This window comes from Pinus tabuliformis, chromosome 1_2 (genome assembly GCF_031772625.1).
Source record: "Pinus tabuliformis cultivar Carrire ecotype Pingquan chromosome 1_2, CPIR1, whole genome shotgun sequence".
Classification (NCBI taxonomy): Eukaryota; Viridiplantae; Streptophyta; class Pinopsida; order Pinales; family Pinaceae; genus Pinus; species Pinus tabuliformis.
In genome coordinates this window covers 562,684,299-562,756,387 of record NC_142298.1, presented here as the reverse complement: position 1 = coordinate 562,756,387, position 72,089 = coordinate 562,684,299, and positions in this window count along the sequence as shown.

Below are 72,089 nucleotides of genomic sequence, written 5' to 3'. Positions count from 1 at the left end.
AACCATTGTTGAGTTTGAGTTTACAGAGATGGCTCCTATCTTTGCTAATACAGTTTGTGATGCTGATGGAGGCGCAACAAATTGGGAAGTGATTTACAATAGGCTAGAGGACGAGGGTCCTAAAATCACTGTTACAAGAGCAACAACTGACTCAACAAGGCCTTTAGGACTTCAATGCAGAGATGCTTCCTGTTCTTTCCTTCATAGGATAGGAGCAAGAGCTAAAATCCTCCCCTATACGGATATGATCAGGTGGGTCATCGAAAACCTTTTCATTGAAGATAGATAGTTCAAGAATTCAAGGATGGAGCTCATAGGGTCGTTCAGAGTAGAGGACTTGAAGAAGATGTACCACATACCTGACCCACAAGATATCTACGACGACACATTTGTGGCTAACTTCTCAAAGAAGAGCCCATACCCCTTCAAGTTAATTCAGGGTTGGAGAGTGTTGGACAACAAATTCAAATATGAAAAATCGGGTATGTATGCCATAGCCTCTTTGGCAAACCCCTACAACTATGCAACAACCATGTTATGTAGATTGTATGGGCTACCCAATAATACTAAGTTTTTAATAGAATGGATTCCTCTGATTGATGGCTGTGTTAATTCCCATATCATGAATTGGCCTTCCATCCTATCTAACAACCTAGCCACCACCATTACCGAATATCAAAAAAATAAAGCCTTCTCTTCAGATAACCTCCCTCCCTTCTATTTTAGTGCCTACATTATGGATGCTATCTGTTTTTGCACGACATTTCCAACCATGGGTTGGAAATGGACCTTACAAGATCCTTACCCAATCCATCTCAGTCATAAACAAATATGGGAATCACATTACATACCTCATTTCTATAATATATTTCATGTTGTTGTGTTGCCCCTACATGAAATGTTTCTCAATAAGAAAGCCCCTAGGTTTTCCCAAGAAGTCGCGCATACCTGCTTACTGTCAGCAAGTATTTCATTGAAGAATAGTTCACCTACATTAGGGTTTTTGGTAGCACAACCGATCCACATGTCCTTCCTTTATATGTTTCTGATAAGTTATTAGCAAGAGAGATTGCCTACCAGACTGTGGGAAGGGGCCTGACTAAAGTTCTCAAAGACGGGAAGAAGTCATTATGGCCCACTTTCCCTATCAAATGTGGTTCTTTTGCTTTAGAAAATTTTGTTCATGCTACTAAGGAATCAGCACATATGGAAGCCCTCAGGCTTCATACATTTCCTAAGAGGCAATTTGATCCAAATAAAGTGGCATATAATGTCACTACTGGAGTAAAGCTCAGGCCATACAATCACGAAGACAATTTTTTTGAGGATTTGTTACAGTTGGCCGTATCCTTCAAACAAGTGTTTGAATGGGAAAAGGTGAAACTTAAAATTGAATATTTTCAAGGATTTCAAGAATTCAGAGTTGAGAGGCTCTCGGTGATCCCAATGCATCTATTAAAGCCCAAGGATAAGTCTACACCAAGTGTCACTATTGATAGTGGAGGTCCTAGCTCTCAAATAGACTCTCAGGTAAACACTGAGAAGACACCATACACAGGGAAACCCCAAGACGCAGACAACATAGCTGAGTCCAACAGGAAGTCAGCTGAGAAACAAGTGATGAGCACCCCGACTACAGAGATTAGTTCAGAGGCCAAAGGCACTAGTTTGGAGCAGGAGTGGGATCAGTTTAATAAGAAATTGCAAGGCACTCCCAAAGCCTCAAATACCCAAGAAACAGAAGAATGTAAAACTCCTCTGCATGTTCATAAGGATACAGAGCCTAAGTCCTTTGGCGAATAGTCCACACCTATGGAAGAACAAGTGACAATGTCCCAGCATACTGAAATTATCCTTGCTCTGCCCACATCAGAAATTGTTCTGAAAGTAATTGAAATACCTCCACTTGATGTGTTCTATAGCCCTCTCCACAAGGCTGTAGTTAGAAGGCAGAGAAAAAGGAGAAGGGTAGATACACCCGAATTCCCACCTAGAAACGAGCCAATGGATGTTGTTTGGAAGGACATTCCTTTTAATCCGACCAAAAATTTGACTAGATTATCACAGTTCATGGGAGCATACGCATTGGCCATAATGGAAAAGGCTAATGAGGTCTCTACTTTACTAAGGGATAAAGAGGAGAGAATTGCACAACTAGAACAAGAGCTCGATGCCGAGAAAACAAATGGAAACAGACAGGTGGCTGAGCAGCTCACACAATTGCAGCAAGACATGGAGGTCCTGAAAATAAGCCATGAATCCGATATATCGGCCAAGAACATGCAACTCCAAGAAATGCAGCAATCCATGGAAATATACAAGGATGTTCCCACTACTGAGGAGTTCATTAAAGAGGCCCTGGAATTAAATTCCCTTCTAGTGAAATTGCAGGAGTATTTATGCCAGAAGATGTCACACATTACTCCCTATCTGACTACTGGCGACCAGCTGACAGATAAGGCAATCGACCAAAGAACGGAGTTTAACGATTTAAACACCAGAATATCTGAGTTCATCGAATTGTAGGAGATAGAAGATGGAAGGGAAGCCAATCTACCCGAGATTGAGGAAACTCATAAAGACATTCTCTTCACAGATTGGGATGCGAGAATAAAACAGGTTGAGCTAGCATTCGCAAGGGTAGCTGGAGTACCAAAGAATATCATTAAGGCATTGAATCACACCATGTTCACCACCAATCTCATTAAAGAAGGCAATACGAAATAAATGCCTGATTTAACTATTCTGTATAAAGGTTGGCAAGAAAAGGCGGGGATTCAAAGAGAGGCAATTACAAAACTAACCACGACCAACTGGGAGTCATATTAGTAGTATCTTGTTAAGCGACATAGCCAGATTATGACTCTCAACTATTTCCTTCATATGACTCAACATATTCTGCCATCTCTCACCGATGCAATCTTCACAAGACAACTCAGGACACATTTCGGGGCACCTCCTCAAATTCAATCAATGACCGATATTTGCGATTTAAAGGACAATCTGGCAGACAACAAGATGTCCTCTTAGTTCTGTTTATTTAGCCTCTGTTTATTTTTGGAGTTAGTTACCTAGTTAGGAGGAAGGTTGTTTGAAACCTCCTCGAATTTTGTATAATCTATTTTTGCACATTTAGTTAGAATAGTATTTATACACTTCTCATGCATCTAGAGAAGGGTCAAGAATTTTATCAAAAACATTTGCAAATAATTCACTATTGTAAGTTTGTGAATGCTTTAGTGAAATTATGGAACATGTTCGTTTCTTTTATATACCAGAGTACTTTCCTTTGTTGATGCACTTTTGTATTCTTGGGAGACAATTTGATTTGAAGAAATAAGTTGGTCTATGTCATTTGTCAAATGAGCAGGACTTCACACATATGGTACTATTATCATGTATGCTTGATTATATTTCCATTTAACTAGTGGCAAAACTTTACTTTCATGAATTATATGCGAGATTCATTGTTTCTGTTAAAGCATTAATTGCACTTTTGTATGATGCTATTGATGGGCTGGAATTTATCACTAACAGTCAAGGGGATCTCTCTGGTGTAGGTTCCAAACTAGAGCCTGCATCGAGTGTGTTGGAGATCCCTTCCGGTATGTGGGCCCGACTGCCACTCAGTTTTGCAGGGCTAGCTTTAGATAGAGGTGTGATATAAAATTAGTAGAAGGTGTGAATTTTAAGAAACACGAGAATAATTAACAATTATCCTGTGTCATACATATATACCATGAATAGCAAGAGATAAGCTACATAGTCTCACGTAAAGTTACTGTTAGCAGGACTTTAAATAAGACTTGTGCAAATTAAATAGATATTGCCTAACGATTGCAAAATCAGTTCACAATAATCAACCATTTACCCGCATACAAAACTCTGCAGTCAAAAGAAAGATTATACTAACACCTAAAGAAATAGTTCATTGGCATACGTATAGAGTGAAATAACCCAAATACCATTCATACGTAGCAAAACTAGATTCAGGGTACGAAATAGCGTGTCAAGCAACCACACATCAAGAAGCTTCTGGGAACATTCGATCCATCAAGTGTAGAAAAATACTCATGGTACCAACACATAGATATTTGAAGCATTCAATAGTGAAAACATACAAATAACTCTTGTATTGACTAGAAGAACCACACTTCTCTTAAGCGCTGTGTCTATTACTATCCAAAAGTACTTTGCTCAAAAGTCCGTTCAAATGAGACGTGAAGTTACATTTATAGGATGAGAGAGATCTTTGGTCTACTCTTGACTCTTGGACTTCCTAGTGACCTTTCGGCAAACACATGACTCTTAGCATTCTATGTGACCTTTCGTGTTCATAGAGTATTCCGTGCTATCATAGTACACAAACAAAAGAAAAAGGAAATGGCTATCATCCTAGTTGACTAAGCTGCAGATGGTGAGTTTCGGAATGCTGAGCCCAAGCTTTTCGGTCAGGTAAGTGCGCCATATGTTGTATTCTGCCGTGATGGGGGAGATTGGTGGTTGGCCTTCATCATGTCGGTGTAAGCATTCCAATGCATCCGGGATAAGAGTATTTCACTTGGCACGTATATGATTGTTCAAGGTACCCAACTTGGTGTAGAGCCTCACTGGTTCCACAATGTAACGCTTGATATTTTCCGCTGAGAACGACATATCCCCTGTGTGGGAAACTAGTCTATATGTTTCTACGAATGCTTGCACCTCATTGTTGATCTCCTCTTGATTTATAACCTATCCAATTTCTCCTATATAAGGGGACCCATGCACTTGGATCACTGACTCCAGACTACTGAACAATTGCCTGTAGGAAGCCAACACCCTTTATGCATCTTTGACCAATTTTTCTCTGGACTGCATTTTGATACGAAGTTGGACTCTGGTATTTTGTATAGCAATCCAATCTTTCCTGGGGACTCCTGCCAAGGCTTCGAGGTACTTTTCAGACCACTCATGTATTTTATCTAGGGTATTCATGGCCTCTTTGAGCACGGAAACCCTTTCCTTTGAGTGAGTCTGAATAGCCACTATGGGAGCTATAGTGTGGCGCAGTTTTGCCATCTCCTCATAAGCTACAACCATAGTCTCCCCCAGGATCTATGTTTCTGATGCGACTATTGTTTGGAAATCAACTGATCTTGCATGTAGCAAGCGGAGTGTCGTGATTTCCTCCTCCAAGTTCCTCTTCCCTTGTTCTGCTACAACAGCCCTTTTCTCGGATGCGTATAACCTGTTTTGCAAATCTACAATTTGTCTACTCATCCGGGCTACGTTGTGTTCTGTGGTAGCTACGAATGTTGTACCGACAGAGGCAATCATTAGTGGGTTTGACATGATATTTGGCACGATATCTGTTGCCATAGTTACTGATAATGGGTTAGTGGGGTTTCTGCCGCAAGGTCTCTTCCTCTCCTGTATAATCTTGATGTTTACTTCATCAAATGTGATCTTAGTCAGATCTAGAACCTCTTCCTCTTGATCTCCTGTGATGCCTAGCTCTCGGAGGGGTAGGTGTCTGCCAGTGAGGGGAGTAATGGGAGGTACATCCAAAGGAGGAAGCTCACTCTGTCCTGAGCTTGGATTGACCACCCTACTTATCTCTCCTTGTTCAATCACTACCGTCTCCTTCTCCTTGTTTTCCCTAAGCTCCTCCTCCTGTTGCCTCCTTTCCCATTCCGCTAGTGCCCGTTGCCTTTCTAGCTCTTCCTCCATGTTCTTCAGTTCCTGTTCAAACCTTTGTTGTTCATATTGTTTTTTCCTCGCAGCTTCTTCTGCTTGTCTCTGCTTTTTGGCCTCTTCTTCCCTCCTTTTCTCTTCCTCATCCTGTGCTCTCTTTTTCTCTTCCTGCCTCCTTTTCTCGTCTTCCTAACTTTTCCTATATATCTCAACTTGGCTTTGAGTGTCGGGTTCCTGTGATTGTTTGCTTTCTAGTTCTCTTTGTCTCTTCAGTTCTCGCTTCTTTCTTGCCAGTTTGACGTTTCTTTGTATGAGTGTAACTTCCTCTTCCTCGCTGTCTCTTAGAGGATCTTCCGCTTCTTTTCTTTTTTGTTTCCCTGATGTTTCGACTCTCTTCGGTGTTCTTTCTCTGAGGCTTTCATCATCCTGGAAATCATCAAGGAGTTCATCTTCTATGTCTTGTTGCTCACCGAGGCTGATCTCCCTTGTGGAGTTATACCAGTTCCTAATTCCATCCTCGAGGTCCTTCCTAGTGTGGGCGTAAGACCAACTGAATTTTGCCTTCTTACAGTGGGCAGCTATGATATTTTCGGGGTCGTACGTTCTGTAATTCAGGGTCACGAAATGGCTCCCCTCGAGTTCTTCAGCTTCTGCTTCAACCTGCTTGATTTTTTCTACTACGTACACCCCGATAATAAGAGGAAAAGGCGGCCAAGGTTTCTTCTTACCTTTGTGCAACACTTTCGAGAAACCCTGTGTCATCTGGTAGCATACCTCTCGTAGAAGAGTCCTATATGTGATGAAATTGGGTAGAGTGTGCGGAGCTTTATGAGTACCAAACACCCTGACTACTGTTCCCTCATCGATAGGGAACCAGTGAGCTACTTTAACCACGGTCCTCATGGCTCTTTTGGACATGCAAGGTGGATCTTCCCTAAACAACAATTGGTATAATGGGATGATAAATGTTTCAGATATTATATCCAATGTGGCTCTATAATCCGTGTCCCAGAAGACCTTGTAGTGGCAGTGGACAGGTAGGGGTACTGATGAGTCCCAATTGTAGCTCCAGTGTTCAAAGTGGCACCTCAAACAAATAACGTCAAGGGGGTACAAAGACATATAAAATTATGGGGGTTGTTCGGGAGCTGGGCTTTGAGCGACGGTTATGTTGGTCCTCAAAGGCGATGACAAGATGCTTGCCCAATTGAAAATAATTCCCTGAGTGGCGATGGCATACATGAGTGGAACCCACATGCCATAAAACACATCGCAGTCTACCTTGCAATATAGTCAACACATCATTGCAGCGATTAACTGATATGCCCTACGTAGCCCTTCGGTCTTGTATGCCTGATCTGTCCTGACCCGTAACTTCGCAAGTTCTTGCCACTAATCCCTCAAGATGTCTTTCGTCAAGGTAGTGAATCTGGTGAGCCACTTGGTGTTAAAAATCAGCTGGTTTTCAGGTAATTTATAATAGGCATTGATATTCGTGGAAGCAATGGTAGCTATGGGCATCCCATCATGACCCCTAATACTCTAGTCTTCTGTGCTTGTACATTGCAAGACCCATTTGATGATTTCAGCGCACGGGAATATTGGTGGATGAGCCGCCTCTTTATGTAACCTTGACCTTTTGACGTTGATATATACGTGAAAGTCCTCTTGTGTCTTCGGGATATCCCTCTTAGAAAATTATTCGTAGATCTCATACTAGGAGAGCCTGGTGGTCTTACTTATGTTGCACGCCATATCTATGAAGATAGGTGGTTGTTCGTCTGGATTTGTTTCCCATGTCCCACTTCCTGATGCACCTTGAGCTGTTTTAGTAGTCGGGTGACCCATCTCGTCTTCAAAAGAGGAAATGGATATGCACTCGAGCTCGACGTCACCTGGCATGTCAAAAATGCAATCCCACAATGAGAGAGGGCATAACCATAAATTGAAACTACCAAAAGAAAACTTGGCCAGTGAGAGGAAGGCTGTGGGAATGAGCAAGTCACAAGGTATATGATGCGATAGTACGTCCGAGGTCGTAGGTTGGGTGTGACCGTGAGGTCGAGATGCGCAGGGGAAGATTGTGGGTCACATAGAGAATGGAGGAGTCGCTAGGTCACAATGATAGGAGGTCGTGAGGAAAGAGGAGTCACGAGGTCACAACGGTAGGAGGTCGCGGGAAGGGGGAGCCATGAGGTCGCAGAGTCGCTGAGTCATGGAGAAGGGGAGTCGCGAGGTCGCAAAGTCGCTGAGTCATGGAGGGAAGGATATCGCGGCTGCGGGGCATGCGACTAGGGTTCAGATCATCTTAGAGGAAACCTCTGAATGAATTTGACAAACCTGGGTTACTTTTAGAAGGATAAAACCTTGGCTTCTTGATCTAATAAGGAGGATCGAGTGTAAAGAGAACTGAAAACTTGAGTGAAGGAGCAGGGGAAGGCTAGGGTGATTTATGGGGCACCACCGGGAAGGAGAGCTAAGTAAAGAGCTAAAACCTAGGGCAGGAGGTAAGCCGGAGGTCAAGGGATGCAGTTTATGCCATTTGGAAGAAAATAATCATTGCAAGAGGGAGGACCATTACTTACCGGAGTTAGACGCGCGTGCGAAGTCATGTCAAAGGGATTTATGCCTTTTGGTGCTACCAATAGAGCTTTGTCAAATGCGACCAGGGTGCCCTCCTATTTATAAAATCATCGCACATGTGGAGGTCACGAGGGTTGAGAGGGGGTATATTGCGACCTTGTGACTCAAGGGTCGCGAAGTCGCATGGGTTGCGAAGTCATGTTGGAAGATTCAGATAGGAAATAAGACCTTGCGGCCTTGTGAGTTGTAAAGTCGCATGGTCGCAAAAGTTCCTAGCTGTAACTAAGGTGACTTTGAGACTTTGCGACTCAGAAGGTCGCGGGGTCGTGGGGCACGAGGTCGCGTGGAATGTAGGCGGTCGGAAGTGTGACCTTTTGACTTTGCGACTGGCAAGTTGCCGAGGTTGCAAGGGTTGTCTTGGTCGTGGGTATATGCTGTAGTCGCGTTGCGATTAAGCAACCCGGTCTTATCTCATGAACTCGCGACTTGGTTTAACTTAGCCAAAATTTGGAATTCCCTCAGATTTACTGACATTAATGAAATTTGGGAAGGGCCTAATGGGACCGAAGCTTAGGCTTGATGTAGGGGGTCCAAAAATTTTATGTTTACAAGGATTTTTGGAGGTGTTGTTGCAACAACTACAACAATTGGCGATTCCCTGGAAGAACCCAGGATCTCTGACGTTTACGGGCCTCGCTTAAGGGGAGTTGAAATAGATATTTCTTGATTGGGCTGCGGGTCCCATTGATGTTATTCTAGGTTCTCATTTCATACTTGGTCAGCTGTCCTGCTTGTCTCAACATGATCTTTACACATGCAAAAAAGGGGTGCTACCTTCTGCTACCTTGGGCCCAAAAGGGAGAATCGAAGTTACAACATGAGTTTTAGAGTATTTCTGGTATAATGTTCATGGTACTCTGGTGTTGCTCTGCTGCCAGTAAGCCTAAATAGTACCCTGGCGGAGTCACTACTTAGAAATCGCGAATGTTGCTCCGCTGCCAGCGATCCTGGTCAGTACCCTCGCGGAGTCGTTGCTTCACCTCTTTGCACAAGAAGCCTTTCTTAGTCCTTTAGCCCTTATTATGAAAGGTGTAGGTGCTCATGAGCACTTATTTTTCCTGTGCGTATAACACACTTATTTTAATGGAGGCCTAAAACCTGGGCAGATGATGGATCTGTTGGGTTGTGTTATATTCTTTCCACGACTAACCTACGTAGTTAAACAGGGGGTTAGAGGGGGGCGGGTAGCCCCCCTCTACGGGTTTCGGGGCAGCGCCCCGGGAAATTTTTTTTTGGACCCTATATTAGGTTGGGCGAACCTACCTATGGTTTTGTGCATGATTTTGGCACATGGTATTGGACGCGATGGTTTTTCGGTCCATGGTATTGGATGCTTCGGCATGTATAAATATGTATTGTAACATTGAAAGGAACATAATGAAAAATCAAGCTGGTAGTCCCGGTTTTGGGATCCAGGGAAAAATCTCTGTGCATATGTGTTTTATGGGTTATGCTCTCGCATTGTTTATTTTCTTTGTTTAAGAATTCGTATGCAGGTAATTTCTGTACAGGGTTAAAACCTACATTTGGTATCAGAGCTGTTTTGGCTTCAAGGGGACGCCTTTGTTGCTGAGGGGTTTCGCTCGGGCCTGTGGTAGACCCTGTTCAGTGGGAGATCTGCGAGATCGATTCTGGTGGTGAAAGAAGATGGCGAGCAGTGGAAAGATCGAGATTGAGAAGTTCAATGGTCAGAGTTTTGAGTTGTGGAAACTCAAGATGGAGGATCTGTTGGTCGATAAAGATCAGTGGATCGCGGTAGATTCGGGTACTAAACCATCGGGAGTGACCGATGAAGAATGGAAGAAATTGGATCGGAAGGCAAAGAGCACAATACGATTGTGTGTCTCAGATTCAGTATTGTTGAATGTATCAGGGGAAGCTACGACGAAGGCTTTGTGGGTCAAGTTAGGGACTTTGTACCAATCTAAGTCTCTGGTGAATAAATTGTTCTTGCGGAAAAAGCTGTATAACCTGAGGATGAAAGATGGAGACTCGGTGACAGAGCATCTGAATGCGTTTAATACTGTGGTAAGTCAGTTATTATCTGTTGATATTAAAATTTCAGATGAAGATAAGTGCATCAATCTATTGTGTTCTCTACCAGATTCGTGGGATAGTCTGGCTATTGCAATAGGTAGCAATGCAACTGCTTTGCAGTTTGATGAAATAGTCTCAGCCTTGCTGACGGAGGAGATGAGACGGAAGAATATGGACAACCAGAATGGTGATGCCTTTTCTGTACGAGGACGGTCCCAGAACAGAAACAAAAATAAGTCATCGAGTGGGAGATCTAAATCTAGAGGGAGATCTAAATCTCCAGGAAAACCTACAAAGGTGGTGTGCTGGAAATGCGGAAAGGAAGGACACTTCAGAAGGGATTGTAAATCTAAAGCTCCTGATAAAGGAAAGGGATCTGATGATGCCCCTTCTGCAGAGGCGAAAACCACCTCAGATGAAGGTGGGGATGTGTACTTGGCTTCTTCAAGTACACATGTAGATCATGAGGCATGGTTGATTGACTCAGGTGCATCCTTTCACTTCACTCCCCATAGAGAGTGGTTTTGCGAGTATGAGAAATACGATGGTGGTGATGTCTTCTTAGGAGATGATAGGAAGGCTAGAATCATTGGTCGGGGAAAAGTAAAGTTGAAGTTGCAAGGTGGAAGGGTTAGAACACTTCCGGGTGTTCTACATATTCCTGCATTGGCCAGAAATCTGATTTCTGTAAGCAAGTTGGATGATGCAGGTGTAAAGACGGTGTTCAAGAAAGATACCTGCAAGATGGTTCGAGGAGCACTGATATTGATGCGGGGAGTCCGGATTGGAACTCTGTACAAGCTGCAAGGTAGCACTGTTGTTGATGGGTGCAATAGTTCTATGGTTCCTGAAAATGGAGTAGAAAATCTAGTGGTCTCTGGAGAGAAGACCATGTCGTGGCATCAAAGGCTTAGACATATTGGAGAGAAGGGCCTTCGAATACTTCATGGTAAAGGTATGAATGATAGCTCTCTGGATTTTGATTTCTGTGAAAATTGTGTGTATGGGAAGCAGAATTGAGTGAGTTTCCCCTCTGGTGGTAAGAGGACGAAACAGATATTAGAGCTTGTGCACAGTGATGTGTTTGGACCTGTGAAGGTTCCATCACTGGGTAAGTCTGTGTACTATGTATCATTCATAGATGACTTCTCAAGGAATACATGGATATATTTCCTTAAGAAGAAATCTGAAGTCTTTGACAAGTTTAAAGAATTTAAGGCTCTGGTGGAAAATCAGACAGAGAAGAAGATAAAGGTGCTGAGGACAGATAATGGTGGAGAATTTTGCAGCAAGGAATTTGAAGAATTTTGTAAGAAGTGTGGTATAGCACGACAGAAGACTACTCCATATACACCTCAGCAAAATGGAGTCGCAGAAAGAATGAACAAGACGTTGATGGAAAGGGCAAGAAGCATGCTCAGTGGTGCCGGGTTGGGACAAGAATTCTGGGTAGAGGCGGTGGATACTGCACGTTACCTGATCAACAGATCACCCTCATCAGCGTTGGAGGATAAGACTCCACAAGAAGTATGGACTGGTAAGAAACCCTCTCTTTCACATCTGAGGGTATTTGGATGTGATGCATATGTACATGTTCCAAAGGAGAAACGAACCAAGTTGGATAGTAAATCTGAAAAGTGCATCTTTATTGGGTATAAGGATGGTTTAAAGGGTTACAAGCTTTGGAACCCAGTCACACGGAAGGTTGTGTACAACCGAGATGTGGTGTTCAGAGAGGTAAAAGATGTTATTCAATCTGAAGTCCAACCAAAGGAACCTGAGAAGATAGAGTTTGAGCCAAAGGAGGAAGAATCAAAGTCTGCAGCAGAGGAGGAATCAGAAGATGAAGAGCCACAAACTCCGGCTGTGAGAAGATCAGGTCGAGAAAGAAGGCAGCCAGAAAGGTATAGTCCATCTGCTTTCAGTTCAAATTTTGCTTTGTCTGTTACTGATGATGATCCCAGAACTGTGAAGGAAGCAGTGGATTCAGAGGATGGAAAACTCTGGAAAGAGGCCATGGTTGATGAAATGGCATCTTTGCACAAAAATGAGGCTTGGGATCTGGTAGAGTTGCCGGCTGGAAGGAAACCCATTGGCAGCAAATGGGTGTTCAAGAAGAAGACTAATGCAGAAGGAAAGGTGGAGAAATACAAAGCTCGGTTGGTAGCAAAAGGTTATTCCCAGGTGCCGGGAATTGATTTTGGTGATATTTTTTCTCCTGTTGCCAAGGCAGCTTCTATTAGATTACTTTTATCTGTTGCTGCTGCTTTTGATTTTGAGGTAGAACAGATGGATGTGAAGACAACATTCCTTCACGGGGATTTGGAAGAGGAAATCTACATGAGGCAACCTGAAGGCTTTGCGGTGAAGGGTAAGAAAGAACTGGTATGCAAGTTAAAGAAGTCTCTGTATGGGTTAAAACAGTCACCAAGGATGTGGTATCAGAAATTTGATACATTTATACGGGGACTTGGCTTCACCAGAAGCAAAGCAGATCATTGTGTGTATTTTAAATTAATTGGTGATAGTGTTATTTATCTGGTCTTGTATGTGGATGATATGTTGCTGGTTGGAAATGACAAAGAAATTATCCAGGATTTGAAGACCCAATTGTCCTCCAAATTTGACATGAAAGATCTTGGTGCTGCAAACTATATTTTGGGCATGGAAATTGAAAGAGATCGGGCAAAGAGGAAGCTCTGGTTAAACCAGAGGAAGTATGTCGAGACAATACTGCAGAGGTTTAATATGCAGGATAGTAAACCGGTGAAGGTTCCTATTCCTGTAGGTGTGAGGTTATCTGCTGAACAGTGTCCCAAGACACAAGAAGAGGAAGAGGACATGTCCCGTGTTCCATATGCAAGTGCAGTCGGTAGCCTGATGTATGCAATGGTCTGTACTAGACCAGACATTGCACATGCAGTGGGAGTATTGAGCAGGTTTATGTCAAAACCTGGGAAGGAGCACTGGACAACAGTGAAGCGGGTTTTCAGGTATTTGCGTGGCACTAGTGATTATGGTTTGTGCTACCAAGGAAGACCAGGATTGGACAGAGTGTTGGATATTCATGGTTTTGTTGATGCGGACTGGGCTGGAGATCTGGATAAGAGAAGATCTACAAGTGGGTATGTGTTTAACCTATTTGGAGGTGCAGTCAGTTGGATGAGTAAGAAACAATCTGTAGTGGCACTATCAACTACAGAGGCAAAATACATGGTAGCCACTCATGCAAGCAAGGAAGCAGTTTGGTTGCAGAGATTGTGTTCAAGTATGGGGTTAGTACAGGGAGCTATAAGAATAGACTGTGACAGCCAAAGTGCAATTTTCTTGGCAAAGAACCCTGCTTATCATTCAAAGACAAAGCACATTGATGTTCAGTATCACTTTGTGAGGGATATGATAGAAGACAAAAAGGTGTTGCTGGTAAAGGTGGACACTTTGAAGAATACTGCAGATGCATTGACAAAATCTGTGAGCTTTGAGAAGTTCTCTTGGTGTAGAGAAACAATGGGTGTTTCAGGGCTGGAAAAATGACTAAGCTCTCCTGTGGAAAGAAAACAACAAGTGGGAGATTGTTGGGTTGTGTTATATTCTTTCCACGACTAACCTTCATTGTGCCGATTGCGCAGCGGGGGGGTCACAGGGGGGGCGGCAGCCCCCCTGTCCGGGGGGTTTGAGGGGGGCGGGTAGCCCCCCTCTACGGGGTCCGGGGCAGCGCCCCGGGAATTTTTTTTTTGGACCCTATATTAGGTTGGGCGAACCTACCTATGGTTTTGTGCATGATTTTGGCACATGGTATTGGACGCGATGGTTTTTCGGTCCATGGTATTGGATGCTTCGACATGTATAAATATGTATTGTAACATTGAAAGGAACATAATGAAAAATCAAGCTGGTAGTCCCGGTTTTGGGATCCAGGGAAAATTCTCTGTACATATGTGTTTTATGGGTTATGCTCTCGCATTGTTTATTTTCTTTGTTTAAGAATTCGTATGCAGGTAATTTCTGTACAGGGTTAAAACCTACAGGATCCTGACTTATTTGACTTGCAAAGAGGTTGTTTCTGGCTTACATAGTCCTTATTGTTTTCCCAGCATATGTGTATACTCATCGCTGGTTTCTTCAGCTCCTCTTTTGTCCCTAAGGCTGTAGGTGAGCTAGAACGGCTTCAAGAATTTAGATCATGCGAGCAACGTGGATAGACCGACGTGGGTGAGAATGAGGACCTGTGCATGCCATCACGTTCCCCATCGTTACCAAATCTTTCGTAATATACTCTTGTCGTACTTAAACTTTGGTTTGTTAACAGATCTGGAGAGCGTCTAAGGGACCTAAAGTGTAGGGTTGTTTTAACTTTGACCTGCCATCTCTACTTTATTCCAGAAAAACAACAAACAACCGTTAAACTAGTGATTGAAACTAAATGGCGATAAATGACAACTATCTATGAAAGAAATGGTAGACTATAGTACAAGGTGGGACTTAGCAACTCTGGGGTTGCTAGGTGACGTAATGTTTAAGGTCATGGCTATTCACTGGAAAGGGTTCCACTCGTCCTCCCAGGGTTTGTAATTTGAAAGTGCGATGACCAATTTTTTCTACAATTTGGAATGGGCCTATCCACAAGGCTTGGAATTTTGCGTGTTTTCCTTTGTCTTCATGAGCCTAGTCCCATTTGAGCACTAGGTCCCCTACCTCAAATTTGTGGGACCCTGCGGATTTCCCATCAAACCATCTTTTGATCTGGGCTTGGTGAATGGCAAACTTCTCCTTAGTTTTGAACCTTTCTTCCTCTAGTTTCACCAAGGTATTGATCTGGCTTTGTATAGATGGGCAAGTGGTGCCTCACGACTCTTGGGCTAGCTTAAGGGAAGGGAGATATAGATTGGGGGGCAGGATGGCTTCTTTCCTGTAGACCAGGAAGTACGGCGATGTGCTTATTGAGGTTTTGGGAGTGACCCGGTCGGCCCAAAGACTGTTACTGAGGGCGTTATGCCAATTCCTCTACTGCGAAAGCAGGTTTTTTTGATGATACGAATGAGGTTCTTGTTGGTTGATTTTTCCAATCCGTTCCCTTGAGGGTAGTAATTAGCCGAATTTTTTAACACTATGCTATTTTCTAGAGCGAAATTATATAATTTCAAAGATGAAAAGTAAGTAGCGTTATCAAAAACAAGGGAGGTTGGAATGTCGAACCTGGTGATGATGTGCTGCTTAATAAAAGATATTACCTCATCGTCGTTAACCTTTCAAAGTGGGATTGCCTCTACCCATCGAGTGAAGTAGTCGGTGGCCATGAGTATGTACCTATGTTGCTTTGACGAGTGAGGAATGATCTCGCCTATGATGTCCAGACCCCATTGTTGAAAAGGTTCCTCGACTACTATGGGTTGTAAGGGGGCAGATGACCTTGCCTGCCTGCCAGCATGCTTTTGGCAGATCGAACACTTTCGTACATAGTCATGAGCATCTTTGAATAGAGTGGGCCAGTAGAAACTTGCTCGCATAACCTTGTGCGCTGTGGTGTCACCCGCGTAATGACCTCCTGCCGATCCGTCATGTAGATCTTTGAGCACCCGTTGTGCTTCGTCATATTCTAGACATCTTAGCAACACACCAAGGTGATGCTTCCTGAAGAGGTTCCCCTGGACCATCTAATATGAGGTTGCTTTCAGTCTGATGGCTCTTCTCTATTTAGTAGACATTGTTTCGGGCAATGACCCCTGTGTTAGGTATTTCTTTAAATTAGCATACCATGATGGGGAGTCATGTGAGCCGAGGAGTTCATTGTGGTACATTTCGATTTCATGCTCCCATCCTTCTGTTTCTTGGGCCAATCGGTCAGCTTTCGTGCCCTGCAGATCCGTGGCCTTGGTGGCCAGCTTACAAAGACCATGCCCTTTTACAGTGTGCGAGGGCTTAAATTCTAAGTTGTATTCCTGGAGGGATGTCATCTAATTGGCTCTTCTCTCCCCCAACTCTTGTTGTATGAAGAGGGATCTAATAGCGGGATGGGGGACCATTACGGTGACGTGATTTTTTAGGATGTAAGGCCTGAAGTGTTTCATTGCTTTGTAGACAACATAAGCTTGCTTATCGATGTCCGGGTAATTCAGCTCTGCCCCTTGGAGTCCTGTACTCATGAAAGATATAGGATGTTCGTCATGATCACAGTCCTTTTGAGTGAGGACCGCGACCAGTGACGAATCTGAAGCGAAAGTGTATAAGATAAAATCTTTGTGGAAATCGGGGCTTGAGAGTGAAGGTGCCTCCACGATTGCTGCCTTAATCCGATCAAATGATTCCTTTTCTTCCCGGTCCCATTTGAAAACTATATCTTTCTTTATCATGTTTTGTAGAGGTTTGGCAATTTGTGCAAAATCTGAAATAAACTTGCGCAAGAAATTAATTTTACCGAGGAAAGATTGCATACCTTTCTTGGTGCTTGGCTGAGGGATTTGTGCTATGGCTTTTACGTGGTCAGGGTCGACGGTGATCCCTTTCTTGGTGATGATGTGGCCCAGCAGATTGCCTTCCGAAACTGCAAATATGCTCTTCTTAGGGTTGAGAGAGATCCCATATTTCCGGCATCTTTCAAAAATCTGTTTCAAATGCTGGAGATGATCACTTTTTTTTTAAATGGTGACATCATCCAAGTAGACCACCACACTCTACCCCATTAACCCCCGAAAAGCGATATCCATAGCCCTTTGGAAAGTTTCCCTAGCGTTTATTAGTCTGAACGACATGCGACGAAAAGCGAATGTTCCCCACCTCATTCAAAACGTTGTCTTAATCCTGTCAGGTTCTGAGACCAGGACCTGATTGTAACCGGAGAACCCATCCAATAGAGAAAAGAGCTCGGAACCTGAGACAGTTTGAAGGATCTGCTCCATGGATGGAATAGGGTAGTTATCTTTGTCCGACGCCCGATTAAGGTTCTAGAAATCAACGCAAAGGCGTATTTCTCCAGATTTTTTTCTTACTGGTACCAGATTAGATACCCATGTCGAGTGTCTGACCTTAAAAATAATGCGGGCGTCCAACAATTTCTTTAACTCCTTTTGTATGAGGGGTTCTAAGGCAGGATGAACCTTCCTTAGTTTCTGTTTAAATGGTTTGACCCCCTCTCTGGTAGGAATAACATGCTGAATAATCTGAGTATCATACGCTTTCCAGTCATCGTAAGTCCAAGCAAAGACATCTCGATACTTTTGAAACAAACTGATGAAAGCTTGATTTTTCTCTGGGGTGCATTCTGTTCCCAGATTAACATATTTGGGGTCACACTCAGTCCCGAGACTTATTTGCTCATGTAAGAGGGTGGAATTATGTGTCTTGGCATTTGGTGGACCTCTGAAGCGATTCTGAAGGTCAAACAGTTTTTCCAATGACACCACCCCTTTCGGTAAGGTATTTCCCTTCCGGGAATCCACCTCATCTTGTAATGTTTTTTCATGTTCCTCTTCGTCGATAGCTGCGTCTTTGAATACTTCAGCATTTGCCATGAATTCCAGAATCTATTGGTCATCATTAAACACGTGCAAGTTAGTTACATTATCTGGTACTTCTAGTTTATACAAAATTTCAATAGAAAAACCATCTCTAAGGGGTGTGAACCTAGTTGCGGCATTAGCTAGAGTATCAGCAACAATGTTGTTAAACCTAGGAACATACATGATATTGAAAGCTTTAAAAGAATTTATGAGACACCATACCTCTTGCTGGTAGTTCTTTAGATGCGGAGACAAACAATGGATGCTATTGCATACCTGTCTCGTGATGATTTCCGAATCCCCAATGACTTTCAGGCAGTCTGCTTTTAAGTCAATGGCCTTTTTTAGGCTGATCACCAATGCCTCGTATTCAGCAGTGTTGTTGGTACATTGGAATTCTAACCTGCAAGAGATCAAAAATCTTTCTCCTTTGGGATTTAGCAGGATGCATCCGGCCCCTACTCCATCGTGGGTTTTGGAACCGTCATAGTACAACGTCCATGTCTCCGTGTTGGGAAAGGGTAAACCTGACGTATGCAAGTTTAAAGAAAAAATTGCGTCATCGCAGCTTGGGGTTTGCGTGGGGATTTCAATCTGGGTATCTGAGGAAACGGTTGAGGTCTGAGGCTGATAGCACCCGAATGAAGATTCGAGGAGGCATACTCGTAGATCTTGTTGTGTGTAACTGATTGGTTCATTAGAGATTTCAAGGTCGGAAACAATATGTTTCATACAAGGTTCACTATTTACCCTGATCTGGTTATTTTTTCCTTTGTAAGGCAGCAATAAGTGAGACCAATCGGTGGCAAAGTAGCCCTGCAACTTGCAAGACCAATCTCTACTGAGAACAAGATCGTAAGCTTCTGGGATGTCTACGACAATTATGTCAATGCATTGGTGCACTCGTGCATCAGAGGATAACTAAATGATGACATTATTTAATTCTCCAATGGTTGGGACTTGAGATCTGTCAAGTTGGATAATTTTGGCATCGGTTTTCTCTGGTTGAACATTCAGTTTCTTGCATACCGACTAGGGCATAACGTTGGTTGACGTACCAGAGTCGACGAGGTAGTTGTGGACATTGAAATTAAACATCTCAAAGGTTAAGAGGAATGGGGGAGTTGAGCCTCTCGAGTTGGTGTTGGTGGCGTTAACTATAGCTTGGAGGTCGACTACGGCTGGGGATCGGCCTACGGGATTTCCCTTGCTTGAAGTGGTGGGTTTAACAGGGTCAAGGGAGAAAGTGAAGGCTTTGGCTATGAGTTCCCGTTGAGTCGTCAATTTGCACAACTTGAATAACGAGATGTTAGCTCGCGTCTTCCTTAAATATTCGATGATATTGTAATCTAACTTGGCGGGCAAAGATTCTGGTGTTACGCATGGCATAGCCATGATAATCTTAGTAGTAAACCCTTTGGATGCATCCTTAGGTGTGGAGGGGTTCCTTTTCACACTGGGGGGTGATTTGGTCGAGTATAAATCATCCGTTCCTCTGGGTGAGGGGACAGAGGTTTGACTAGTATTGGTCGGGGGCAAGATCCTACGCAACAAAGCTTTCTTCTTTTCTTCTAAGGAAGAGTCTGTTACTGCACCTTTACACCTGAGATTGTAACTTTTGGGAGGTTTTTGGGGAACCTCTCCGACACAGGTTTCTTGTGTAGTGCACACGTCTCCTCCCCGAAGGATTTCGAGAGTTAGCACAGTGGAGGGGGAATCCTCACCAGGGGGGATCATCTTCTCCTGATTCTTATGTTTCATCCTCTACTTCACCAACAGTTTGGTCTTCTAATAATTGGGTGATGATAGCGGTCATATTATGTAACCATTGCGGGCAGGTTTTTTCGGAGTGTGGAGCCTGATGGAAAGTGCAGAAGTTATCTTTGCCTAATTCTTCTATGTTGAAGGCAGGACCAGGGTTTTGTGAAACTTTAGGGGAGAAATTATTGGTTTTCCGGAAAAAGGGCTTAGTGGGTTTGGACCCCCCCGAAGCATCATTGGTTATTCGCTTTAGCTCAGACACTTCGTTGGTCAGTTGTTTTAGTGATTTGGTTAGTCCTTCAAAATCAAAAGGATTTTTGTCTTTATTGGTTGTTTTACTTGAGGAAGCCTGGTTCCTCTTACCGGAAGACTTTGGATCCTCTCGCGACTCGTGTTCCAGGGCACCAATTGAAAGAAGATCCTTTTCAACCTCAAGTGTCGCGACAAAATTCTCTACCAGAGTGATCTTTGCTTCGCGCTTAACGAAAACAACAATGTCTTGTGGCAGGGCCCTTGTGTAGTAATCAATCGTGATGGAATCGTCAAGGGCTACATCAATGGGGAACTTGTTTAAAATAGTGGTGACACATTGACTAAAATCCTTTACCTTCTCCTTCTTATTGCATTTCAGCGTGCTCAGCTCGGTGAGGAGAATGGAGGGTGTCTTATCATCTGAAAACTTATCCAAAAAGGATTTCCGGAACTCGTCTCATGTTTGGATGGAGGAGATGGGTAGAGATCGATACCAAGTGGTTGCTTTATTTTCAAGGGTATGCGGGAATATGCGGCATGCTACGTCATCATATTGGGCCTTCATCATTTGCAGAGCCAAATAGAAATTACTAATGTGGTCATCAGCTGAGGTCCCTTTCTCCGGGTCTAATTTTGGTAGGTGTTTCTCAGAATGTCGGGCCATATCATGGAGGAGGCCTCTAAGGTTTAAAGGGGATTGCACCATCCAAGCTAGTGGGGGGGATGTCGGTTTTCTCTAGGGTTGAAAAGGAGGCGACGATCATTGCCCTCAGATTCACTTTCTGTACCTGATCTGTCGCTCGTGCGAGGGGGCATCTAGCTTCCCTTCTCGGCACTCTGAGATGTCCTAGATCTCTCGTGTTTCTCACATTCTGGTTATCTCTTAGGTTCCTAAGGAGACGTTGGTTGTTGTAAAAGTTTATTTGGTCTCTAAGGTAGTCCCCGACCTCTTGTCCTAAGATCCCATGAGTGCCCTCAGTGAGAGGTTGATCGTTGACAGGGGTTTCCTCAGTGATTCGTCAATTGTTCCTGCGCACTTCCCTTCTATGCGTCTGGTTATTCTCGCCAGTAAAGGTATTCTTAGGCTCCCCCTCTTCATCTTCCAATTGGATTTCCAACCCTTCAATAGATAGTCTTTCGACGACGTCTGCATAATCATCCAGGGCTAAGCCAATTAACTGCGATACGGAGTTAACTAGGACGCCTTGACACATATGTTGAAGGTTGGAGGTGTGAGAGTTGGCTAGGGAGTTAGTGGTGGGGATACATCTTAAACCCCTAGTGAATTGGCGTGTGATAGGGTGCAAAGCCCTGAGCTGTTCATTAGTGACTTCGTACATGGGAAGTTCCTCCCCTCCAAGGGTGTCTTCAAGGGGGGGAATAGGAGTTTCTTCCTGGAGGGGTTTTGTGAAGGGCGGCCTGAACAAAGGGTTATACCATACCTCAGGGGGCGTGGGAGGCTACAGTTGATTACTTCCTTGATGGGAAGTCTTTGTGTGAGGAGGGATTTTAGTGCTTGCCATGGCCCTCCTTCTAGTGCCAAATCTGCTGATAGGTTGGAATTGATCACCAATAGTCAAGGGGATCTCTTCAGTGTAGGTTCCCAACTAGAGCCTACACCGAGTGTGTTGGAGATACCTTTCGATATGTGGGCCTGACTGCTGCTCAGTTTTTCAGAGCTAGCTTCAGATAGAGGTGTGATATAAACTTAGTAGAAGGTGTGAGTTTTAAGAAACACAAGAGAATAATTGACAAGTATCCTGTGTCATACATATATACCATGAATAGCAAGAGATAAGCCACACAGTCTCACGTGAAGTTACTATTAGCAGGACTTTAAATAAGACTTGTGCAAATTAAATAGATACTGCTTAACGATTGCAAAATTAGTTCACAATAATCAACCATTTACCAGCATACAAAACCGTGCAGTCAAAAGAAAGATTATACTAACACCTAAAGAAATAGTTCATTGGCATGCGTATAGAGTGAAATAAACCAAATACCATTCATATGTAGCAAAACCAGATTCGGGGTACGAAATAGCATGTGGAGCGACCGCACATCAAGAAGCTCTCGGGAACATTCGATCCGTCAAGTGTAGAAAAATACTCATGGTACCAACACATAGATATTTGAAGCATTCGATAGTGAAAACGTACAATTAACTCTTGTATTGACTAGAAGAACCACACTTCTCTTAAGCGTTGTGTCTATTACTATCCAAAAGTACTTCGCTCAAAAGTTCGTTCAAATGAGACATGAAGTTACATTTATTGGATGAGAGATACCTTTGGTCTACTCTTGACTCTTGGACTTCCTAGTGACCTTTCAGCAATCACATGACTCTTAGCATTCTATGTGACCTTTCGTGTTCATAGAGTATTCCATGTTATCATAGTACACACACAAAAGAAAAAGGAAATGGCTATCATCCTAGTTGACTAAGCTGCATATGGCGAGTTTCAGAATGTTGAGCTCGAGCTTTTCGGTCAAGTAAGTGCGCCATATGTTGTATTCTGCCATGATGGGGGAGATTGGTGGCTGGCCTTCACCATGTCGGTGTAAGCATTCTAATGCGTCTAGTGTAAGAGTATTTCGCTTGGCACGTATATGATTGTTCAGGGTACCCAACTTGGGTTAGAGCCTCACTGGTTCGACAATGTAATGCTTGATATTTTCCACTGAGTTCGGCATATCTCTTGTGTGGGAAACTCGTCTATATGTTTCTATGAATGCTTGCACCTCATTGTTGATCTCCTCCTGATTTTTGATTTGTCCAATTTCTCCTATATAAGGGGACCCATGCAGTTGGATCACTGACTCCAAGTTGAACAATTTCCTGTAGGAAGCCAACACCCTTTCTGCATCTTTGACCAATTTTTTTCTGGATTGCATTTTGATACGATGTTGGACTCTAGTATTCTGCATAGCAATCCAATCTTTCCTGGGGACTACTACCTGGGCTTCGGGGTACTTTTCAGACCACTCATGTATTTTATCTAGGGCGGTCATGGCCTCTCTGAGCATGGCAACCCTTTCCTTCGAGTGAGTCTGAATAGCCACTATCGGAGCTATAGTGTGGTGCAGTTTTGCCATCTCCTCATAAACTACAACCATAGTCTCCCCCAGGATCTCTGTTTCTGATGCGACTACTGTTTGGAAATCAGCTGATCCTGTATGTAGCAAGCGGAGTGTCACGATTTCCTCCTCCAAGTTCCTCTTCCCTTGTTCTGCTACACTGGCCCTTTGCTCGGATGTGTATAACCTGTTTTACAAAATCTACAATTTGTCTACTCATCCAGGCTACGTTGTGTTTTGTGGCAACTACCAATGTTGTACCGGCAGAGGCAATCATTAGTGGGTTTGATGTGATATTTGGCACGATATCTATTGTCATAGTTACCGATAATGGGTCAGCTGGGTTTCTGCCGCAATTTCTCTTCCTCTCCTGTATAATCTTGAGGTTTACTTCATCAAATGTGATCTTAGTCAGATTTAGAACCTCTTCCTCTTGATCTTCTAGGATGCCTAGCTCTCGGAGGGGTAGGTGTCTGCCAGTGAGGGGAGTAATGGGAGGTACATCCAAAGGAGGAAGCTCACTCTGTCCTGAGCTTGGATCGACCACCCTACTCGTCTCTCCTTATTCAATCACTACCGTTTCCTTCTCCTTGTTTGCCCTAAGCTCCTCCTCCTGTTGCCTCCTTTCCCTTTCTGCTAGTGCCCATTGCCTTTCTAGCTCTTCCTCCATGTTCTTCAGTTCCTGTTCTAACCTTTGTTGTTCATCTTGTTTTTTCCTCGTAGCTTCTTCTGCTTGTCTCTGCTTTTTGGCCTCTTCTTTCCTCCTTTTCTCTTCCTCATCCTATGCTCTCTTTTCCTCTTCCTGCCTCCTTTTCTCGTCTTCCTGCCTTTTCCTCTCTATCTCGACCTAGCTTTGAGTGTTGGGTTCCTGTGATTGTTTGCTTTCTAGTTCTCTTTGTCTCTTCAGTTCTCGCTTCTTTCTTGCTAGTTTGGCGTTTCTTTGTATGAGTGTAACTTCCTCTTCCTCGTTGTTGCTTAGAGGATCTTCCGCTTCTTTTCCTTTTCGTTTCCCTGATGTTTTGGCTCTCTTCGGTGTTATTTCTCTGAGGCTTTCATCATCCTGGAAATCATCAAGGAGTTCATCTTCTATGGCTTGTTGCTCACCGGGGCTGATCTCCCTTGTGGAGTTATACCAGTTCCTAATTCTGTCCTCGAGGTCCTTCCTAGTGTGGGCATAAGACCAACTAAATTTTGCCTTCTTATAGTGGGCATCTATGATCTTTTTGGGGTTGTATATTCTGTAATTCAGGGTCACAAAATGGCCCCCCTCGAGTTCTTCAGCTTCTGCTTCAACCTTCTTGAAGTTGTGTACTACGTACGCCTTGATAGTAAGAGGAAAAAGCGGCCAAGGTTTCTTCTTACCTTTGTGCAACACTTTTGAGAAACCCTGTGTCATCTGGTAGCATACCTCTCGTAGAAGAGTCCTATCTGTGATGAACTTGGGTAGAGCGTGTGGAGATTTATGAGTACCAAACACCCTGTCTATTGTTCCCTCACCGATAGGGAACTAGTGAGATACTTTAACCACGGTCCTCATGGCTCTTTTGGACATGCAAGGTGGATCTTCCCCGAACAACAATTGGTATAATGGGATGATAAATGTTTCAGATATTATATCCAACATGGCTCTATAAGCCGTGTCCCAGAAGACCTTGTAGTGGCAGTGGACAGGTAGGGGTACTGATGAGTCCCAATTGCAGCTCCAGTGTTCAAAGTGGCACCTCGAACAGACAGCGTCAAGGAGGTATGAAGACATATAAAATTATGGGGGTTGTTCGGGAGTTGGGCTTTGAGCGGCGGCTATGTTGGTCCTCAAAGACGATGACAAGATGCTCGCCCAATTGAAAATAATTCCCTGAGTGGCGATGGCATACATGAGTGGAACCCACGTGCCATAAAACACATCGCAGTCTGCCTTGCCATATAGTCGACACATCATTGCAGCGATTAACTGATATACCCTACGTAGCCCTTTGGTCTTGTATGCCTGATATGTCCTGACCCGGAACTTTGTAGGTTCTTGCCACCAATCCCTCAAGATGTCTTTCGTCGAGGTAGTGAATCCGGCGAGCCACTTGGTGTTAAAAATCTGCTGCTTTTTAGGCAATTTATAGTAGGCACTGATATTCGTGGAAGCAATGGTAGTTATAGGCGCCCCATCATGACCCCTAATCATCCAGTCTTCTGTGCTTATACACTGCAAGACCCATTGGATGATTTCACTGCACGGGAATATTGGTGGATGAGCCCCCACTTTATGTAACCTTGACCTTTTGATGTTAATATATATGTGAAAGTCCTCTTGTGTCTTCGGGATATCCCTCTTAGCAAATTCTTTATAGATCTCATACCAAGAGAGCCTGGTGGTCTTACTTATGTTGCACGCCATATCTACGAAGATAGGTGGCTGTTCGTCTAGATTTGTTTCCCATGTCCTACTTCCTAATGCACCTTGAGCTGTTTTAGTAGTCGGGTGACCCATCTCATCTTCAAAAGAGGAAATGGATATGCACTTGAGCTCGACGTCACCTGGCATGTCAAAAATGCAATCCCACGATGAGAGAGAGGGCATAACCATAAATTGAAAATACCAAAAGAAAACTTAGCCAGTGAGAGGAAGGTTGCGGGAATGAGCGATCCACAAAGTATCTGATGCGATAGTGCGACCGAGGTCGCAGGTCAAGCTCGACTGTGAGGTCGATATGCACAGGGGCAGATTGTGGGTCGCACAGAGAATGGAGGAGTCACGAGGTCACAATGGTAGGAGGTTGTGAGGAAAGAGGAGTCGCGAGGTCGCAATAGTGGGAGGTCATGGGAAAGGGGAGTCGCAAGGTCACATAGTCGTTGAGTCGCGGAGAAATGGAGTAGCGAGGTCACAGAGTCGCTGAGTTGCGAAGGGAAGGATATCGCGGCTGTGGAGCATGCGACTAGGGTTCAGATCATCTTAGAGGAAACCTCTGAATGACTTTGGGAGACCTGGGTTACTTTCAGAAGGATAAAACCTCGGCTTCTTGATCTAATAAGGAGGATTGAGTGTAAAGAGAACTGAAAACTTGAGTGAAGGAGTAGGGGAAGGCCAGGGTGATTTATGGGGCACCACCAGGAAGGAGAGCTAAGTAAAGAGCTAAAACCTAGGGCAGGAGGTAAGCTGGAGGTCAAGGGATGCAGTTTATGCCATTTGGAAGAAAATAATCATTGTAGGAAGGAGGACTGTTACTTACTAGAGTCAGACGCGTGCGCGAAGTCAGGTGGGAGGGATTTGTGCCTTCTGGTGCGACCAACAAATCTTTGTCAAATGTGACCAGGGTTCCCTGCTATTTATAAAATCATCACACGTGTGGAGGTCGCGAGGGGGTATATTGCGACCTTGCGACTTAGGGGTCACGAAGTTGCATGGGTCATGAAGTTGCATTGGAAGATGCAGATAGGAAATGCGACCTTGCGACCTAGTGACCTTGCGAGTGATAGAGTCGCATGGTCACGGGGTCGCGTGGAATATAGGCGGTCAGAAGTGCGACCTTGCAAATTTGCGACTAGCGAGTCGCCGAGGTCGCAAGGGTTGTCTTGGTGGTGGGTATATGCTATAGTCGCGTTGCGATTATGCGACCCGGTCTTATCTCATGAACTCGTGACTTGGTTTAACTTAGCAAAAATTTGGAATTTGGGAAGAGCTTAATGGGGCCGAAGCTTAGGCTTGATGTAGGGGTTCCAAAATTTTTATGTTTACAGGGATTTTTGGAGGTGTTGTCGCAACAGATACAACAGATGCCTAGCTGAAGTTGTGATTTTTATATATAACTCATCATATATGCGATATATTTTATAAATTCCTTTAACTAACTATTTAGTCAAAGGAATTATCTTTTACGTTATCATCTCTGTTTAGTTGTGTTCAATCTTTATTATCACATGTTAAACAAATATCTTTGTAGATCGCATACCACACAGGAATACCCGGGTTTATATTAGAATAAGTTAGTTAGAGAAATTGCATTATAGAATAGGTCACTTAGATTATCATTATTCTATTGCAAAACACTCATGAACCACCTATTCTCATCTTAAAACCCACATTGGGAAACTAGTCCCATTATCCCCAATCAGAGCCACCACTTTAAATGGAAAAGGAGTTGTCTTAAGGTCCAGACTAGGTGGTTATCCCCCATGTTTCGGCAGTAGAATTTTGAGGCCACAACAGGTCCTTTCAAAATCTTGGAGAAAATTAGTAACAATGCTTTCCAATTAGATTTTCCACCTTACATGCAAATTTATTCTATTGTGAATGTGGAAAACTTGAGATTGTATGAGCCTCCAATGATTGATGATCATGAAGAGAATGTTCAAATTCCATATATATAATACGTTTCTCCTAATATTTAAATGAGTTGCAGGAAGATTCAATTCCTTATAGGAGAATCAAGATTTCACGCAGAGGCAATGTGGAGTATCTTTGAGTGGGGCTCAAAGGTACCAATCTAAGTAAAGTAATGTGGCTTAAGATCAGGAAAGTGAGGGATTTTTAGCGTCACTTACTTGCTGAGTAAAAACATACTTTTGGTGGTCCAAAAGCTTATAGTGGGGAGGAATGATTCAAGGGATAAAAAATATGCTCAAAATAAAATCTCTCGAAATCGGCACCAAATCATACATCTCGTTATTTTGATTCGAACAATACTTGAATCACCTCAATTCGACACCGTATGAGGAAGTTATCACGTTCTGAATTTTTTGACAAATAATAAAATAAGTTAACTTACAAGGTTGACTAGGAAACTGACTAGGAATACCGTACTTTGATGTCAACATACTAACTGAGTGATACAATGGTCGAACAAGCCAATATGGTATTGATAAGTGGTGCAACATAATTGGTTGAAGGATATTTGGTTTGGGTCAATCCCGGGCCACCACGTGGGCCAATCAGAGGGCACCGCTCGGCCCAATGAAAGGCTGCCATGTGGTCTCGGGAAATGTACCAAAATTTTGTTATGGTTACCAACCGACCCTACCGGATTCAAACCCATGACCTCACAGTTATCAACCAACCACTGAACCGTTAGACCAACCATGTTCCTTGTTAACGGTGGCAATGACACTTATATTTAAATTGCGGGGTTTTATTGAACTCCCCACGACCGTCAACATGGGCGTCGTAGGAGGGTTGGCGCATGGTACGTATCCCATGACAACATGGACTTGCATATGACCAGAAGCACAATGATGGTGGGCGTGTGGCCTCTGGCCTGTGCCCCTGGCCAAATTAAGCACCACGTGATCAACTAGAGGGCGGAGGAATAAGGCGTGGGGGCCAGCTAACAGTCCAACATTTTGCATTATTTATGGTGGAATTAGCTTCGAAATTAGACCAATTCATTGCCTTGCAAATACACCAAAGGAGGAATTCGTTCCTAGTTTAGCCAATTTTGCAAATTTTCAAAACAGATAGTAGGGAAATGAACAAGGAGGCCTAACTTGGCCATTTTTCAGCCTTTTTGAACCCAATAAGAGCCTACACAAGTGTTTTTGGGTGTTCTGGACACAATGCCAATATTATTTTTGTGATTTGAGCATTGTATATTGATGTAATTGACATTTTGAGCATATAATTTAAAGGGCCAATATTGGAAACTAGACCAGGAGACGTAGCCCGGGAGGGGTGAACTCCGTCTCAAATTGTTGTTTTGTGATGCTGAATGTTTTCTATTTTTCTCTATTTAAATATGCAAAATTGAACTAAAATTACTATGTTTATGTGCTTTTGCAATTTTGATCCATTGCCATAATACATAAACTAGCTTGCAAACTTTTTCAATAAACCTTCAATTTTTATTTTCAGATCAATCACATTGGCTTCTTTGGGCCTTCTTATTTTTGATATGAGAAAATATTATGACATAGATATGAAACATATTTGTTGAGCCCTATGAAAAAGATATCATGAAATACCTATCACTGTTCCACTACATTGTTATTACTAATGTTCTCTCTACATAATTGCTGATGATGATATGAGGTGAATGCAATGTGAAAATGTTTTAAAATGCAATTATCTACAACAAATACTTCTAGCCCTAAAAAATTAACACTGTTATTACTCTACTAGTTAGTAAATATATAACAATGTAAAAGTTTCTAAAATAGTAAAACAAACAATATACAATTTGAGTCAATGAGATTGGCCAAGAAATGAAGCTTGGGCGTGCATTTTAGTGAAGCAAGGCAATTTTGACCTACTTCACAAAAATGCACGTCTAGCATTCATTTTAAGGCCAAATCGAATTATTCAACTTGAAGAGTATTTCTTTACTCATAAGTAACATTAATACAATTAAATATTTTTATTTTTTCACATCTATATTTTGTTGTTCAAGAATAGTCCAAATGGCATGGATTTCATAGGGGAAAATGCAAGGTGTGTGTGCCTCAAATAAATGCACACCAGGACTTATAATTAACTGGCAGTGATATAAAGATCATTCCATCCTATCGGTCTAGAAAATTTTACCTCGTTCTTGTGGTGTAGCAGAGCCCTAATGGGCCTTAGTCTTGTGGTGTAACAACGCCCTAATGGGCCTCAGTTCTTGGGTATGATAATGGCCTCATTGGGCCTTCTTATTTGTGATAGGAGAAAAGATTATGACAAAGATATGAAGCATATATGTTGAACCCTATGATAGAGATATCATGATAGATTTATGATTCTTTCGCTGCATTGTTATTGCTAATGTTATCTCTACATAGTTGTTTATGATGATATGGGGTGAATGCAATGTGAAAATGTTGAAAATATTTTAAAATGCAATTATTTACAATAGAGACTTCTAGCCCTAAGAAAATTAACATTGTTAATACTCTATTGGTTAGTAAATATATAACAATGTAAAATTGTGTAAAATAGTAAAATAAACAATTTACAATTTGAATCAATCAGATTGGCCAAGAAATGAAGCATGGGCGTGCATTTTAGTGAAGCAAGGCAATTTTGGCCTACTTCACAAAAATGCACACCCAACCTTCATTTCAAGGCCAAATTGAATGATTCAACTTGGAGATTAATTTTTTACTCATAAGTAACATTAATACAATTAAATATTTTTATTTTTCACATATATATTTTTGTTGTTCAAGAATACTGCAAATGGCATGGATTTCATAGGGTGAAAGACAAGGTTTGTGTGCCACGAATAAATGCACACGAGGTCCTGTAATTAATTGGAAGTGATATAAGGATCATTCCATTCTATGCCTCTGCGAAATTGTACCTCAGTCTTGTGGTGTAACAACCTCCTAATGGGCCTCAGCTTTGTGGTGTAACAACTCCCTAATGGGATTCAGTACTTGGGCATGCCAACAACCTCCTTGCACGTTCTTATTTGTGATAACACCACAATGCCCTAATGGGCCTTAGTCTTGTGGTGTAACAGTGCCCTAATGAGCCTCAGTTCTTGGGTATGACAGTGGTCTTCTTGGGCCTTCTTATCTATGATATGAGAAAATATTATGATAGAGATATGAAGGAGATATGTTGAGTCCTATGATAGAGATATCATGAAAAACCTAAGACTGTTCCGCTGCATTATTATTGCTAATGTTCTCTCTACATAATTGCTTATGATGATATTGGGTGAATGCAATGTGAAAATGTTTTAAAATGCAATTATATAGCAGAGACTTCTAGGCTTAATGAAATTAATAATGTTACTATTCTATTGGTTAATGGTTAATGGTTAATGGCTAATTATAGGTCACCTATGGATGGTAATGTGTTGTAAAATGCATCAAGAAATTCTCAATTGATTTTGCCTTGATTAAATTGAGAAAATTCGAATTTCCACATCAACAGACAACTTGGATGCAATTAACTTGTGTGAGATGGCTTGTGTCACCCAGTTTACTCAGTAAATTCAAGTTGGAGGAGTTAGAGTTCAGTTAAGCATGTGTGGTTTCTAATTTGTAGCAATCAAGGTTAGTTATATCAAGTTATTTTAAGTTAAACTAGTTCCAACTATTGGAGGGACTAGTGGAAGGTTAGTTGTGTAGTGGGACTTCAGTCAAACTCAGCGATCATCCAGTTAACTGATCAATCAACCCAAAATAGTTAGTGCATGCAGAGAATTAAAGTTAACCAGATGTGGCGGAGATTCCAAGGAAGTGTAACATCATGTGTAGACTATTCTTGAGTGTATAGGTGTTGCATGTAGTTAGATGATCAACATTGGGAATTGCGCAACCCATTTTGGAGAAATTTCTAAATAATAGGGGCCTAATTTCTGAAGGAATTGCGCAAGGAAATAGGGGCTCAAGCATAGACAAAAATTGACTAAGTCTAGGTCAAATCTTCTCAGAAAGCAAAGAGATAGGTTATTCAGTTGCAGGTTGTGATCAGTTGAGCAAAGAAATTGTAATACATCTTTATTCATCAGATTAATGCAAGCAAGAATTGGGGTTTTAGTAGATTCTTTCCCTAGAAAAAATACTATGTGCATGTGTGTTATTTCTCATTGCATGTTTGTGATTGATGTTATAAATTGTGAATTGAATTCCGTAGAGTAGTAGAGTATGTTTGTGTCTTGTGATTTTGATTAAAACTTAATGAGCAGTTGAAAATATACACCATAATATCTACATGGTATCATAGCAGGATTCACATTAGAGAAGGAATTTCAAAGTTGTTTCTTAGGAGGTTTGAATTTACATTTCAATATAGCAGGATCTCTTTAGAGCTGGGAAGATGACCTTCAATGGGATGAGGCTAGAGTATGCCTTGGAAGGCAGATCTAATTTCATCGTATGGAGGTAGTATTGGATGACAATGGATTGCTAGAATACATCAAGAGAGATGTTTCAAAACCAATGGAATTTGATGTCCAAAACCTTGCTCAGTGGAAGAAAGATGTAGCCAAGGTGAGGAGAATAATATTGGAGGGATTACGGGACCACACTGTCACCAATATCCATGGGAATGAAACTCCTTATACAATGTGGTAGGCACTGGCAGATCTGTTCTAGAATAACAATGACCATAGGAAATTGGCGCTCAAGGATAAATTTCAAAATATCAAGCTACAGAAGAATGACACCATTCAACAATATCTGAGAAGGTTCACACAAGTTTGTGATGAGCTTGCAGGAGTTGGTGTTATTGTTTCAGATGATGATTTGGTAAGCCTAGCCCTTCTAGGCGTTCCCAAGAGCTGGCATATATACCAAAATTTGGTGAATGGGAGGGAGAAACTAGTGAATTGGGAATATTTATGGTTTGATTTGGTACAAGAGGAAATAAGGTGGAATACCATAGATGAGACTTCATCCAAGGGCGAGGATGAAGAAAAAATTGCATTGGTTTGAAAGGGAAAGAAAGGAAAAGGGAAGAAATCTTAGACCAAACCGGAATCCAGCCAAGGGGGAAGATGAAAAATTTGTCCAAAATTAAATGCTTCCATTGTCATGAATTCAGGTACTATGCCACGGACTGTCCACACAAAAATGCAAGCAAGAAGACCTTAGGAGGAGTAGCATTTGAAGCTTTGGCTTCACAGTTCGAGTTTGAATTTACCCTTATTGCATGCATGACCAATAAAGTGATGGGGAGTGTGTGGTACTTGGACTCAGGTGCCTCGTTCCACATGATAGAGTGTAGAGACTTTTTTAGTGACACAAAGGAGAAAGATCTACAGATGCACATTGAGCTAGGGGACGATGGAAGGTACAACAAGATTGAGGTTGGTACATTCATCTTCCAAAGGGAGTCAGGCTCCCCTCTCAGGCTCAAGGATGTCATGTTCATTTCAGGCCTAAAGAAAAATCTCATCTCTATTGCAGTTTTGGAATACTGTGGTTATGATGAGATCTCCATTAAAGGAAAAGCATGTCTGAGACACATAGCCATGGGACAGGTGAAGCAAATCAAGGTTCGTGTGAAGAACCTATATAAGCTAGATGTGAAAGACTATGCTACATTAAGCACTAATGCATAGAAAGTGCAGGGTCACGATGTTGGTGAACTTTGGCACAAAAGTCTTGGCCATCATGGTTCCTTGAAGATTATGCAACAAATAACCACTAGCCTCCCTAAAGGAGTACTTGAGTAGCAGAATGTATGCAAAGGATGTACTTTAGGGAAGTACACAAAATCCACATTCCATGATCGGGACAACAAAGCACATGGATCCCTAGAAAGGATCCACTCTGATGTTTGTGGACCTTTCTCGACAACCTCCACCGCCAGACACAAATATTTTGTCATTTTTATTGATGATTTCTCAGGGAAGTGTTGGATCTTCTTCATGTAGAAGAAGGATGAGATAGTCGCCAAGTTCATAGAATTCAAGGCATTGGTTGATAAAGAAACCGACAAGAAGGTGAAGGATCTCAGGAGCGATAATGGTGGTGAGTACGTGTCAATTGAATTCAAAAATTTATGTGCGAAAGAAGGCATTCGAAGAGAGTTGATAACACACCGCAACCCATAACAAAATAGGGTGGCTGAGAGAAAGAACTATAGCATTGTGGGAGTTGCGAGGGATATGTTGCATGACCAAGGCATACCTCTACGTTTGTGGGCTGAGGCATGCAACACAACAATCTATTTGCAAAACTAGATTCCTCATCAGATTCTGGGCATGATTATACCAAAGGAGGCTTCCTCGGGGAGAAAGCCGGATGTGTTGCACTTCAGGATTTTCGGAGCTTCTGTTTACTACCACGTCTCTAAAGAATCAAGGAAGAAGCTTGAGCCAAAAAAATAATTGGGGGTATTTTTAGGTTACACGGAAAATCCCCACAATTATCGTGTGTACTTTCCATCCCTCAAAATGACAGTTGTGCGAATGGATATAAATTTTGTGAGGAGAAAGTGAGGTGGTGCTCTCTTAAGAGGGAGCTTCAAATCCCACTAGAAGAGGAGCTTTTAACTCCAAAGGAGGATCCTCCGAAAGTTGTGGGGAAACCAAGAAAAGACTGGAGACATCCACTCAAGTAGAACGATCTAGAGAAGGTAGGAAAAGGACCAGGGAAGCTAATAAAATTATGCAAGATGTGAGGGAGAATGTGGGAGCTCCTTCAATTTTGTGCAGGTAGAGAAGGTCACCTGATCAGTACATTGGCTACATGGCTCTAATGACTGAGCTTGTAGAGACTGAGCCATCCTCTTTTGAGGAAGCAGTTGAGAAACTTGTACGGGTTGATGCAATGGTGGAGGAATACAAATCCATGTAAAGAACAGTGTTTGGGAAGTGGTCCCAAGACGACTAGATAAATCAATAGTGGGTTTGAAGTGGATCTTTAATGTGAAGCAAGAAGTAGACTGAAGCATAGAGAATTATAAGGCCAAATTTGTGGCCAAGGGGTACTCTCAAGTTGAGGGAATTGACTATGAGGAGACCTTTGCTCCTGTAGCAAGGTACTCATCCATTAGATCAATTCTTGCACTGACTACGTAGATGGGGTGGAAGATCCATCAGATGGGTGTAAAAACATCATTTATCAACGGATTTGTTGAGGAAGAGATGTAAATCGAGTAACCAGAAGGTTTTGAGACATTTGATCGAGAGTCTCATGTGTGCATACTCAAGCGAGCATTGTATGGTCTCAAATAAGCACCCCATTTTTGGTACACCAGGATTTATAACTATCTCACTAGTTTGGGCTTCACCAAAAATGAAGCAGAGGCAAATCTCCATCACATCTTGGTAGAAGGTAAATTGCTTAATATTTTCTTATATGTTGATGATTTATTTTTAATTGGTGATGAGCAACTGATCAGATATTGCAAGGAGGACCTTCCAAGGGAATTTGAAATGAAGGACATGGGTCTCATGTACTACTTCCTTGGGTTGGAAGTATGGCAAGGTAATGGTGAACTATTTATGTCTCAAGGAAAGTATGCAAATGAGATACTACAAATATTCCACATGGAGAGTTGCAAACCCATGGAGACACCTCTAGCAACCAATTGGAGGAAGGAGGATGCCATTTCAGGTGAGGAAGTGGATCCTGCCATTTATCGACAACTAGTGGGTTCAGTGATGTATCTTGTGAACACATGACTAGATATGTGATATGTAGTCAACCAACTGAGCCAAGCTATGGTTAAGCCAACCAAAATATTTTGGAAGGTAGCTAAGCATGTTTTACGGTACCTCAAAGGCACTACCCAGTTTGGACTATGGTACAGACGGACAAAGGGAATGAAGTTGTGTGGCTTCATAGATGCAGATTGGGTAGGGAGTCCTTTTGAATTGAAGAGTAAATCAGGTGGCATTTTTATTGTTGGGTCCGCAGTTGTTTCTTGGTATAGTAGGAAGCGAAGATCTATGGCACTCAGCTTGGCAGATACATGGCTACAAGTCAAGCAACATGTGAGTTGATTTGGATGAGAAAGATACTTGTGGGGCTGTTTGGTCAGATGATGGATCCAACTGTGATCTACTGTGATAATTAGAGTTGCATTAAGCTATCTGAGGATCCTGTATTTCACGATCGATCCAAGCATATAGATATCCAGTATCACCATTTATGGGACTATGTGTAGAGGCAGATAATGTTGCTATAATACATTCTGATAGAGGAACAAGATGCTAACACTTTGACAAATGCTTTGTAAAGAGGGAAGTTCGAATTCCAAAGGTGTAGGATAGGGGTGGTTGATCATCCCTTTCTTGTTGAGAGGGAGTGTTGATCACCTCTAACTTGGATGCAGTTAACTTGTGTGGCATGGCTTGTGTCACCTCATTTACTCGGTAAATTCGATTTGGAGGAGTTAGAGGTTAGTTAAGCATGTGTGATTGCTAATTTGTAGTAATCAAGGTCAATTATCTCAAGTTGTTTTCAGTTAAACTAGTTTCAATTGTTGGAGGAACTAGTGGAAGGTCAGTTGTGTAGTGCAACTTCAGTCAAACTCAGTGATCATCTAGTTAACTGATCAGTCAACCCAAAATAGCTAGTGCATGTAGATAATTTGAGTTCCTCAGCTGTGGTAGAGATTCCAAGGCAGTGTAACATCAGTTGTAGACTAGTCTTGAGTGTACAGGTGTTGCATGCAGTCAAATGATCAACCTTGGGAATTATGCAATCTATTTTGGAGAAATTCCTAAATAATAGGGGCATAATTTCTCAAGGAATTGTGCAAGGAAATAAGGGCTCAAGCAGAGGTAGAAATTGGCTAAGTTTAGGTCAGAGTTTCTCAGTGAGCAAAGAGAAAGGTTATTCACTTGCAACTTGTGTTGATTTTAGCAAAGCAATTGTAATACATATCTATTCATCATATTGATGCAAGCAGACATTGGGGTTTTTAGCAGATTACTTTCCCTGGAAAAAAATACTACGTGCATGTGTGTTATTTCTCATTGCATGTTTGTGATTGATGTTCTAAATTGTGAGTTGAATTCCATAGAGCAGTAGAGTATGTTTGTGTCATGTGATTTTGATTAAAACTTCATGAGCAGTTGCAAATCTACACCATAATTTCTACATAATGAAACTATTTTCCCTATTGAAAGTATGGATAAATTTGTAATTTTAGTTTTTTGTTTCTATTTGGATTTTAAAGTGATTGTTGAGTTGATTGGTCTTGTTAAATACTCAAAAGGGATTTTCCCCTCCAATCCTCATGTTTTCTTTTTCCTGTGTGGTGGTAATCTTAATTCTAGCAATACTTGGAAATTCTTGATTTTGGAAATTCCTAGATACTATCATGCCATGGCTAGTTATCCTCCTCCTAGAGGGTGTTAATGTGACAAGGTTCATGAAATAAAGAAGAAGATGAGACACATATCTAGTTAATTGGAAGGTGTGCATAAAGCCAAGGTCTACATTATTACCCAGATGAAATCCCAAATGAAGAAGAATGGAGAGTGGAAGGGTAAAGAATTAAAGGAACCTAGTTATTTAATGCAAGGTATTGTAGTCAAAGGCTACTTTTACTTTTCTTATATATATATATATATATATATATATATATATATATATATATATCTTTGGATGTAGGGAGTAGGATTTTTTTATATAACTTTATTTATATATTATATACAAGCCTAACCTTTCAGCCTTAAAAGTGAAACCTTAAAATGTATAAAAGTGGGTTCGAAACTTTTATGAATTGGAAATTAAACCATGCACAACTTTGGGGTCGGATCGTTGCTCATTAGAATCAGCCTGAGGAATCAAAGGCTTTCTGACAAGTTAAAGCAATTGAAAGTTACGGGATGAGAATCGATCAGAAATCAAATTGGTTAAACAACCATCTCCAAATTAATGGCCATGATTCATTCCGACAAGTCCTCCATGCTTTTCACAAACCACTATGGGGACCCCTCGGAAGTGGTTAATGGTTTTTATGAAAACCACACATCGGAAGTTGGTGACAACTCATGTACCCATCAAGCGAGCTAGGAAAGTGAGCGGGCCCTTACAAGTCATCAATATTTTTTTATAAAAGGCAATACCGCATGTTATTTTCTTTGTCCTCCAATTACAGAGTTACGATGACTAGCATCCAGGGTGTACATTTTCAAATCCTCATCAACATGAAACTGTTCATTGTCTCCTGTTACTAGGTAACTCATAATTCAATATTTCTTCTTTGTCCCTTCTTTCAAATTGTAAACATGGAGAAAGCTCCGAAATCAACTAAAAAACATGCAATCTCTATGATGTCTACTCGTACGCCCCTTATGGACAGAGAAGTCGAAGTATATGATTCTCGTTGCTCCTTGGACATTTTGGAGATTTGACAAGACATTCTTGACCATTCCAGTGACACAGATAACCTTTTTCAACTTTTCCAACCTGACCTTTATCATGTAATTGTCCCACATACCTATAATTTCCTCGAATTTTCAGTTGGTTAGTGTCTTCCTTTGTCTCACAAATGAATTTTTTTATGTCTTCTTTAGAGGAGAATATTTTTGAGGTCACTTCAGAGTTAATACACAGATCTTTTAATTTTCCTAAAATCGAGAATCCCATGATATTTCTAGATCAATACTTACCTGACACTTATAAACCTTTTTCTAAAAAGAATAAGGAAGGTATGTCTAGACTCATTATGCCACCAAATTTTGAAATTCCTCTGCCTGCAGTGAATTGCCAACAACCTTATTTTCTAAAGCTACACAACATGTCTTAGTTCTAATTTTGTCTCTTTTGGGAGAAGATGATACTGGGATAGTAAATGAATAAGCCCTAGGGTTTTTAAGTTTGATTATGAAACTATATATTGTTTTGGATATCCCTTCTTACCTAGCCAAGTATATCATTTTTCAATTTGAGAACTATCATATTTTTTTATCTTTTTTGGATATCCATCTCTCTTGGTCTATATGTTCTTCTATGTACACGTTGATAAGTTTGGACATCTGGGTCTAAATATGTGGGATTCAAAGAATCAAATGAAATATGTGATTAAATGGACTAGCGTTGCTAGGAAGAAGGAAAAAAATGAAGGTTTTTCTTATTACTTATCATCATTCGTGGTCACTATATTTACTATTTTAAACAATCAACAACCTCCAATGATTTTTCCTAAATCAAAAGAGTTGTTGCAGCTCAAAAAGGACACCAGAGTGGGGGACTGGTAATTTTTTGTAGATTACATTGAGATAAGACTGTACGGGGATGAAGTACCCCAATGTCATTTGCCAACCTTTTTTCCTATGAGGATATTTTCTCTTGAATTTATAAGGCAATGTCTAAATGTTGACTAAGTTTACTTTGTTCTTGCACACAAAGGGTATATTTTTAAGTTAGAAAGAATTGTTGGGCCATTCATCGTGAATAATAGACAAGCCCTCTTGCAAGTTGAAGAAATGATGGAGGAGTTTGGTTTTGATCAAGGAGAGAAGTGGAAATATGACCCTAATTATATAATTTTAATAAAAGAGGGGATACTAGTTTTGCACCTTATATTCATGAAATCAAGGTATAAATTTAGAAAATGGAAAATCACGAAACATGGCCAGGCAACAAAATGCAACAAAGAATAGATGTTCAAACCCATGTAGTGAGGGAGAAGAGCTTGAAGATAAATATACCTAAACAAATTGATGTTGAGATAGAAGACTCACAATTGCAAAAGAGAGCAAAGGTTCAAAGAGAAGAAGAAGCAAAGGTACAAGTTAAATTAACAGATGGGCCCTCAAATCAACCGAGTTCTTAAATGCAATTGGGAAAGGCAGAGTGCTCTACCTTCTCCTCTATTCTCACTGATTTGGAAATATTCTCAATTAAAGAAACTCCCTCCACCATAGAAGTGTCACAATGTAATAATCAACAAATTGAAGAAAGAAGTCATAAGGTGAGAAGAAACATGGAAACTTAGGTAGCAACACAAGAAACTCCAACTTATCAAACAATACTACTCTCTGCTATCTATTTAGAAAGGAACCAATTAAAAATTGTCCCTCATGCATCTAATTGTTCATTCTCTTCCTTTGGGACTTGATTTTAAAATATTAGATCCATCCATAAATATAGTTAACATCCCACTACCTAACAAGATTAATTTGCACAGACAAGTAGGGTAAATGCTCTATAGTGACCTAAGAAAAAGCTCTTTGACAATAAGTAAAACATAAAAGATTTTGGAGAAAGTTTCAAATCAGCTTAAGCAAGAAAAGGCAAATTCTAGAGCACTGCATATTCAAAATGAGGACTATAAGAAGGTAGTTGTTAAATTGGGAATAGACCCAGAAGACACATAAACTATCAAAATCCTGTTGCAAAACACAAAATTTGAGATGCAATCTTTAAGGAAGAAGTTGAAAATGTTTGGCACTAAGCACAATTAAACAAATGAACTAGCTCAGGTTGAGAAAGAGATGGAAGGATTGATGAGAGTTTTAGTGGACAGAAACAACGAAAATCTCATTTTCCAAAGTAAGTGCATGGCTTACAACAATCAATAGAAAACCATGCTTGCATTATTGTGGTCCAAATTGATTCAAATGACCCCTCATAGAAGCTTACAAAAGTTATGGCAAAACTCAAAATTCCAGAGGTTGAACTAAAGAAAATTTAGGACAACCTAACTCAGGTAAAGGAACAACTTGATATCAAGGAGAGGAAGCTACAAACATCAAAAGAAAACAATGATTTCTTGACCACCACCAACAAGGCAACACAAGATGAGATCGAATTAAAAACCAAATTGAAGGGCAATATATATCTAATTGTAGCTAGAAAAATTGTTTGGGATGATATCATTCAGGAGGTTCGTTCTAAATGGGATTATATTCCTATATTTTCTCAATAGAAGATTACGATGAATGGGTGTCAATCAAGCATTGATGCATGCAAGAAAATTGTACAAAAAGATATCAATGAAAACAAATTAAAGGAGGTTCACAGGTCAGTATATTTGTTTGATTCTAAATTTGACTAGAGGACTAGATATTGTCTACCTAGTAGTTGGGACCAACAAGGAAATTTTCTTTCTTGGGAACCATATGAAAAGGAACTAGTGGTTGTTAAAAGCAAAGCAGATACAACACATGAAAATATTACAATTCTAAAGGGAAGTAATATAGTGAAATATTTGCAGATGGACTTCCAACTTCTTTGGCTGATGAAGACACTTTTTATTACAAAACCTCATTATACAAATCTTTCAAATTGAAAGTTACATTCCAGAAAATGATCCAATGTAAGCTCCCAGATGAAGAACTTTGGCAGAAGTGTGAAAGGTTGATTACTCCTATTGAAGGAGAAGTTCAAATGAAGGAAGAAGGAACTAATCCTCAAGGTCAATGTTCTACTAGTCATTAGACTTCAAAAAAAATGATAAAATTTCATTTTGTAACGTTGTAAAAGACTTTTATTAATGAATAGTTAAGTAGTTATAGATGTTTTGATAGTTACCTTTGTAATTTATTTTGATGTAATATTTAAAATGACATGAGAACCACTGGAAAAGGGTTCAAAGTTTTGGCATTTTGAGTACTTGCGTAATCATTTTGGCTTCCTTGGAGATAATAATAAAAGTCACCAGGTTGATTCTAGTATGTATTGGTACATTGTAGTATGTGTTGTTTCTCTTATGTGTTTTCCATATTCATTTTCCTTCTTTGAAGCACGTGTATGATCGTAGCAGATTTATTTGAGCAAGTTACAAATTTATTTTATGTATCTTTAATAGTTACAATGAATACATGTAAGTTCTATTCAAAGACATCTTAATAGGCTCTCCATTGCTTCTACACTTCCATTCTTAATCTAAATCATTCAAACTTTCATCTTAGAGTTTTAAATTTGGATTATATTAAAGGGCCCAAGTTATAAACCCTAGCCTCTTATCAATTCTACTTTACAACAAAATAATAAAAGTCTTGCTAATATAAGGTCAATTTGGGCATAAAGATTCATCTCCAAGATTAAGTTCTATTACACAAGGGAATATATCACCTTTGGGCACATTTTAATAATTTTTTAACAATCTTTTAAAAGTTTTGAAATAGTTATGTGGATGTCCTAGGCATTGGTTCCCTTTCAGCTAGGAACTGTCTCTACGGTGACAACATAAGGTATGGAAGGAAATGTTAACCACAAAAAGTGGGTGACCCTATAGGAGAATTATTCTCCCATATTTTTCTTTAGCCAGTAGCCAACAACCCCTAACAACCACCGTTGTAGCCAACATATTGTGCCATTTGATCTATGCTCCTTTAGCCAACGGTATGTCCCCTTTCCCATCTGTCGAGAGCATATGTTTGAAAGTGGGCAATATAATCCTAAAGGTATGTTTTTCATTGTGTAATTGAGTGCTTTTGCTTGTTTCTCCTTGGGCAGTTTGAGCATGGATTTTGTGGGTGGCTTAGAAGAAGGAATGGTTTTGACTGTAGTCTTGTTACCTCACCTTAAATGGGGAGTTAATCCTCAATCCTTGTCGTGTGGGATCTCCCCTAATGGCTTATAGCTTTAGGAAGTGACTATTTGGAAAACCCTAATTTTGGTAGCATGATTATGGGACTCCTGCCATTGATGAAAGTCCATAAAGAGTACGGGACCTTTACTAAAGTGAAAATGGGTCATTGTGCCATTGTTGTCACTTAGTCTAACAGTTGTCCCTTCCTTAGGGCACTGTTAATTGTGTGCTAACAAACAACATTCCTTCGATATGGTGGGCAACTTTCCACTGATATATTGCCCTAGGAGGATGCCATTTATGCCATCATGTTCCAACCATCTTACAACCAATTTTACAATTAGAATGCACAACATTTTTCATTGGCTAAATATGGCAAACAAGGGTATGTTGCCTTTACTCTATGTTGCAAGAAATGCAAATTGACATATAAATAGAACAATATCCAACTAACTTATTGAAATTGAACTTTCGATATGTCATTCTCCATTCAGATAACAAATTCGGTCCACTTTTTCTTTTGTAACATGTCATTTTCGAATTTTGTTGAATGATGACCATATTTGTCCTCGTGTCAAAACATGGTACATGAACTAGTTAAACTAATTAATACGTAATCATTTTTTTTCTAGTAAATAAAAAAAAATATATATCATTTCACATATTAGATATACTTACAAAGGTACAACTCAAGGCCTGTAGACCCTTTTGGCCACTGTGATGTGTGTCCCTTCGTTTTGCAAGCCTAGCCTTGGAGGCCTTCTCCTGAAGCATATACTAATTGAACTTAACTATGCACAGATCCTTTAAAATAGCAACAAGAAATGCTAAAAATAGCATTGCTACAAATAGCATTTCAGGATATACTCCAACTCTATTAGAAATAGCAAAAAATAGAAATGCTAAAAATAGCATTGCTATAAATAGCATTTCAGGATACATTCCAATTTTAATTAGTCCCTAAATTAAAATTGTGAATTAAAATTAGAATTTGAGCTCAGCATCTGTTTGTAAAATAATTAATTCATTCATCTTGAGTTAATTAGTTGGAGAAAATCAAACATGAAGTCTATGTGAAGACATGCAACAGTTATCCCTTTGATTGAGAAAGTTATCCCTTAATTAACGAGATAAGGATGAGTTGTATTTGAGTTGTAAATAGTTAGTTCAGTTAACTGAGTTAAGTCCAGTTAAATTAGTTCCAAACAGTTGGAGGAACTAATTGGGAGTTCAGTCAGTTAATGCATGCATGCATGCAACTAGTGTTCTCCAGATGACTGAATATTCTCTCATAAATAACTCATGCATGTCAGTTCAGACAGAGACCCAATTGAGATTAAAGGAAGGGACAGTGTACTTCCAGTTGGAGGAATTTTCTTATAAAGGAAACTCATCCATGCAGAAGGAATTAACTCCTTCAGGATTGTGCAGTTAATTCAGAGGTCAATGTTGTGTGTGACGTGAGAATCACACAGGTTGCAGCTAGAGGACCCAGGAGAAACTGCGCAAGGAAATTGGAGGCTTGGAGGACTGAAGGAAGGCATATGTGTTATTTATTCTGTCTATGAATAGTAGTGAGGGATTGTACTGAGAGCTGAATAGCTTGTGAGCTAAAGCTTTGTGTAATCCTGAGATATTTCCACTTGTATGATAATACAGATAGCGAGATTTTTAGCTGAGGCTTTCCCCAGAGTATTCTTCTGTGTTTCATGTGTGATTGAATCTTCTTCTATGTTATATGTGTTCCGTTTGATCTTGCTCAAAATCGATTAAGCTTCTGCAAGTTTGATTGTAGAAGTAGATTAAGTATTTTGCTTTAGTACATTGCATAATCAGTTTAATCTATAGTGAGAATTTCTACATGGTATTGGAGCTAGTTGATCTATAGAGAAATTTCTACACAGATAAAATATAAAAATCGTTTAAGAAATTTGATATAATCTTATGAGCAAATTCAAATACCTGGATGCTCTCCTCACCAGACTTCCTCCATTCATCCAACTTCTCGTACGTTTTTACAAGTTCTTTCCATACTTTTATATTTACATCAAGTGGCCTTCTTTTGAGCCTTTGATCAGGCGACATTTTTTTTATCTTCTTTGTTTGGTTGCACCTAAATCTGTTGCAGTTTTGATACATTTGTAGTTTAACCGTTTTACAGACCAACCTACACCAAATTTAGCCCGCATGTCATGAATTACTTATTTATGTAGGTGCAATGATGTCTTGGAGAATGAAAAATGGAGATGGTCTTTGAATTTTTCAAGGCATGAATCTTTTAACCTATTCAAAAAAACTTTCCCAACATCTGATCTACAAATTTCAGTTGAAACCACGTCATATTCTTTTCTTGTATCATGGCTACTAATGCAAGATTCATAATGTGGCATGGAAGAAGAGATTTGTGTCCTGGGAGTGGATTCAGCATTGGAAGTATTTGTTTCCTATTCCAAATTCTTAGTGGTTATGCTTATTGATTTCCTCCTTGATCTTTTGCTCGATCCAGGAGTGGTTGGGGAATCAATTGATTCCCTTTGAGCTGGTTGATGTGCTTGCAATGTTTTAGTGGTTTTAGTTGATCATTTTTCTATGTATCTAGCAAGTGTTTTCAAGTCCACATTGTCAAGTTTGTTAACTGCCTCTATCCCCAATATTGAAGCCAAGGCCTCTTTCTCCTTGTTAGTCTCATGTGCCTAGATATATAAAATAAAGTTTTATTTTTAAATTTTGGAATTAAAAAAATGAAAACAAAATAAAACTAAAAATCAAAGAAATAATTTAAATAATTACATATCTATAAATTCATAGTGACTTAACTTATTTTGTCCATTGTTTTCTCCATTCCCTTTGTTCGACATTCTTAGGATGGGCTAGCAAATCTTGTTTGTGGATGCAAACCAAGGGAATAACGTGCAAGGAAGGAGATCATATAGTGTGTAAGGAAGGAAAATAGTGTGCATGAAGGGCAACAATTCAAGCTGAGGTAAGCAATCCGACCATCATATACACATAATTTGCCTAAATTTTCAACAAACCTTTGTGATAATTAAACCATTTTGCATGAATACATGAATAAATATCCCATAATTTAACCCTAAATCCACCCTTTGTTCATGAAACCGAAAATGCCTTACTATGCAGCTCCAATTTCTAGACCAAAAAGGGAGAAAAATAAAAATCTCATGTAAGCTCCATTTGAATCCTTAAGTTTTCTCTGCAGCTCCAATTTCTGGGCAAAAAAGGGAGAAATATAAAAATCACATGTAAGCTCCATCTAAATCCTTAAGATCATTTAAAATCCACTGAAGATCATCAAAATCCATAAATTTGTTTTACAATATTTGAATTGTTGCCATGAATCCAAGCAAAAGAAGGCAATATCTAAATTGTCCATCTGCAACAAAATGGGTGGACTTCGATGCTCCTAGATCGAGACCCAGGTGGCAACAAAGGAACTTATTGTTTCTTTCCCGATTTAGCACCTATCAATAGTGAAAAAAATTCTGAGAGGGGAAAGAAAGAGTTGGATTTTTTTTTAGTTCACAGGTAATTAATTTCGAAGTTTTGGTCCTCAAGAACTTTAAATTTCAACTCGCCCATCATTAAATATTTTGATTCGCCAATCGTTTACTTTAGCGCTAACTCAGGTAAAATAATGTGATCATGTTGGGGCGTCAAAGTTGACGAAAATGTCACCTAGTCTAACGCCCTCTAGTTATTTTTTTCCATAAAAAATTAGACATGGAAATGCTACAAGAATATAATATTATTCTCAAATAAAATCAAAGATCAATTGAATATATTCATTTGAACAACCATAATTTCAATAATCTACTATATTCGTTATAGAGTAATTTAATTAGCTCTAAAATGATTGCATAAACTAATTTATAAATGAGGAATGAAACAAAAGTGATATACACACTAGTGGTAAAGTGTGTTACATGGGGAAAAATGCTAATCTCAATTAATGTTTATGTTGTAAGGACAAAGTATACTCTATTTTAAATATAGTCTACCAATAATTCAACCCCTACACTTATTGTTTTCATTGCTGATAATTGGATTTGAATGTTGTACTAAAAATTATTGTTATTGTTGTGTATTACAAGATCCAGAGGAGGCCATGGGCATACGAAGTGGATGGTGTAGAACTACTAAATCATAGAGAGGAAAGTGGGTCAAAGAAGATATGATAATGGAATCTGTAAATACAAGACATGTAAGAAGACAAAGCAACCTCAACCAAAGGAGGAAGGTTTTTATGATTTCACAAATACTACAACATAGAGGAGAGAAAGTCAATTTTTTCCATGAGGCCTTTCAGATCAAACTTATTGGTTGAAAATGCACAGGAATGGTGATTAAATGTGATTTTATGATAAAGGGAAATGCTTGAAAATTAGGGTAGCCATGTGGAATATAGATGTTGGATACTTTTCTTGTCGATATTTTTGCTCGATGTATATACCTAGGGTCATAAATATATTTTTTTCAACTCAAATTAACATGATATCAATATGTCAAATATATGACTAAAGTGAAGTTTTGTGTTGGGTAGCATATTCATTGAATTGATATAATTTTTGTACTAAACATTATTGATTATGTTGTGTATTACAAGAATCAGATGAGGTCATGGAAACATATTGTGTCATATCAAATGAGGATAGAATGGATGAACCAGAATATCAGGTACACAAATTTTCACTTAACTTAGGAAAAATTGATATAATGTAATTTGTGATACGTCCATCTCTTTTACGATATTATTAAAATTTATAGTGTATTATCCAATCTTGACATAAAACTTGAGGCACACAAACTTTTCCTTTTACCATATGAAATCCATGCAATTTGGAGTATTCTTGAACAAAAGAAATATATATATGTGAAAATTATTAAAATATTTAATTTTATTAATGTTCCCTATGAGTGACAAAAATACTTTCAAAATTGAATCATTCAATTTGACCTTGAAAAGGAGGTTGGGCGTGCATTTTTGTGAAGTAGGCCAAAACTGCCTTGCTTCACTAAAATGCATGCTCAAGCTTCATTTCTTTGCCAATCTGATTGATTCAAATTGTATATTGTTTAGTTTATTATTTTAAAAACTTTTACATTGTCATATCTTTACTAACTCGAAGGTATTAATAATGTTAATTTTCTTAGGGCTAGAAGCCTCTATTATAGATAATTGCATTTTAAAACATTTTCAACATTTTCACATTGCATTCATGTTGGGTCCCTATAATACTAGTGATTACCCCATTACTATTGTAGTTATACCCCCTATTTATATTGTTGTGCCCCTATTACCCCCATATTGTTACTATTATGCCACATAGAAGCCCATCATTGTTACTGTTGTGCCCTACAATATTATTGTTATGTAGGCTTTGATTGTATTGGGACCACTTAGACTCCTATATATAGAAAGGAGGTATTTTCATTTGTATCATCCAAGAATTGTTCATTTATGTAATGTAAAGGAGGTTTCCCCCTCGAAGAGGCTGAATTCTAAGGCGTGGATCTATCTTTTCTATCTTTTCTTGAGCTGGTTTCATAACATTTGGTATCAGAGCTTTGGATTCTAGGGTTTCGCTGCTCCAAACAGGTCATCGTGGCATTTTCGCTATAACTTTTTTTCTGTGACGTTTCAGAAGTCGCAAAAAAAACCCATTTGAGAAGAATTGGCGTTGAACCTTGGGTCCGAATTTCAGAGCTTTTTGCGTGATATTTTCGGAGATATGATCTGAGGAAGTTGGCCTTTTTGCAGACTCCTGAATTACATTCAAAACAGGTGACCTGGGGAAAATCGTCATAACTCTCTCTCTGAGGATCGGATTGAAATTTCGTAAAAAGGTACAGAAAGAGGACGGACTTTAGTTTCTTGTATGTGTGTTTCAGATTCAAAGGTTGAAACAGTGACTCGTGGCACGTCGTACAAGTTCGCTCTACTGAAACAGTCTAAAAGCAAGTCACTGTGGGAGATTTCACATAACTCTTCCTTGGAGAATCCAATTTGGCTCAGACTTGTGGCATTGGAAAGAGGACGCAGAAGGCTACTACAGGTAGCATTTTCAGAATTGGATGATCTGAAATTACAGAGATACATCAGATTCAATATCAGGCTTCTATAAAGTGAAAAAAGGTGTGTAATTTTTTTTTTTTTTTAATTTTTGTGTAAGCTTGGTTTAACGGAATTCAAAGGGCATAGTAAAGCATTATTATCGGTAACTGATGCCCCGAGGAAAGAAAATGCAAACACCTAGTAAGGAACCTGAAAGCTCTAGCATGACTCATGAAGAAGAGGAAGAAATGCTACATGATATATCAAAATTACAAGAACAAGTGCAACAAATGTCACGCTCACAAAAGCTAACAGAAGCTAAGATAAATGGCGTGGAATCTAAGATAAAGGGCATGGAAGCTAAGATGGATGGCATGGAAGCTAAGGTGAATGGCATGGACGCTAAAATTGATGGCATGGATGATAAGATGGATGAATTGAAGAAGTTGCTACAAGAAAGGGTCACTAATGGTGAAAAGGTAGTAAAGGAAACTCATGATGAGAACAAAAGAAATGTTAATCATGATTCCATAGACTCTAATGTTGGATCGAAGACTCACCATGTTCCAAAAATCGATATGAGGAAGTTTGATGGCAAGGATCCCGCCACATGGATATTACAGATGGAGCAATTCTTCGATCTCAATAATGTGCAAAACACACAAAAGGTACGTATGGCAACTTTATATTTGGAACCAAATCAGTTTGTATGGTATCAATGGCTTTGTTCTCGTAAACAATTTATCACTTGGGCAATTTTTACGGAAGAATTGATAGCACATTATGAGGATACAAAAAGCAACACTTTTTTTAGCCAATTGATAAGTCTCAAACAAAAGGGTTCAATAATGGAGCACATTGAGGAGTTCCAAAAATTGAACATAAGGGTAAAAGATATTCCAGAGGAGCATAGGATTGATGTGTTCATAGGGTCTTTAAAGGATAATATCCAACATGATGTGCGCCTTTGGGAACCTGATTCATTAGAGAAGGCATTCAGGTTAGCAAGAAAAATGGAAAGCAAAATTATGGCAACTAGGAAGCATACCATTCACAACTATAAAGACGGAAGTGTTGTTGCCCATAGTCTTCCACAACCTACAAGGTTGACACCACAACAATTGGAAGAAAAAAGAGCAAAAGGGCTTTGTTACAATTGTGATAGCAAATACACAAAAGGTCATAAGTGTGCTGAGAAGAAATTATTCTACATAGATTGTGAAGAGGAAGAAGAAAAGGAGCAAGAAAGGTCAAAAGAAGAGGATATATTCCAGGAACAAAGCCTAGATGAAGAACAAATAAATCCGACCATATCTTGTAATGCATTGGCGGGAATTACCACTCCTCAAACCATCAAGATAGAAGGACAAATCAAGAAGAAAAAGGTAATAGTGTTGATTGATTCAGGAAGCACCCACAATTTTATTCATTGTAGGGTAGCAAAAGAATTGAATTGCTTCCTATATCCAGCACCAGAGTGTCAAGTGATGATTGCAAATGGAGGAACAATAAATTGTTCTGGAAAGTGCCATAATATCAAGCTATCCATGGGAGAATATGTATTGACTAGCCCAATGCTTTCCATTCCAATGGGAGGTGCTGATGTTGTACTAGGAGTCCAATGGCTACAATCCTTGGGTACAATAGCTTTTAATTTTCAAGAACTTTTCATGAAATTTTCTGTGGAAGGAAAGGAAGTTGAATTAAGGGGTATTGCAGGGAAACCAGGAAAGATAATCAGCTCTAATGGCATGACAAAGCTTCTAAAAAAGGAGCAAAGAGGTGTAATTGCACAATTATGTTCGCTAGATGTTTCCACATTGGAATCATCTATTTCTCCAGATCTCCAAAAAGTCCTGGACAATCATTCCAAGGTATTTGAGACTCCCAAAGGTCTCCCACCTATGCGTGATCATGATCATGCTATTCATCTGATTCCAGGAAGTGTTCCTCCAAACATCAGGCCGTACAGATATCCCTATGTCCAAAAAAGTGAAATTGAACGTATGGTTGCAGAAATGCTAGAGGCTGGTATAATTCAACCGAGTCAAAGTTCTTTCTCAGCTCCAGTAGTATTGGTGCACAAGAAGGATGGATCATGGCGCATGTGTCCAGATTATAGGGAGCTCAACAAGCTCACTATTAAAGATAAGTTCCCCATTCCTGTCATTGATGAATTACTGGATGAATTGCATGGATCAATTTACTTCACCAAGTTGGATCTTCGTTCGGGATATCATCAAATCAGAATGAAGATTGAAGACATTCCGAAAACAGCATTTAGAACTCATGAGGGTCATTATGAATTTTTGGTCATGCCTTTTGGCCTTACCAATGCACCTTCAACATTTCAAGGTTTGATGAATTCAATTTTCAAACCATTCCTTAGAAAATTTGTGTTAGTATTTTTTGATGATATACTAATCTACAGCAAGTCTTGGAAGGATCATGTTGAACATGTTGACAGGGTGCTACAACTATTGGAGGAGAAACAATTATATGCAAAAAGATCCAAATGTTTCTTTGGAGTCCAGGAGGTGGAATATTTGGGTCATATTGTATCTCATGAAGGAGTTAAGGTAGACCCTAGCAAAATTAAAGCCATTAAGGAATGGAAAATCCCCACATCCATAAAGCATCTGCGAGGATTTCTTGGGTTGACAGGGTATTATCGCAAGTTTGTTAAGAATTATGGGAGAATAGCAGCACCTCTAACAACATTATTGAAGAAAGATTCATTTTCATGGACTTCGGAAGCAACAAAGGCCTTTGAACATCTTAAAGAGGCAATGTGCCAAGCACCGGTCTTAGCTACACCGGACTTCACAAAAACCTTTATTGTGGAATGTGATGCTTCAGGAAATGGAATTGGTGTTGTTCTAATGCAAGATGAAAGACCCATTGCTTTTGAAAGTCGTCCAATCAAGGGAAAGTTTTTAAGCAAAGCTATTTATGAGAAGGAAATGTTGGCAATACTCCATGCACTTAAGAAATGGCGACCCTACCTAATGGGAAGACACTTCAAGGTAAAAACGGATCATGATAGCCTTAAATACTTTTTAGAACAAAGATTATCCTCTGAAGAGCAACAAAAGTGGGTCACAAAGATGTTGGGTTATGACTTTGAAATCATCTACAAAAAAGGGAAGCAAAATGTGGTGGCAGATGCACTCTCAAGAAAGGATGAGGATGTGGAAGCATTGTTGTGTGCCATTTCTATTATCCAACCAGATTGGATAAACGAAGCAAGGGAGGAATGGAAGAATGACGAAGAAGTGTGGGCACTTATTCGAAAGCTACAACAAGATTCCAGTACTTCTGATACATTTAGCTGGCAAAATGATTCGTTATGGTACAAAGATCGCTTATACCTCTGTAAGAATTCCCAGCTAAAACAAAAGATTCTTATGGAATTGCACACTTCTCCCTTAGGAGGGCACTCAGGATTTTTAAAAACTTACCACAGGGTTAAGAAGGAATTTTTTTGGGATGGCCTTAAATCAGATATTCAAAAGTTTGTGGCGGAATGTTTGGTTTGCCAACAAAATAAAGTTGAAACAATTAAGACACCGGGTCTATTACAACCTTTATCCATTCCAAGCCAACGTTGGGAGGAGGTTTCAATGGATTTTATCACAGGTTTACCCAAGTCTGAGGGAAAGAGTGTCATCATGGTGGTAGTTGACAGACTTACCAAGTATGCACACTTTTGTGCATTATCACATCCATTTAAAGCCAGTACAGTTTCTACTGCATTTATGGAAACAGTTCAAAAGCTACATGGAAACCCAAAGATTATTGTAAGTGACAGAGATCCCATTTTCACTGGAAATTTTTGGACAGAATTATTTTCTTGTCTTGGTACTCAGTTAGCTCATAGCTCATCTTATCATCCTCAATCTGATGGGCAAACTGAGATAGTAAACAAATGTTTGGAAGGATATCTTCGTTGCTTTGTATCTGATAAACAGACACAATGGGTCAAATGGTTGCCTCTGGCTGAATGGTGGTATAACACTTCCTTCCATACAGCAACAAAAATGACCCCATTTATGGCACTTTATGGGTATCAACCACCATCCATCACATCATATTTAAGAGAAAATTCTAAGGTTCAGGCAGTGGAACATCACATCGAACATCAACAACAAGTCCTCCAACTCTTAAAGGATAACCTCGTGTTGGCACAAAATAGAATGAAACAACAGGCAGATCAACATCGCAGTGAAAGAAGTTTTGATGTAGGTGATTGGGTATTCCTACGGCTACAACCATATAAGCAAATGTCCCTAAAGCAAGCTAAGAAGGATAATAAATTATCACCAAAGTATTATGGTCCGTACAAGGTGTTGCAAAAGATTGGTACTATGGCATACAAATTGGAGCTTCCTGCAGCTTCTCGATTGCACCCAGTTTTCCATGTTTCATGTTTAAAGAAGGTTATAGGTGACAAGCTCCCAATTCAAACAATATTGCCAGAACTTGACGAGGAAGGAAAAATTATATTGGAACCGGAAGCAGTCACAGAAACAAGAACTCGACAGCTACGAAATCGATCAATTTCAGAGTATCTTATCAAGTGGAAGAACTTATCCGCTGAAGATTCCACATGGGAGGATGAGAATTTTATGCAGAAGTATCCAGAACTGCTCAAGCGTTGAGGACAACACTTTTTTGAAGGAGAGGGGCATGTTGGGTCCCTATAATACTAGTGATTACCCCATTACTATTGTAGTTATACCCCTTATTTATATTGTTGTGCCCCTATTACCCCCATATTGTTACTATTGTGCCACATAGAATCCCTCTATTGTTATTTTTGTGCCTTTATAATATTATTGTTAGGTCGGCTTTGATTATATTGGACCCTTAGACTCCTATATATAGAAAGGAGGTTTTTCATTTGTATCATCCAAGAATTGTTCATTTATGTAATGTAAAGGAGGTTGCCCCCTCGAAGAGGCTGAATTCTAAGGCGTGGATTTATCTTTTCTATCTTTTCTTGAGCTGGTTTCATAACAATTCACCTCATATCATCATAAGAAAATACATACAAAGAACATTAGCAATAAAAATCCAGCGAAACAATCATAGGTCCGTCATGATATCTCTGTCGTATGTCTATCATGATATCTCCGTCATAGTGCTCAACATATCTCCTTCATATCTCTGTCATAATATTTTCTCATATCACAGATAAAAAGGCCTAAAGAGGTTGTTGTCACACCCAAGAACTGAGGCCCATTAGGGTGTTGTTACACCATGAGACTGAGGCCCATTACGATGTTGTTACACCACAAGGTTGAGGCCCATTAGGGCGTTTTTACACCACAAGACTAAGGTACATTTTCGCAGACCCATAGAAACAAAGTAAACTATCAAACAATAACTATAAACTAAAAATGAAAATTCTAGCAAAAAACATGAAAAAATAGCCCAAAAATGAAAAGTGTATGTTAGAACGATGCTTTTTTTAGGGTAAATTTGCAACATTTTTTAAAAATGACAGTAAAAACCATTTTTTTTTGTGCAAAAAAGATGAAAAAACACACTGAAAACTAAAAGTGTTAATGTTAGAATAACAAAAAAAATTTGGGTATAATTTCAACATTTTTAGCAATGGCGTTAAAGAGAAAATATTGGGACTCTGGAAAACCTTAAAATTCCAACAATGTTCAGGCATGACGTTAAAGATGAAATATCACGTCTCTGAAAAGCCTTAAAATTCCAACAATTTTCATCGATGTTGTTAAAGATAAAATATCATGACTCTAAAAAGCCCTAAAATTCTAGTTGTTTTTAACCATATCATTAAAGATAAAATATAATAGCCCAGAAAACCTTAAAATTTTGACAAATTTTCAACCATGGAATAAAAACCTTAAGTTTTCAACATATTTCAACCATGACATTATGAACAAATTATGCAACTATAAAAAAACTTTAAAAATGAACAATTGAATGAAAGAGTCATTATTCCAAGAGTAATTTTTATTTTAAAGGCTAAAAGTATATCTCTTTTCAAATCTTAGCCTAAGACAACTTATCCCATTGCAACAAAAACCTAAAAATCAACCATCAAAATGAAGTATCCCCTTTTAATGAGGCATTAAAATTGCAACATTTTTTTAAACTATGGTATACCAAATGATAACAATAAATAATATCATGGAAATATCACTCTATAATCTGAAAATTCAACCTTAATTTCTAATTATTTTTTTTACTTTCAATCAAAATATTAACACTGGTAGATTGAACGAAACATAAATTATTTCTCTAAGTTATTGTTGCATTGTGGATATTATAAACAAATGAATTCTTCATAATTAAAACATATAATCCAACAAACATATATGACTCATAACTTCATGTAAGATCATATGGAAGTTAAAATATTTATTTCAAGTTACCATGAAAACATCATTTACATAAAATGTCTTAGACAATTATTCAAAATCACTCATTTCTTCTGGCATACCATCAGAATCTAACACATCTTTAGATGAATGACTGGATTCAGATGAAGATGACCCATATTCTTCTCTTTCATCAACTAGTGCCCCATCAGAGTCAACATGCATGCCCACCATTTCAAGTTTCAAAAGTCTTCTAGATCCGACTGGGTTTAACAGACTTTCATCTTAACATTGTTTCTTCTAGTAGAAACCTCTTCAGAATCTCTATGGTCCTGAAGAAAAGAGTTCCCCTCTTTGTTAAATTGGAGTCATAACAAGTACATTAACATCCTCCAATTTTAAGAGGTTTGTGCGACGATTTATTTTTCTCTTTCTGCTAATTTGTTTATCAACTACCATCTCTATCTTGTACATACCATTGAATGAGTGTGTATTTGTGGCATACCACTGTACTTCAATAACTGTAACATCCTCATTTTCATTAATGACTTTTATAACCTTAACAACCCAGAATGGATAACCAAGTGGATCTCCATCTTCTAAAATTGTGATCATGCAACCCTCCTTAACATCCTTTATAGAACCCCTCTAAAGGTCTTCCATGGCTTCACACTGTGCATGTGATCTTCTAAAACCAATATACATTTCTCTTTCCTCTACCCATTGAGATTGTTGTTATTCAACAATGTTTCTTTCCTCATGTTCATTTGGCACATTTTGTGGCCAAATAAATGATGTCTTCAAAAGCATATCTTCATTTCTTGATCTTGAAATGATATCACTTTGATTATTGAAAAAAAACTTCCACCAAACAGAATCAACAACATCAAAGTATTCATATGTATCTATCATATATTTTTTAATTTCTTCCAAGCATTCAGATTAATTTATATCTCTCTTATGCCTTTGTGCATTATGGATTTCAAAAATTGATTATAATAACAATATATTTGATGCAAATATTGGATGATCTAGAATAAACTTCAAAAATTCCAAACCTGATGACGACCCTCATTATGCAGTAGTTGAATCCTTATTACCCAATATAAGTGTTTTCCCATCATTTTTTTATACGAATTGATGTTCAAAGATAATGTCATTAAGTTGTTCAATGCATTTTTCCTCACCATGCGATCCTAGAATAAACCTTCGCATGTCAATAGTTTCTTCCAACACATGAAAAATAGGCTCTGGAATGTATGATTTCTTAATACATTTAATTAATGATGGTAGGCTCCCAACATCCTTCCTCCTCAATGTTACTGAAAAATGATTGAACATCTGATCAATATGGTCATGAGTGTGCTCAGCAAGAAGGAAATCAACCTTTACCTTTTGAAAAATTCCCAATTCAACAAGCATGTTTAGATATCCAAAAACAATTTGATTTTTGTTTTCACGACTAGTGTTGTCTAATTGTAGATACAAAACTTCAGGAAGATTACCAGACCAATGAGAAAGCACATCATGAATTATGGTTATGGTCATACTTGCATAATTATGAATATTTAGAGCTTTGAAGTAAACCCTTGACGACATTTTCCCATTAAAGACAATACAACCAACCAAGTGAAACTGAATAAAAATTTTGTCCTGTAAATTTTTTTGTGTGCAAACAAAACAGTGTAGAAGTGTTTTCTTCTGGTCCATACCATTAATTATCAAACCCAAATATTTATTTGGATTATAATAACACTTATTTTGATGCTTATACAACTTTTCCTTTCACTTTTTTGTTGATTGTGATGCTCTTGAAGTGCTTTGACAATGGAATATGCACATAACATAAAAGAAACCTATTAATAAATACATTTTCATAGTTGATAACTATAAAAAATTTAAAAATAATGTTATGAATGCATACCTCTTTCTGCCCCTCGACATTTATCCCTTGTTGATTTAAGAGAAGCACAGGTATTGCAAACCCCCATTCTTGTCTTCTTAAGAATACAAACATTGTTGAATTATTTCCTCCATATCTTTACAAAATATTTATATGTAATAAAATTACCATCTCCTTCAACACCTTCTGCATATTCTTTGTATAAGTTGTAGATTTCTTGTCTTGAGAAATTATTTGGAATATGTATTGTCTTTATTTGGCATACACTCTCCATGCTTTGAAAATAAGTTTTGCATCCATGACATTGTAGTATTTGCTAATGGTCCAAAATCTCCTCTATGACATACTTCTGAATAAAATGTGGGATATTTTTCTGATTTTTCTTGGATTCTTGATAGATGAAAATTACCAATTGAATGGAACATTTTGAAAGCCTTTCTACTGAACAATAAAGTCCCAATACGATAATCATAACTTGCCAATGTAGATTGCATACACCCCACTAAATATGAATTTTGCATGCTTTTATTCATTGACAAATATCTCTTCCTTTTCTCCAATGCAAACTTGAAATCCATATGTTTCAAGTAACCTTTTGACAACATTCACTTGAAATCATATCCCTGATAGAACTTATTCTTATGATATATTCTACCCTAACTCTTGTATAACTTGAATACCTTGGATTTATATGAAAAGGTCTACTCCTACTCCTAGATACAATATTTGCTAGAAACGTGTCCATCATTTCATCATCCCATCTATAAGCATTTTCATCTTCATTAGGAGGAATATTATCCTCAGTATGATCATTTTGAACATATTTAGGAAATTCATCCCCATCATTGCTTGGAAAATATTCATTACCATCCTCACTTGTAGGAAATTATTCACTGCCATCATCTGTGCTTTTGAAATACTAACTCGGAGGATATTCTTCACCATCTTCATCCGTGCTTTGAAATCCTTGCTTGGAGGAATTTCATCATCATTGTTTCTGCCTTTCAAATAATTGCTTGGAGGAAATTCTCCACCATCTTCATCTCTACTTTTTAGATCGTCGCTTGGAAGAAATTCATCATCACCATGAGCGCCTTTGAAATCTTGACTCGGACAAAATGCATTATTCACATATGTGCCTCTAAAATTATCATTTGGAAGAAATTATTCATCCTCCCCTTCGTTAGTGGTGCTCTCATAATCCTTAGGATTAGGACTAAGTGGAAGATTTAACTCTCTATTCATAATAAAATTATCATTTGCAGAAAATTCTTCATCCTCCCCTTTGTCAGTGGTGCTTTCATAATCCTTAGGATTAGGACTAAATGGAAAATGTGACTCTCTATTTATTGAAAATTCTCCATCCTCCCCTTCATCAGTGGTGCTCTCATAATCCTTAGGATTAGGACTAAGTGGAAAATTTGACTCTCTATTTACTGGAAATTCTTCACTCTGCCCTTTGTCAGTGCTACTCTCATAGTCCTTAGGATTAGGACTAAGTGGAAAATTTGATTCTCTATTTACTGGAAATTCTTCATCTTGCCCTTTGTTAGTGCTGCTCTCATAGTCCTTAGGATTAGAACTAAGTGGAAAATTTGACTCTCTATTTACTATAAATTCTTTATCCCGCCCTTCATTAGTAGTGCTCTCATAGTCCTTAGGATTAGGACTAAGTGGAAAACTTGACTTTTTATTTATTGGAAATTCTTCATCCTTCCCTTCGTCAGTGCTCCTCTCATAGTCCTTAGTATTATGACTAAGTGGCAAATTTGACTCTCTAATTACAAGAAATTATTCATCCCGCCCTTCATCAATGTTGGTCTCATAGTCCTTAGGATTAGGACTAAGTGGAAAATTTGACTCTCTATTTACAAGAATTTTTTCATCTTGCCCTTAGTCAGTGCTACTCTGACAGTCCTTAGGATTAGGACTACGTGGAAATTTGACTCTCTATTCATAATAAAAGAATTCCTATTATATTCATTAATATGAATAGAGTTTTTACGTCAAGAAGATGTTGATGCTCCAAAAAGAGAAACATCACTATCAGAAGAATCCATAACTTTCAGAGAAAAGATGTTGAATGATACAAATGCACTCTCTTCCAATGACAATTTATAGCTTAGAGAATGAAAATTTCCCTCCCAAGTTTCCCCCAAAAAAATTTCGCTGAAATGATTCCCTCCAAAAATTTCGTTTGAAATATTTCCCTCTAATATTTCCCTCTAAAATTTATTTGAACACATTTTACTAAAATTTTGACCCTACTGTCTATTCAAATTTTCCTTTAATGCATTCCTTCGAAATTAAAATAAATCTTTTACTTGAATTATTTAACATTAACTAAGTAATTAAGTTAATTTTTACAATTTATATTTTATTTTTTATCCCACATTTAACAAAATTTAGTATAAAGCCATAATATTAACCTTATATTATTTTTTCTTAAATTTAATTTTAATCCCACATTTAAGAAATGATAAAATAATCCCATAATCTTTTCTATATAATAACTTTCATTGTTTCTATTCCTTACATCACATCAAGTCTTCTAGAGGTTTCGTTGAAAAGCTTGGAGCAATTGTCATTGACAAGACACTCAACGAGAGATTTTTGTATTTCAAAGGTTAGTTTTCCTTATATTTTGACTATTTAAAGAGGAATTTGGGGAAAATAGGTTGTTTTATTGTTTTTGTGCTTAAATTTTATTTTATTTATTTTTCTTGAAGAATTTTTTTATATCATATTTTAGGGGAGAAACCACATAAAAAAATCAAATTATTTAGATTTTGTAGGAAAAAAACAACAACAACAACTCATATTTGTAGGATTTTTAGGAGAAAAAATAAGATAAACCATATTTTGTAGGGTTTTGAAATGGAAAAACCAGTGTTCAACCATTTTTTTGGAAAAAAAAAAGGTTCATTTTTTTAGTTTTTTTTTTTATTATTTGTCTTGGGAAGCAATTCAATTCATTAATTCGAAATTTAAGAAATCATTGAAAGAAAGGCAAACCCAAGTTCAAATCCCATAGAGGTTTACTAGTAGTTATGTGTGAGGCGGGTTGCTGGGATACCAAAAAAAAAAATATTCCTTCAATATATATATATATATATATATATATTATTTGTTTTTTCAAAAAAAAAAAATTGCGCTTGGGCGCGCCCACAGCTTGTCGGCCCACACTAAGCGAGGAGGCCGATTCCCGGAATTGGCCCCTCGTTGGGCGAGGGGGCGACAAGCTGCGCACTTGACACAATTTTTTTTTAATTTTCATTTTAGAAGTTCAAAATTAAATTTTAATTGTTTTTTTTTTTAATTTCAAAATTAAATTTTACTTGTTTTTTAATAAAATTATTTTAATTATTATATTTTTTGTTGTTGTTGTTATTGTTTTTTTTTAATTAAATTATAATGAATATTGTTATTTTTATTTTATTTTTGTTCGTTTGATTAAGATATAGGTTTTTTTAATTTAACACACACACACATATATAGGAAAATGACATCAAAGAAGGTCTTTGTGAATGTTTTTGGAACAAGGGCAACAATTACATCATCTAAAGTTGCAATTGGACCCTCTATGATAATTTTTGAACGAAACCAAACTCAGACACATTGTAAAAGTCAAGCGATTGGCCCCTCAAATGAAATGAAGATTATTTCAGAATGGAAGATAACACAAGAAATAAATAAAACAAAATTTACATGGCATGTTAAAGATAGAGAAAGCGACAAAGGTGTACACATATATCTATATGTTGGTATGATTTAAAATGGTGGAAGTTATGAGGTGATGAGCAAAGTATGAGACATATGTTTGGTGCCGAGTACATATATTGTTTATGTTCTTACAAAACTGCCCAAGTCATGTGAGAAGGTTAGATATCGTTTATTAATGATCAAGTATGACACCAATGAATATTCTACAAAGGTGTGAAGAAGTTGTAAACAACATTTCATATAACACTGTAAGTTTGCTTATTTATATTTATGTCTTTTGCATTATTATAAGTATCATTATATTTTTTGTAACTTATTTATTATTGACATATTATATTTTGTTTGATAGGATTTTCCTAAGAGCCTTTCAATTATGTTGGGGGAATTTGTTATGTAGAGTGAGATATTATGAATGTGATCAATTGTTTCCACACAGAGACATAAGAAGATAGGAGAAAGAAGCAAAGAACAATACTTCATGAAACTGCAAGAGTACAAACAGGGGATCAACAAAGAATGCATATAGTGTAACCACCCCTTCCATATCTACCCACTTTCACCGGCTTGTCGGGGTAAACATGAGTTGAGGGCTATTATGACAAGACTCAACCTCCTAACTATAGTTAAGGAAGCGGAATCAACAAACCAAAACTTTATTGACCTTCCTCAGGAGCTACAGGACCCCCAAGAGCCAAATAACCACTCCAAGTGCCATAACCCTAAGTTAACTTGCCTTTTTAGTGATTTTCACTCCCAACTACTTGCATAACAAGGAAAGCTTGCAATTATAACCTTAAAACCACATGGATAACCCTTCCTCCCAACAAATGTACTCTAAATTACCCAATTCTGTGCATGCGACCTTGTGATTGGAGCCACTTTTTCAAGGTTAGGATCCAGACATCTTCCCAGAATTTGATAGAACTTTCCAGAATGATGAATGACATAAGGACAAAGCCATTAACAAAAAAATTAGATAAGAACTTGACCTAACCAAGCCTAACCACAACATACATTTCGTCAAACACATTGTGAACATGTAATCTACAAGTTATAAATGCATATATGAACATAGGGGTTTCATATTTATCTGAGAAACATTAAGAAGGTATAATGCCCTCTTACATTAGCTGCAATAACATCTATTAGGTCATGCATTCAATAACCATTCATTTACCAATAAAAACATGATAATAGTCATAACTAGAATTTATCATAGAACCATGCTTATAACCAGCATATAACCATAGTATTAACGATGATAAAACAACCATTAAAGCCACATCATAACAAATACAAGAGGATAAGAGCTCTTATTAACATATGTAAAATCCAACAAATTTAGCGACTTCCACATGCTACCCGATCGTAGATTGGGTTGAACTAAATATTTCTTTCAGCCAATCATCCTCGTGCCATATTCCAAGCATGAATGTGGGACTCGCAACAAAACAACTAGGGATTCCTCAAGATTTACTGCAATCCCACCAAAACTGGTCATGGGACTCACAGGCTCGAAACCATCACCTATACAACCAGGATTTACCGCAATCTGGTCATTGTAGTCAAGGGATTCCTAAGCTCAAACAAGAAACATACACTACTAGGATTTACCGCAATCCTGCCAAAATTGGTCAAGGGATCACTAGGCCCTAAACAAGCTTGGGTGCCTCTGAATTTCTTCACCAATACCTTGAGGATTTTTCTTGTATCCACCCTTAGGCTTTACTGCAATCCTCTCATTACCCGTTAAGGGATTTCTAAGCCCTTGTGACTTTTCCTGAGACCACCTCACGCGGTTCCAAAACCATATGGCAATCCAAAGCTCAACCAAATGAAAGAATACCAACACACCATGGCTATCCAAAAATGACAAGGAAAATCTGAAACCATTATCACACCTAAAAATTCTTGTACCACTGACAATAAGAGAACCAAATACACACATTCATGTACCATGCATGCCAAAAATAGCAAGGAAATCATACATGCAACTCGATACCTGCAAATAACCCTGATGTAGTCGCTTGATCCAACTCTTCCTTGCTTGATCTTTGCTTTCCTTTTCTTTCTTGTCCTTCCTTTTCCTTCCTTTCTCCAATGCTAGAGTGCTCCAAGAATACTCTCAGTGTGCAAAAGTATGAGAGAGAGAGAGAGAGAGAGAATAGAGAGAGAGCTCTAAAACTGAACTGACAAAAGTTGTGAACTGATCCTCGGAAGCCTTTTTATCAATGAGACCTCTATTTTCTTCAATTTCCACTAATTTTCCTTCAATTTCCTCCTCACATGCAATTTGTGACCTTTCACCTTCTTTTTCTCCCATTTTCCATTATTTTCATAAATAAAATGTCAATTAATGCCTCTTTGCCTTTTCCAGTTTCCTTAGCCATAATAAACCAAATGAACACCCACTAGGATGTATTGGAATATGTGTCCCATGACTTTGGTCTTATTTTGCTTTTATTAACTTTATTACATGGATTTTTAACTTGGACTGTTGCAGTGCCCTCCCTCTTGGGGGAACACCGTCCTTGGTGTTCAATGACACTTATAAACCATCAAACACATGCTTGCTATGGAACTTTATAACACAGCAAGATGTAACATTTACATCATATCCATCTGTTGAAAACATAACCACCATATCATGAACACCATATCGTTTATCAAAGCTTTATAACACAACTCGATGTGGTATTTACAACATATGCATATATAAACATAACCAAAACACAACATCAAAACATATACCAAAATACATCCACTCAACCAATGAATAGAGAAGGATACATAGGCTGCATTTGTTCAGTCATATCCCATGTAGCTTCATCGGGCCCAAAGTGCGTCCACTGCACTTTAACTTGCTTGATTGCTCTATTCCGGAGCATGAGAATATTTTGCTACAAAATGCACTGAGGTTCTGGCTATAATTCTCCTTTCGATTCCACCTGCAATACAGATCAATCAATCACATGTTCAACATCTTTCACATACTTCTTAAGTAATTACACATGGAAAACATCATGGAATTTCACTATCATATGCAGTGCAAGTTGGTAGGCTATTGGTCCAATCCTCTCAAGAATCTTGAAAGGCTCGTAATACCGAGGTGCCAGCTTCGCACATGATCCAATCCTCAAGGAGATATTCTTGGGCTTGATGTGCAAGTACACATGTTCCCCAACCTGAAACTCCTCAAGCACCTTGTGTTAATCTGTATAATTATTCTATCTATCTCGTGTTTCCTTTAGATTCCTTTTTATAACCTGAATTTCTTTTTCCATCTCTACCAACATGTCCAGTCCAATCCATACCCTGTTCACTGGATCACTCCAATTGGTAGGAGTATTACAACTCCACCCGTAAAGTGCCACAAACAAACTCATCTTCAAAGATTCTTGATACTCATTTTTATACGCAAAGTCAACCAGTGGTAACCTCACTATATCTATGATGAAGACCTATGCTACCTCAGTAGCTGAATCCGTCGACTTCACTGGAATGAAGTGAGCTGCCTTTGTCAACCTGCTAACCACAACCATGATAGAATCGTTTTGTCTAGATGTCCTTCAAAAACCTGTAATAAAATCCATTGAAATGACCTCCCATTTCCATTCCGGAATCGAAATCGTCTGTAATAACCCACTTGGATGCTTACATTCTACCTTTACCTATTGACAATCCAAGCATCTAGCCACAAACTCAGCCACTTCCTTCTTCAAGTTCGACGAATAGTAGAACTTCTTTATCGTTGTTAATGTCTTCTGATATCCCAGATGACATGAATACACCTTAACATGAAATTCCCTCAAGATAATCTTCTTGAGCTCGTTATTGTCTGTCACGTAGATCCTGTCCCTAAATCTGACCAAACCATATGCCGTGAGATGATAGTCCACATCATGTTCACCTATACCTTGTTGTTGTAACCTGTGCTTAAGCTGTTGGTATCTATCGTCCTGTTGTCCTGCCTGCAAGATTTGATCCTATAAATTTGTCCCATATGAACTCATAGTTGTTATGTGATTTACCTGTACTCTTATTCTAAGAGCATGTAAAAACATGTTCTCTTTTCCTTTAATGTACCTGATCGCAAATTCAAACTCATTGGCTTCGGTTGGTCAAATAAGTATCTCAATCCACTATGATCACTCATCAGTATGAATTTCCTGCCAAGGAGGTAGTGTCTCCACATATTCAATGTGTGAATGCTCACTGCCAACTCAAGATCACGCGTCACATATTTATGTTCATGCTCATTCAATTTCCTTGATTCATAACATACTACCTGGTCCTTCTTGCATCAGAACCCCACCAATTCCTCTGTTGCAAGCATTTGTACACACCACAAACTCTTTATCTGAATCTTCAATATTGAGAACTGGAGCATTTTTCAGCAACTGCTTCAACAAATCAAATATTGTTGCACATTCCTTTGTCCATTCAAATTTCTTTCCTTTTCTCTGCAACGATGTAATAGGATAGGAAATTTGTGAAAATTTCATGATGAACCTCTTGTAGTAACTTTATAACCCCATGAATGATCTAACCTCATGCACATTTCTAAGAGCTTCCCATTCCATGATAGCTCTGATATTTTTCGGGTCCACTACTATGTCTTCCTTGGAAACGACGTGTCCCAAGTAATGTACCTTTGTCTGAAATAAATTTCATTTATTAATCTTGGCATACAACTGATGCTCTCTTAACAATCTCAATATTGTTGCTAAGTGTTCGACATGATCTTCCCCATTCTTAGAATATATCAATATACCATTAATGAATACAATCACAAACTTGTTCAGATAAGGATGCAACACATTATTCATCAAACATATGAAAGTAGTTGGAGCATTAATCAAACCGAAAGGAACTACAACAAACTCATAATGCCCATACCTGGTCTAGAAAGCAGTTTTGTATATGTCTTCTTCCTTGATGTGTACCTAATGATAACCCGATTTCAAATCAATCTTTGAGAACACCAATGCTCCCTTTAACTAATCAAACAAGTCATCGATCCTCAACAAAGGGTACCTTTTCTTGATCGTCACCTTGTTCAACTACCTGTAGTCAATACACAACCTCAGAGTACCATCCTTCTTCTTCACAAACAACATTGGTGCACCCCAAGGTGACACAGTTGGCCTAATGTATCCCTTTTCAAGCATTTCCTTCAACTACAACTTCAATTCCACTAACTTTAGTGTGCTCATCCTCTAAGGTGCCTTTAATGCTGGTGTTTCCCCTGGTACAAACTCATTAGAGAAGTCCACTTCCTTGTGAGGTGACAACGCTGAAATCTCTATGGAAAATACATCCTAAAACTGTTGCAAGACCAAATACTTCTTGAAGACTTCCACATTCTCAACATCCTTACCTTTATCACTTGAAATATGTACTGCCAATAATACGCACCCTTTCCTATGACTATGCGTTTCCTGAATAGCTATAACCATTTTGACTAAAGTTTCCTTCTTCTTATCCTGCAAGATTCTTTGTTCTCCATTTCCGCCCAAACACTCAATAGCCTTCTCATAACAATCCACCTCAGTCCTATGAGGATATAACCAATCCATACCCAATATCATTCTATATGATCCCAACGAAATTACATTGAGATGCGCTGATGTATGCATACCACTTAACTCAAATGCACAATATCTTACCCAAGGATGAACTATTTTCTTAGTGCCAATAGGAAACTACATTAACCAAGACTCTATATGCACCTATTTTCCCAAATCACACGTATCCACCAGATTAGGATTAACATAACTATAATTAGATCCAGGGTCAATCAAAATAGAAACAACTTGATAACAAATCAAACTGTCCATCTTGATAATAGATGCCCGGTGATCCATCTTCTTGTTATCCAATGCTGCATAGATCTAAGGAATGATTTTCCCAACTTCCCCAATTGTTTGTGCCTTCTGAGCACTGTAGATCTGAGGCCTACCACCCTGATATGATGAACAATACTTATTGAGATGCTCCTTGCCACATATCCAACACTAAAACTGTGTCCTACCATCACCTCTATTATGCTGCTCTCCACATTGTGACCCATGTCCCTTCTAAACTACATTAAACTTCTTGTAAGGAATAACATTCTCTTTCTCGCTTGCATCCTAAGTTCTTGTTTGATTCGATAGCCATTTACCCTTGGTCTTGTCTTTTTCTTTCCAAGCCTGCTGCGGCTTTGTCTTATGCTTCGATTTCTCATAATAGTGTTTCACTTTCCCAATGACTTCTTTTAGTGACTGAGGTTCATCATACTCAATCCAATCCTTGAATGTTAATGGTAGTCCATTGACAAATCTCTAAACTTTTGGCTTTTTCATCCTTAATATACAACACATACCTCAATAGCTCTAGGAACTTAGTCATGTACTCGTCATCTGTCATCGATCCCATCTTTAGATCATAGAATTCCTTGGCTTTACTGTTGTAGTGCCTCTCTGACAAGTACTCCTTCCTGAAAATTCCCTTGAATTCATGCCAACTCAACTCCTTTGTCCTGATGTCTTTGACCCACTTGAAATATCCCCACCAAATGTCTACTCTATCTTTGAGGATGAAAATAACTATCCTAGCCTTCATGTTCTCTGTGTAATAATGCAGCTCAAATAATTTCTTCATCCCAAGTAACCATGCGTCGACATCTTCTGTCTTCTTTAGCTCTTCATCAAATGTAGGTGGCTTGGATTTCTTGAACTCATCCGGAAAATATCCCATGTTGCTCCTCCTGTAAGGATGATAGATACATGTCTGAACCAGAACTAGAGTAGAACCCATGTCCACTACATCTCCTATCAGGAGTATCCAAGAATCTTCCATCTCTGACCATGTCATCCATGTCCAACCTATGCCCACCATGAGACCTGCTACCACGTGCCCCATTTTTCCTGTCCTCTTGTCCATGGATGATCCGAAGCGGTTTTTGTCTTTAGAAGCTTGACAAACTCTGAAGGATAACTACATTGACCTTTGCTTGATTCTCATGTTCCCTGTCAAGTCTCTCTTGTGACTGAATGATTATGTCATTATCTAATTTGCAACTTCTTATCTTTGCGTTCAAACTTCTCAATGCGCCTGTTATGTCCGGAGAGTACTCATCTCTTGGTTGCTCATCTAATATGTAAGGGGAGACTCGTGAACTGTAATCCACCATTTTGTTAGCCATCTTTGATCTTCTACTTCCTACAAGTATGCCATGTCATCTAAACTAAAATATAAACATAATCAACATACCTCAATGAAGTTCAGGGGAGGGTATGTTGTCTACAAAATAAGTCTAGATTAGCACGATTACATGTATAATCATAATCACATCAATATGCTGACATCATCTCAATCATCATCCCAGTTACCATGCATGATGTCACAAACTATAACACTGACTAGATACAATGCATGCATAACAAACATATAGACAACTGACATGCATGCATGACAAATTCATTCCACCCATTCATTCCAAGTATTGAACCATGCTCTAATACCAACCTGTAACCACCCCTCCCATATCTACCCACTTTTACCACCCTGCAAGAGTAAACATGAACTGAGCGATACTATGACATGACTCAAACTCCTAAGTATAGTTATGGAAGTGGAATCAAAAAATTGAAACTTTACTGACCTTCCTCAAGAGCTACAGGACCCTCAAGAGACAAACAACCACTCTAGGTGCCATAACCCTGAGTTAACTTTCCTTTTTAGTGATATGGACTCTTAGTCGCTTGCACAACAAGGTAAGACTACTACTGTAACCCTCCAATGGCTGCAGTCTAAATTATCTAGTTCTGTGCATGCAACCCCAAGATCGAAGCCACTTTTTCAGGGCTAGGATTCATACCTCTGCCCATAAATTGGTAGAACTTTCTAGAATGTTTGTCGAGGACATCTAGACAACATGATTCCATCATGGTTGTGGTGGAAAGGTTGAAAAAGGTAGCGCACTTCATTCCAGTGAAGTCTACCTATTTAGCTATTGATGTAACACAGGTCTTCATCAGATATGTAGTGAGGATGAATAGTGTTCCAAGGAATATTGTGTCAGACGGGGATGCTAAGTTCACTTCTAGATTCTAGAAATAATTATTTGTAGGTTTCGGCACAAAGTTGGCCTTTAGCACAACTTATCATCCACAGACAGATGGACAGACAATGAGGTTCAACAAGATATTGGAGGTCATTTAAAGGATGTATGTGATGCATCAGCAGAGGATATGGGAGGAGTACCTTCCATTGGTTGAGTTTGCTTACAACAATGGGTATCATGATTCATTGAGGATGATTCTATTTGAGGCATTGTTGGGCGGAGTTGTAATACTCTTATCAGTTTGAGTGATCCATTAAACATAGTATTGATCGGAGAGACAAAAGGCTATGCAAATTAGAACAAGATGTTTAAGGAGTTTCAGGTTGGGGAACATGTGTACTTGCGGATCAAGCCCAAGAAGATCTCCTTGAGGATTGGATCATGTGCCAAGTTGGCACCTCGGTATTTGTGGATCTTTCAAGGTTCTTGAAAGGATTGGACAAGTAGCCTATTGACTTGCATTGCCTCTGACAGTGAAAGTCCATGATGTTTTCCATGTGCCATTGCTTAAGAAGTATGTTAAAGATGTTTATTATGCGATTGATTGGTATGTATTGCAGGTAGAGCTAGACAGAGAATTCCAGCCGAAACCTCAGTGTATTTTGCAGAGAAAGATGCTCATGCTCTGAAACCGAGCAATCGAGCAGGTTAAAGTGCAGTGGAAGCACTTTGGGCCCGATGAAGTCACATGGGCAGATGGATAATCAGATGCAAGCTATATATCATTCTCTATTTGCTAATTGAGTGAATGTTTTTGGCATATGTTTTGGTATGATGTTTTGGTATATGTATATGTGTATATGGATGTAAATATGACCATGAGTTGTGTTATAAAGATCCAATAAGCGGTATGGGGTGTCATGTTGTTATGTTTTCAAGTTGGTTTGCTTCTCAACAGGTTGATCATTGTAAATATTGCATCGAGCTAAGTTATAAAGCTCCATGGGCAATACATTTTGCTTATAACAGTCTTGTTGGTTGTAGGTGTCATTAAACACTAAGGATGGTGTTCCCCCAAAGGGGAGGGTTTTGTAACAACCCTAGCCAAAATTCCATGTAATAAAGTTAAAAAATCCGAAATAATAACCAAGGTCATGGGACACTTATTCCAAGTTGAATGTTGGGCAAAACATCCTAGTATGGGTGTTCATTTGGTTTATTATGGCTAAGGAAATTGGCAAAGGTAATGGCAAAGGCTTTGGAAAGGCAAAGTGGCATTAATTAACATTTATTTATGAAAATAATGGAAATTAGGAGAAAAGGAAGGTGAAAGGTTACATGTTTCGTGTGAAGAGGAAAATGAAAGAAAATAAAGGAAATTGAAGAAAATAGAGGCCTCATTGATAAAAAGGATTTTGAGGATCAGTTCACAACCTTTTGTTAGTTCAGTTTTGGAGCTCTCTCTCTAATCTCTCTCTTTCATACTCTTGGACACTTAGATTATTCTTGGAGCACTCTAGCATTAGAGGAATGAAGTTAAAGGAAGGACACGAAAGCAAGAGGAAGCAAGGATCAAGCAATGAAGAGCAAGATTCAAGTGGATACAATGAGATTACTTGCATGTATCGAGTTTCGTGTATGATTTTCGTTCTAGTTTTGGCATGCATGGTACATGCATGTGTGTTTTTGGTTCTCTTGTTGTCTTTGAAATGGCTTTTCCAGGTATGATAGTGGTTTTCAGCCTTGCCTTGCCATTTCTGGATAGCCATGGTGTGATGGCGTTCTCTTGTTTTGGTTGATTTGGATTGTTGGGTGGTTTCGAAACTGAGTGGGGTGGTCTCAGGGGAGAAACACAAGGCCTAGGAATCCCTGGACCAATGAAGGTGGGATTGCGGTAAAGCCTCATTGTGTATGTCCTCGGTAGGTTGAGGAAACCTCGACCGATGAATGACGAGATATGCAGTAAAGCCTAGAGGGTGGAGCCTCGTTGGGCTAAGAATCCTCTACCGGTGAATTGTGAGATATATGGTAAATCCTGGAGGTGGAAACAGACAAATTCCTCACATTTTAGGTGGAGAAATCTGAAGGCATCCATTCTTGTTTAGGGCCTAGTGATCCGGTGGGATTGCGATAAATCTTGGTTGTATTGATGAGGGTTTTGGGCCTAGGAATCCCTTGGTGGATATATGGTAAATCCCGAGGAAGCCTTGATTGGTTCTATTGTGAGTCCCACATTCATGCTTGGAATATGGCACAGGGGTGATTGGCTGAAATAAATATTTGGTTCAACCCAATCTATGGTCGGGTGGTTCGTGGAAGTCCCTGACTTGGTTGGCTTATGCATACATTAATAAGAACTCCTTTTCCTTTGGTATTTCATGTGTAAATGTACTTGTTAATATGTTTTTTCTATGGTTGTTCTATCTTTGTTATTTTGTTGGTTATATGTTGGTTATAAGTATGGTTTATGACAGATTTTGGTAATGGTTCTCATCATGACTTGATTAGTATATGAAATTTGAATGAATATATGACCTAGTAGATGATAATGTAGCTATTCTGATACGACACCAATTCTTCTTGATGATTCTTAGATAAGTATGAGACCCCTATGCTCAGATCTGTGGTTATGACCTATAGATTACATGTTTGTGATATGTTTGACGAAATGCCTTCCATGACTAGTAGGGGATAGGTCAATTCCCTATACCAATGTTTGCATTAGAAACTTTAATTCCTTGTTATTTATAAATTCTGGGAGTTTCATGAAGTTGTGGGCTGAGGCCTGAGACCTAGCCCTGAAAAAGTGGCACAAAATCTGGCATCGCTAGCTCAAAACTGCCTGAAATGGGCAAGAGTCACATGCATGCCTTGATGTAGGAGTGACTGGGGGGTCTTAGTTTCAGGCATGGCTTGTCATGGGAGCGATTGGCAGTCTAGCTCAGCAAAATGATAAGTTATCTCAGCGGTTGGGACCTGGAAGGGTTGGTGGTATCCTGAAGGTTTTGTAGCTCCTGAGAAAGGTCAAATTGGTTTTGTTTTGTCAGTTCCATTTTGTTAACTGTACATGGGGAGTTGAATCAGATCATAGTAACTCTTCATCACATGTTTACCCTGGTGGACCGGTTAGCTTGGGTAAATGTGGGAGGAGGGTGTTACATATGCATGGATTTATATTAATATCATGGATGCAGGGCCTACTTCATCATGATGTTGTTGGGTTGCACTAGTATAAATGAGTGCCCAATACTTAAAATGAATAATGTGAAATGATTTTGTAATCTAGTATTGATAGCATGTTTAAAGTGCTGTAAAGTGCATGATTAATTGTGCATTCTTGTCTGATGGGAAGGAATTTGACGTTATTCCATGTATTTGAATTCTTCCATTTAACTAATTATACATAAGAAAATGGGTATGCTCACCTAGTTACTCAGTTGATAGGGGTTTTGAGTGCAAAGAAATCAATTTTTTGCTATGTTTATGAGCTTCTACAACTCTTTGTCTTCTATGTAGAAATGCACTTGAAATGTTGTTAAAATTGTCATTATACTTATGAATGAGCATTTCTCGACTTTATCCTTGGAATCCTTATGAATTTTTTAGCCTCTAAGTGTTGGAGATATTTCTAGAAAAGGACAAAAGTTAGAGGAAAGATCACTCTGTTTAAATGTTGGAAACAAGTTTGAAACTTAAAAAACTTTTGAATATTTTTTTAGTAGGTTGGGCAGGTCGGAAGATGGGAGGTTGGCCTGGAAGGTCCGACCTCCAGAAGGCTTTGTTGCCCAACCTCTGGCTGGTTGACCTAACTCACTACATCCATAGGTCGGGATATTGGAAGCTGGGGAGGTTAGGAGGTCGGGGGTTGGACCACTCGATCCATTCTCATTACAATGTTAAAGATTGGAGGGTTGATCCTGACCTAGGTCAAGAGGTTGAGGGTTGGGCCCAACTCTTATCAATTAAGCGTGATCAGAAAGAGGTCAACCTCAACCTACCTTGGGGTTCATACCTACCACATGGGTACATTAGGTGTCACATGGGCTTCCACATGGGCACATCAAGTGCCATGTGGGTTTCCACTTGGGTGTGCCAGATTCCATGTAGATACCATGTTGATGTGGCAAGGTGTAATTGGCCAGTCTTTAAAGGGCCATAAATTTTGATATGTAAGTC